This window comes from Sorex araneus, chromosome 1 (assembly GCF_027595985.1).
Source record: "Sorex araneus isolate mSorAra2 chromosome 1, mSorAra2.pri, whole genome shotgun sequence".
Taxonomy (NCBI): Eukaryota; Metazoa; Chordata; class Mammalia; order Eulipotyphla; family Soricidae; genus Sorex; species Sorex araneus.
The window spans coordinates 47,428,227-47,500,315 of NC_073302.1; the positions used below are offsets into that span (position 1 = coordinate 47,428,227).

Sequence of the window (72,089 nt, forward strand, 5' to 3'; positions counted from 1 at the left end):
TAGACTTAAAGGATAAGAAGTCAGATATTTTTTCTAAAGTATATCATCTTTTTTTTTTTTGCTTTTTAGGTCACACCCAGCAATGCACAGGGGTCACTCCTGGCTCACGCACTCAGGAATTACTCCTGGCGGTGCTCAGGGGACCATATGGGATGCTGGGATTTGAACCCGGGTTGGCCGCATGCAAGGCAAATGCCCTACCCGCTGTGCTATCACTCCAGCCCCTAAAGTATATCATCTTAATGTGTCCTATTTGTGTAACTATTAACTATATTATCCCTTGACAATTAAAATATTCAAAGAAAGCAATCAATTAAGCTTATTTGCCTTGTTTTGTCATACCCTCACCGTTCTATTCTGAGTGTGAACTGAATTTAATTATTTAATGATACATTCAGGCTGATAATATCTCACTTCTGATAACTCATTATTGAACAGGTTCAAATCTGAATTATCCAAAGAAGTTTCTGATAACTCTTCATGGAATATTAGTTCTTAGTGACTAAATGATGTTATTTTGCTTCTCTTCTTTTTTTAAGAAATAGAGCATGATAAGGTTAAAAATTATCATAGTTATTATATAAGAAGAAATATACATATCTTACAATATGTAAGTCATTTCATGGATAAAGCCTTATATTTCTGTAGACAGTGAAGATTTATAGAAAACTAGGACTCTTTAGATCAATAAAAAACCATCAGCAGAAGCATCCATGAGTCTCTCTGTAGCTAATTGTTGACAATCATTTACCACTAGATCAAAAGAAAAACTACCAAAATTGCCAGTTATTTAATGGGTTCCTGTAGTAACATAAGATTTTCTAACTAATTTTTTTATGAACAAACACGTAAGTAGACATCACTGAGTAGGAGATGGTTGAATAAATAACGGTAGTTTGCAAAACCTGTATTTGTGTTACTGTTCTCCGGGCAAGAAGTGCTGACCTTGAGGGTCACTAAGAGAAGTAATTTAAAGAATATGGGAACTCATTGTTTAAAATAATCAGTGAACCCTAGAAATTTCTACAATTATTCTTTTTTTCCTTTGCGAAATAAGTAGACTATTTAGTGCTGGGGACCAAACCTGGGATTCCTGCATGCAAAACATACATTCCAGTTTAATAAGCTATCTCCCAGATTATCCCCTTTGTAGCATTCTTCAGTAATAATTCAGGATTACATTGAATGGTATATTGAAAATTCAAAGTAAGTGATTTACCTACATAAGGAAATCTCAAAATAGAGAAAAACATATAAGTAGCTTAAACTTTTGCATTAATTTCCTTTAATATGATTAAAGGACTGGAGAGATAGCACAAGGGCATTTGCCTTACACACCGCCAACCCAGGTTTGATTCCTCCACCTCTCTCGGAGAGCCCGGTAAGCTACCGAGAGTATCCCTCCCGCATGGCAGAGCCTGTCAAGCTACCCGTGGTATATTCAATATGCCAAAAACAGTAACAACAAGTCTCACAGTGGAGACATTACTGGTGCCCACTCGAGCAAATCGATGAACAATGGGACGACAGTGTTACAGTGCTAATATAGTTAAGTCCTCTGAGAAATCTTAGCAAATATTTTTACTGAAAAACCAACCAACCAGCACTCAGCAGTGAAGAAACCCAGGGGGCACCACAACATCAGAGAATTGTCCGGGCCTCATACCCAGACGATATCTCCAGGATGCTCTAGATGGAGCAGGTGCAGTCTCCCCGCCTTGTCCAGATGGAATCCTGGCTACCATAAGCTTTTACAAGCTTGGCTCCTGTATGTGCCTATCAGGACTATTCTTCCAAACCGCATGGTTTCATCCCAACTCCCAGTCTGCCCCTGGTGCCAGAAGTTAAGCCCACAACCCTCCCCAGGTGCCTGATATACAAAGTGAGCAATGGGGAAAAAAATGATCTAACGTCTGTCCCTGTCAAAAACGAGAGAGAGAGAGAGAGAGAGAGAGAGAGAGAGAGAGAGAGAGAGAGAAGGTGACATGGGGGACCTCACGGGATGGGGGATGGAACCGGCCCCTCTCCCTGCCCCGATAAGGCACCACCACCACCGAGTTGCAGCCCATGAATGGCTCCTGGTTCCTGAATTGCCATGATCCCAGAAGCACACAAACCAATCTCGGAACTCAGAGACTTTTGGCAGAAATCCCTCCAGACTTACTTCTAAAATATCAGAAATCCAAAATCACGTGGCTGCTTTGTGGCCGCATGACATAACATGCTTTTCATAATCAGCAATAGAAAAACAAATTATCTAATGATGCCTTTTCAGCAGGTCTGATTGTTGGGGAAAATTCCAAATAATAATAGTGGGTCTTTTGTCAAAATATTGAATGTGATCAAAGTGGAGAGTGAGTAAAGTGGAAATCATCTACCACATAGTCGTGGGGAGGGATGGGATGGGTAGGTTCTTGGTGGTAGAAAATGTGCAATGATGAAAGGATGGGTGTTTGATCATTGTATGATGAAGATTTAAACTGGAAAGCTTTGTAACTATTCTCACGGTGATTCAAAAAATAAAAATTAAAACAAACCAAAAAATGCTGGATCTCAAAAAAATACCATCATTTGACTATAGTAGAATTTGGTAGAACTTGAAGGTGAATTGTTGCTTTTTTGGTTTATTTTTTTCCTTTTGGCACGGTGGGTATACTGTGGAATGTGAAATTATTGTTATTCTGGTGTAACTTCCATTAACTGGACAGTAGAAGCATGTATAGGAGACATTTCAGCTAACATCTAGTTGTCTAATTTGGAGAGTCATTAATTTGATTTAGGCTAAAGTTTTGTTCTAAGCTTATTTCAAAATATTCGGTCAGGTGCACAGGTATGTCAAGGGATTGGCTTTCTATCTTTGTCTTTTATTATTTCTGTATTTTGAGAAGTTATTTTGAAATTTGATTCTTAATTGTGCAGTATTTAGTAAATAAAGCCTTATGACATTGTGTTTTGTGATTTATTCCTTTGCTATTATAGTAGAATTATGTTTTCTCAAAACTTCGTGTGTATTTGAAAAAAATCTTTCTTACATAAATGATAACTCCTACTTAATAGCCCGCAGAGATTCTACAAGGAGAGCACCCATTGGTGCCTTCCATTGTGGAATAAATCACCTCTACCTCTTTCAAAAAATCTGGTTTGTTTACCATTCCTCTTAAATCTGAGTTGACTTTGTGACTTGCCTTGATCAACATTATGTGGTACCACTAGCCCTGTAGCAATACCAAGCCTAAGCTTTGATTGACTTGAGAGCTTCCACTTTTTTTTTTAATAAATTTTATTGAATCACCATGTGGAGGGTTACATAGTTCTCTCAGGATTATGTCAGTTATACAATACTCAAACATCCTTCCCTTCACCAGTGCCCACATTCCATCACCAACCACCCCATTATACCTCCCGCCCCCTCCCGCCTCCCCAGTCCCCGCCCTTGAAAGTGATAAGTTTCACTTCGTTTATGCTTTATCTTGGTTACATTCCATGTTTCAACACATAACTCACTATTGTTGCTAGGGTTTCCCCCCCAAAAAGAAAAGACAGTCCTACTGTCAAGGAAGCATTTGATAGCTCTCCATTGCTGAGAATGTAGAGATATTAAGTACCGCTGTTTGTTACATAACTTTTCTATTTTTCCCCCCCTCGTCCCTGGCCACCAAGTTCATGCCTGTTTAGTAATCACCACTCTGCCTGACAAAGGAAAAAAAAAATGAAAAAGATGGTTATTTCCCGTCATCCGCCAGTGTGGGGCTCTGGCTTAGTTGATAGTCTGGTAGAATGTCTGCCAGCAGTTTCTGGAACCACAAGTAATACGCTGTATCGGCCCCAGCTCGAGGTTCCACCAGCATTATTATGTTCCAAGTACATAATAATTTATTCCCTTGTATCCCATTCTCACGCCACCAGGTCCGTGTCAGCTTAATGGACATCATACTATGGTTAACGCCACGCCGCGTTTCTTCCCGGGAAAGAAGGATATTTCTTCTCAGCCGGCGTGGGGATATGGCTTAGTTCAGTCTATAGAGATGGCTACCACTTTGATTGCCTTCAATATTTCAGCAAAAGACTTACTATTCTTGTTAGGAGTTCCCACCAAAGTCCGACCCGTTAAAAAGGAACCATTTCATATTGGTGATGATTAAATGACAATAGGTTGCGCAGCCATGGCAGCAGCCTCGCGGCTTTGAATTTCTGTATAAAGTCCAGGGAAAGGACAGCCAGAAATTACACGTCACGACAAACTTTAACCCTATTATGGTCCCCCCAAAGTCCAACCCATTACAAAGGAACTATTTCATATTGCTGATGATTAGATGACATTAGGCTGCCGAGGCTGCGCGGTTTTGGGCTTCTATATAAAGTCCAGGGAAAATTCTGCCTAAAATTCTATCGCTACAAACTTTTACCCTTCAACAAAAAACCCAGTACTATTGTTTGGAGTTTCCCCCCACGGTAAGCCCTGCTAAAAAGGAACATTTACACGTTGCTGACAATCAAGAGATATTAGGCTATCGCAGCCGCGCGGTTTTGGATTTCTATATGAAGTCCAGGGAAAATTCTTTTGGTAATTGCATCACTCGCTGGCAGCGCCTGGGCCAGTAGCTCCGAGCACACAGTTTGGAGGCATTTTGGGGGCGCCGCTCGTGTCCAAAGTGGTTCAGTTGCCTCCGGGGTCGATCTCGTGTGGCGGCACAAAGGAGCGTCCCCACATGGCTCTGTGCTTAAATATCCTCGGCACAGGGCGGATCCGGAAGCCCCGCCCCATCGGCTTTCCCGGGCTTCCTGCATAGTCTAAAAACCGGCTGTTGCCTCGCTGCATTCAAAAAGAAAGAGTTGAGTGAGAAAAGACCATACCCCGCTGGCAGCGCCTGGGCCAGTAGCTCCAAGCACACAGTTTGGAGGCATTTTGGGGGCGCTGTTCGTGTCCAAAGTGGTTCAGTTGCCTCCGGGGTCGATCTCGTGTGGCGGCACAAAGGAGCGTCCCCACATGGGAGAGCTTCCACTTTAACTGAGAGAAGCCACCATAGCACTGTAGCACTGTCCTCCCATTGTTCAGTGATTTGCTCGAGCAGGCACCAGTAAGGTCTCCACTGTGAGACTTGTTGTTACTGTTTTTGGCATATCGAATACACCATGGGTAGCTTGTCAGGCTCTGCCATGTGGGGGGGATACTCTTGGTAGCTTGCTGGGCTCTTCGAGAGGGGCGTAGGAATCAAATCAGGTTGGCCATGTGCAAGGCAAACACCCTACCCGCTGTACTATAGGTCAGCCCCACAAAAATAAAGGAAAGGAAGGATGGAAGGAAGGAAGGAAGAAAGGAAGGAAGGAAGGAAGGAAGGAAGGAAGGAAGGAAGGAAGGAAGGAAGGAAGGAAGGAAGGAAGGAAGGAAGGAGGGAGGGAGGAAGCACTAACATAAACTTACTAAACTTCAAGCACCTTCTAGGAGTAAGATCATGGCATTATTAATGTTTTAATTTTTTTCAAAAGAATGAGTAATACAATATTTATGAAGTATTTTTGAAATAAATACATTTGATCCATTAATTTTAAATCTCTAAAACAGGAATTGTTTTAGAGATTTGAAAGAGATTTAAAAGTACTGGACAGAGCTGATTTATCTCTGGGCATGCTTTGTTGTGGTTACATAATTTATTACTTCTAACTGCATTTATTAGACATGCTCACATAAATATTCAAATTTTTGGTCTGCAGCCTTCCTCATTTGTTTGGCATTCCTTTTTTTGTTTATGTATAAAATATTTGTTGTAAATAGACACAAAGATGTTACATATAATATCATTGAAGTTATTTTTACCTGTACATTAAGAACATGTATTACATTGAGAAAATATATTAAAAACAATTCCATAGCATCCACCATTGCATTTAAATAGGTGACTAACAACTTTTATTAATAATTAGTATCTTTTCTAAGAGAACCCATCAGTCATAGTCACAGTCATCCTGTTGCTCATCGAGTTGCTCGAGCGGGCACCAGTAAGATTTCATTGTGAGATTTCTTGTTACTGTTTTTGGCATATCGAATACACCACGGGTAGCTTGCCCGGTTCTGCCATGTGGGCGGGATACTTTCAGTAGCTTGCTGGGCTCTTCGAGAGGGGTGGAAAAATTGAACACAGGTCGGTCGCGTGCAAGGCGAACGCCCTATCGCTGTGTCATTACTTCAGCCCAAGAGAACCCATAGGAAAAGATATATCAGTGTTCCTAGGAATAATTTCTTAGCCTCACCAATAATCTTGTATTTACATTACACATGCCATGATTTGTGTAACTGATTATATTTTCTTCCATTCCTATCCTAGAAAATTTAAACCAAGTTTTTTACTTCATTGACCAAGTATGCAAAAATTTATATCTTACATTTTGTGTTCTCAATACTAGTCTACCTTTATATTAGTTTTCTACTTATTTTTGGTCTCATGTCTCCTATTATACATTCATCTTATTTTATGGATTAAATTAAATATAAATTAGTTCTCCATAAATCCTATTTATGTGTAGTAAAATTTAGTTACTATAAATAGTAACTAAATATCTTGTTTTATTTACACATTATATATTCAGTGCTCATATATATTTGAGTTAATATCCTATTGCTGCATAGTTAATCCTGGATATAGTGAATTTTATTCATTCAGAATCATGATTCTATATGAAAAACTATAAGCAGAGTACCTATCAAATTTGCTTTTGAGAAACTTACTTGTTTGAACATGCTACTCATTAAAATCTCAATGAAGTTTTAATCAAATAGATTTTATTCTAAACTGAATTTATTTCTTTCTCTTTGTATTTTAAAAAATACAAAGTATCTTAAAGTAACAACTGATAATAACATATTTTTTCATCTTGAGATATTCTTCCATCATAAATATAATCTTTGTTTTTAACTATTCTACTACTATTATATAGCACATTAGTTTCAACTATGTTTTGTAGTTGTACCTATCTCTTGTCTGCCAGTGAATATATATAAACTCAATTATGCAAACCTATGCATATAGAGCACAGCAATTTAATAAATATCTATATTCCCTCACTTGCATCACTTGTCATCCCATTGATCTTTGATTTAATAGAGCGGGTGCCAGTACCGTCTCCATTCTTTCCTGTTCCGTGCCAGTGTAGCCCAATGGTATCTGCTTGTTCCAGGAACACAAAGAGCCTCAAACTGTTTGTTCAAGATTTTGACGAAGACGACTGACCATCTCATAGGTGGGCGGCCACGTGGACTTTTCATGTCCAATGGAATCCAGTCGGTAACAGCTCTTGGACAGCAGTCATCTCTAAATCGCATTATATATCCAACCCATCTGATATTTGACACCTTGGCAAATGAGACAGCACCAATGATTCTTGATCATCGACGGATTCCTTCTCTCACTTGAGTGAATCGTGATATTCCAAGCACAGCTCTTTTGATTCTTCTTTGGGATACCCAGATAGCATTCTTATCCTGTTTTCATAGGGCTCAGGTCTCTAAGGTGTATGTTAGTGCAGGAAGAACAGTGGAGTCGAAAAGATGTGCCCGGAGCTGGAGGTTCTTCACCCTCTTAACCACTTCTTCGATGCTCTTGAAGGCGTTCCACGTTGCTCTCTTCCTCCTGTGCAGTTCTGGCACCAAATCGTTCCTCATGTTGAGTTCTCGACCCAGGTACACATAGCTGCTGCATTTGGAGATGTTCGTTCCATTAAGAGCAAATGGAATATCAGGGACTAGTTCGTTTTTCATGAACATCATTTTGGTGAGATTCAGCTGCAGTCCGACTTTTCCACACTCATGGTCGAAGTCAGCCAGCATTTCTGCCCCTTGGCTAATGTTTAGGTGTTATTAGAACGATATCATCAGCGACGTGGAGGTAGTGTAGTTGCCGTAGTTGCTGACCATCTATCTTCACTCCCATTCCTTCCCATCCCAGTCTTGGCATGACATTCTTGAGGGTGGCTCTGAAGAGTTTCGGCGAAATGGTATTGACCTGCCAAAGCCCTCTTTTTACGTCAATGATCACTTCCTTGTAGAACGGTGAGATCCTGGTAGTGAATTCCTAATACAAGCTTGCAGAGGATCTTCAGGAACTGAGTTTGAATGCCCTGTTTGGCTAGGGCTTCGATGACCGCTTCAGTCTCAACAGAAACGAAGGCCTACTTTAAATTGATGAACGTTAGACAGAGCGGCATCTTGATCTCCCTTGAAACTTCAATAAGTTTGGTTTCTGTGTGGATATGGCCGATCATGTGAATCCACACAAAAGATGCTCAGTCAGTAAATCATTCCTCTTACTGCTATTGGTATTATTTTTAAAATTATCTTTGGAAATAGTTATACATATTACAATTGATTTTAAGTGCAATTATACTGAATGCTAAGAGGTGAGACATTTAAATTATATACTTGAATTATATACTTGGAGTGATAGCACAGTGAGTAGGGTGTTTGCCTTGGACACGGCCCACCCAGGTTCGATTCCTGTCTCTCTTTCAGAGAGCCTGGCAAGCTACCGAGAGTATCTCGACTTCATGGCGGAGCCTGGCAAGATACCCATGGTGTATTTGATATGCCAATAACAGTAACAACAAGTCTCACAATGGAGACGTTACTGGTGCCCACTCGAGCAAATCAATGAACAACGGGATTACAGTGCTACAGTGTTTTATAAAATTAAATCACCAAAGTGGGGAATTTTCTTTTAAAAAATGTAAGAACAGCAAACAAAACATAAATAAATGTAATAATCATAAGTTGAATTGAGTGTAAATGGAGTTCTAAAAGAAGTATATAACTATTTTTAAATGTTTTCAGTGCTGTAATTAATGGTTTGGGATGCAGTGAAAACTTAGTAAATATGAATTTTATTTATATATAGGAAAGTGTCAATGATAAAAAGATGAAGATGTTTAAGAGAACAGGATAGTCACGTTAAATAAAATCTTGCTAACATTTCAGAATATTGAAAGAACAAAGGAAACAGTTTTAAAAGTGGTTCAGATTCAGGAAGGAGTATGACAATTTTCCAAGTTGTAGAAAATTGTGTGTTATAGAATAAAAATAAAGAAATCAAGCCCTATTCAAACTACATTCTTTGCAACAAAATAAAACACTTTATCAATTTTTCTAGTGTTTTAAAAGTAGTGAGTTACAGGAAATTCTATTACTGTTATTCATTTCCTCTACATTTTAACTGTCATCTTTTAATTTTTGAAAAAATGTAAGGCTATGGAGCAATCATAAAGTGTTGTCTTCAGTATATCAATTGCTTTTTGCATTTTGCCTTACCATCAAAAGAGCTACCCAACACTTACTGATAAAATACTCAGAATATGATCCATCATTTTATGAGTTTTACATTTTGTGAAACATTTTCATACATGAGAATATACCTGTAGTATTTCTTTGCCATAAATCTTAAAGGTAGTAATAACTACTAATCATCATTTTAGCACATGGGTAAATTGAAAATTGGGGGAAATAAATATCTCAATTCAGAAAGTGAAACAGTAGAACAGATACTTGAACTCAAGTATTTTGACTAAGTATATCCACATGAAATATATTCTGAATCTACTTAAAGCTGTTGATAAAGACCAAATTGTTTCAAGCTAATCAATTCTATTAACTGAAGGATAGCAAAGACAGATTATTCTATCACCCCAACAAGTAATTTAATATTCTCTGAACCTGAGTGTTTTTTGTGGTAAAAGTCAAAAGAATGTTGCATATGTTGAACAGCTGTTGAAGATATTTCAGTGTAAGTATAGTGCTTAAAACATAATGCTTGATAAATGTTAACAACTGGACTTCTTAATTTTATACTTAATTTGAAAGTTGAATGAAATCAATGCACCATTGTTCCCACATTTATTGTGTAGTAGAAGAAATTTACACATTTTTAAAAAATGATACTACAGTCTAAGAATAAACAACCTAATGTTACTGAAGCAGTTTTTCCATTGGCTTCCAATCACTCCGCTCAAATAAAATGAATGTGTGTGCATATTCAAACAACAGGTGCACTATATGAACAAATTTTAAATGCACAATAAAAGTGGCATGGGTATTATAAACACCACTATCTTTTTCCATATGTGCCATTAAGTTTATAAACAATGATTCCAGGAGATTTTCAAGAAAAGATGCAAATAATTAGTGTGACATACAATTATTGGGATTATGGTAAGGTTAAAAGAAAGGGATTCAACTGGACCCACCTTTCAATAAGATGGCAAAACTTTGACATGGAAAAACTTATTGATTCTTGAATTCAATTGTGGTAAGTCTTAGTAAGTCCTCAGAATTAAATTGTAATACACATATACATCTGATGCTGCTTAATACATGGACTTTTCAAAAGAAATAAAAACTATTGTATATTTTTCCATCTCCTCTTTTCTTATTTTAAATGAAATTTGAAATAAGCTAAAAGTAGTTGGAATATTTTGTGTGAGTAAAACTACTTACTAAATTAGAAGCTAAAAAAATAAGAAATAAATAAAAGTTTTGAAAGAAATAAAGTAGAAGCTGAAAATGTTACATTAGTATTTTATAGCACTTACTTTCTATGAAGTAAGTGATATGTTTCAGGCATGGTAAACACAAGCATATATAAAGATGAAATATTTTGGTTGGACTCACTTCACTTTTATTTTTAGTATTTCTTTAAAGAGACATCCCCAACCATGGAAATATTTCAAAGGGCTGGAGCAATACTGTGCATATCGGAGCACTGCCTTTATGGAGTGAATCTGAACGAGCAGTAACCCCTGAGCACAACAAAGTGGAGCTTAAAAACAACAACAATAATTAAATTTCTTAAATAAGTCACAGAAATACAAAGTATTTTTAGTAGATAAAACCAAAGAGACAAATGGAGAACATGTACTATGGAGCTTTTGAAATGAAAGCATGCAAAGACAGTAAGACAATATAGGGTAGGAGAGAGTGTGGCACTTAGGACATATGCTACACAAACAAACTGGGCTCTATTCCGGGTACAGGGATTAGGGGATCAACACACGGAGATGCATTGGCGCCCCCTTAGCACCATTGTGTGTAGCCCCTGGAGCACCGCCAAAGTGACTCCAGTAACCCTGTACCCCTGTTGGGCCCTCGCAGCTCTTGCACTGAATCTCCCAACCAATAGCTGCTAATTACTGGTAGAGCAACTTACCTCCTGAGAGCCACTTGGGCGTCTACAAAAGAACAAGAAGGAAAGAATAAAAAGAAGTGAAGGAAAATGAATAAAAGAGGAAAAAGAAGAAGAGAAGAGAAAATGGGGGGTGGGAAGAAGAAAAGGACAATATAGTTAAATAGTAGTCAAATTCCTGTCACATTTATATAAAGTAGAAAAACTATACATAAAATTTATATAAAAAGAAACAGAAATAATGTTTAAGTACGAATAACTGCCCTATTTTTTCCCGAACATTATCTCACATAAGCAGTGGGGATTATCATTCCTATTTCAATAATGAGTCAGAGAAGATAAGTGCCTTGTCTATGGTCCTCTAGTGAATAAGTGGAATCTCATGCTTTGTAAAACTTAGGATTCCAAGCCCATATTCCTTGGACTTGTTTGTGTTATCTACAAAATGTAAGTCGTAAACTCTGAGAATTGATGAAATATGCATAATCTAAAAATAAGGTTGTTTGCAAACAAAAATATAAATTTGAATAAGATGATCAGTATAAAAATATGTAGTTGTTCTTAGATGCATTTTCTCAATAGGAGGAGATGGGCAACAACTTTCAGATTTTGGAGAAAAAACTATCATATTTTTCTCCAAATGATTCACTGTTGTAAATAAGACAGTGCCTTTGCCACTTTATTTTCTTCTGAGTATTTGGAACCTGAAGGCATGCCAAAATACTTAACTAATCTCCTCTTCCTTATATATCTTATTTATGCCAGTAAAGATTCATAGAACCTAAAAATTAATGATAAATCTTGACTTTTTAAAAATTCTTATGTTAAAAGTTAATCTTTCCTTAAACAAAGTATCTCAACTACATAATTCCAGCACTAAGTATCACTTTGGCTAAAGGACTCCAGTTAGATTTTAATGAAGCAAAAAGTACAATTGCATATCCTTGCTAGAAGAAAATAGAGAAAGAAAAATGTTTAATAACTCTCAGTGAAAACAGAAAAAGTGCTTAATTCAAGAGGGACAATAATTTATTAAAAAAGTATGTAAATACAAAAATATATGTATTCTTAAGGACAATTACTTTTTAAATTATTTACCGATCAGATATTTGAATTTCCCTATCACCTCTATGACTTTTTCTAGTTGCAATTTCACTATTTAATAAAGTTCTGTGAAACTGAAATTATGAAAAAATGCACATTCTTATATGCAATACTGTTTATGATTCATCTATAAAGTGTCAAGGAATAACAAATCTAACTTTTTGTTTTCAGTACATTAAAACTAATAGGGCAAAATAGTACTGAATCCCAGAAAATTTTCTTATGTGATGAGGATTTTATTTGTCATGAATATAATGTACTAATTAGTTTTGTTGTAGGAGGTGTAGTGTGAGAGAGCTGGACCTCTATTGAAGGCTGTTGTCAACTTGCTTGGAGTGTAAAATTTATATTGTCTTAGGTAATAGCATCAAGCAGCAAAATGAACACTGCATGCAATTTATGTCACCATTTAGAGGCAGTGTATGTTCTGCTGAAGTTATATTAAAAACATTCCAGTCATTCTTTATATGACAGCTCCTGTGCATGTTAATAATAACATCCTGGACACATTGTTTTTTTTTCTTCAAACTCCTTCTCCGCTGCACTTTCAGAAAATTCAGTAAATTGAATAAAGCTTAAGAGTTTAGGAGACAGTTGAATTTCAGTATTAACTGACAAGAAAATGGAAGGATATAGAAATTGTATCAGTCTGAGCTTACAAACAGGTTTTATTTGAAGTGAAGGTGGACAAGGTGTTGTTATGTTTTAGTTAACTGCGACCTTGATCAAATATAATAGGAAATAAAACATAAAATATTTTGACATACACATTTATAACATGCATGCTTATATTTTATGTTTAGGCCTACATATACACATACATGCAATTATGCATACATAGTCATATATGCATACATACATATATAATTTCTAGATACGTAGTTTTTTCTCTGCTAATTTGAATGCTACTTTCAAAAAGATAGGAGCAAGCAGGAACTATAAAAAAAATTAATGTAATTGAATTTTGTGCCAAAGAAAAGTACAAGGGCTCAGGAGGGGTCAGGTGATACCCCTTCCCACCCCAAGGCACCCAGCCCCGGTAGCTGAAAATCTCCCGAATCAACTGCCACCCTGCTCATGGCCACTCTCCACATACTCGGGCAGAGCCTCACCCACAAGCGAAACCCCAGAAAACCCAGGTATGCGGGACTTTGTGACTGAGAACTCTGGGTTCAATGGGACCAGGAATGGAGATCTGTGCCCGTATATCCTCCTTGTCCCCCTCTCCCTCCATCTCTGGCAACTCGGCAGTCACACCTGTAAACAATCTTTGGGTGGAGCCAGATAATCTCGTCATCAGCCACCATCCAGATCACATGTCCTCTCCAGAAATAGAGTAACATGACACTCACCATAACCATGCCACTGGGCCACATGCCAGGCTGTTTCACTTGGGGCACCCCAGAGGGAGGCGGGTGAGACCCGTCCCCACCCCAAGGGACCCAACCCCAGCAGCTGAAAACCTCCAGAACCACCACCCTGCTCATGGCTGCTCTCCACATGTTCAGGCAGAGCCTCACCCATGAGTGAAACTTTCCCTGGACCACCTGGCCACAATTGTGGGCACATGACATTTCATATGACACACTCTATCCATAGTCCAAGAGTACTGCATCACAGTTAATGGGATTAAAAGTAGGAAGCAATCAACCTTAGAAGGAAATATTATATTATTTTGGATCTGCTTTGGGTCAGGGATTGGGGTTTGGGATGGAAACACCGGAAATATGGTGGTGGGAAGGTGTAATGATGGTGGGATTGGTATTTGAATATTAAACGTAATCAAATATTGTGAACTACTTTATAAATTTTTTAAAAAGAAGAAGAAAAAAAAGTACAGGGGCTAAGACATTTAACATGAGAACAACTCTGGTTGACCCCTGACATCACATATGATTCTCTAAGCACCACTAGGAGCGACCTCTGATCTCAGAGCTGAGAGTACTTCCTGAGCACTGCCAGATTTATCCCGACCCCCCCTCATAATTTTCTTAAATAAAATTACAAACAAAAAGTCAGCTTCTTTAGAGATCTAATTGATTATTATTTACATAGGGGTCATCCATAGTGGTACTAGATGGTTAGTGACATACCTTGTTGACTGGAGTTGGTCTTTTTTTGTAGGTCATTATTATTCTTTGTCCTTTTCTATCATTCAAAAGGACCTCCAGGACCAGAACAAGTGATGCCATCAAGCCAGAAGTGTCTGAGATCCAGCTTCACACTGATTTTGGTTGAAGTTCTATTCATAGTAGCAGAAAAGATGCATAATGAAGACTTAAATGGCAATTAGCAGATAAATGGATAAAGACAATGTGAGGAAATATATATGTATATTTATATGCACACATATATATGCAAATATGCAAGGTCAGCAACTAGTAGTATAACTATTTATGGGATTTACTGTAAAGCACATAAATATATTTTGTTTTATAAAATTAAATAAAACTTCCTTATAGCTGATCTTTAAAGTGCCCTCTATCAAAACAGAAACATGAAAAGATGAAAAAGAAGTCAAAGTTGAGAGTCCATAATTAAACTAAAAGACTCTTTGTTCTGGTAAGTTTTCCACATATAATTTAATATAAATAAATTTGAGATCTCATATCTCAGCATAAAATTCTCCAATGAGCAGTTATAATAATGAACATTTTTGAGCAGAGAGGGGTTTGGGCCACACCTGGTGGTGCCCAGGGCTTTTTCATGGCTCTGTGTATAATTAACATTCTAATATAAAATTTTTATCAAAGGAAAATTTCTTCCTCCCCCAAAGTTCGTGTGTCAATACTTTCTTCTCTAACCATGGGCCCATTACAAGTACTCAGATTAAAAAAAAAAAAAAGCATATCATATAATCAGGACCCAAAAGACCTTTTATATCTCCTACATTGCAGGTTTTACTACTTTACTGACTTCAATCTGTTACTGAGATTTGTATAAATTTATTCCACATACACCTGTTATATCTAAAAATCATACTTGTGAATTTTACTTCTGTTGTTGCATTTTGTAGTTCTTTTTCTTTCATTTACAGTATAACCTTTTATTGTATGACTGTGTCATAAATTTTTATACTCATTCTGTTATTTGTAGACATGTCGGCATTTTCCAGTTAAGCTATTACTAATAGTGCTTCTGTGAATATTACTTTGTTTATGTTTGTGTGAAGAAAGAAGTTCTGATAGTTATCTATCTAGAGTGATAATTGCTGGGTCACAGGTCATCGTTGTTCAGCTTTAGAAGATACTGCCAAGCCTTTTCCCAAAATGTTGTGCTAATTTGCACATATCTTGGCTGAATGTAGTAATGTCTGTATTCTTCACTTTAAATATTCTGTTTTACAGTATTTATAGTAGCATCAAAATAGTTTAATTTGCATTTCCAATTAAGTTTATCATCTTTACATAAAACAACTGGGCTTTTGGATAATCTCTTTCATAGAGGATCTACTTAACTCTTTTGTCCTACTTCCTACTTGACCACCTATTTTTTATTTTATAATCATTATAGTTCCTTCTGTTTTTTTGATGTTCTTAGATTGGCTACAATTTGTTTAAAAAGGCTTAAAATGCATTTAAGTAATTATTAGGGAATTACAGCTAAAGAAATGTTAAGGTATTTGTACAGAAAAATGCTTGATTTATGTTGAAAACAGGTGACTGTTAGTAAAAACCTAGGAAAGCATTTCCAACCCCATTATGTTTTGTATTATCATTGAAGTAATGCTAGTTTATATAATGGGATATGGCTCCAGGATACCACTTCATACCTCTTCAAAATATATGTTAACACACCACCCTAGCCTCCAGAATGTTTATATTTCTTCCTAATACTCCATTAGACTAACTCATTGGATTATCCCCATTTTCCTGCTCTTTTTCTCTTAACAAATTTCTCCTTGTTAATTTGTAATTATTAAAAGTATACAGGTAATTAACAATTTCATACAGTTACATAGGATCTACTCTAAGCTTAATATTAAGATTAAAAAAAATTTAGGTCCTCAAATAAATTAAATGAGTGTAACATGACTACACACTGATTTTTTTAATATTAAAATGAGCTAATGTTTAAATAGTTATGCTTTGGCCAGCACAGTGGCTCATTGTCAAAACATATACCTCTTAAATGCAAATCTCTGATTTTTTTATTTCTGGCACCATAAAAAGTATTAAGTATGATCTTTTCATTCCACCCACATTTCTTGATAGATTTGCTTTATTTGGTCATATTTCAAAGCAATTTTATATATGATGCTTGAAATACCTATCATGCTTGTAACTTCAATTAAATTTCAAAAGAAGCAAATATTCCATATTCTGTTGAGCTTTTCCTTTCTTGCTCTCCCTGGGTTCTAATAGCCAATCAGCAAATTATAATGTTTTAGAATAAAGTATTAGCAAAATGAATTTTTCCAGAGTGCTACTATTCCTTATGTTTTTCACACTTTGTATAGAAAGAATATATACTCTGTATACTTACTCTACACTGTTAAAAATATTCACTTAATCAATAAAGTAATTATACATGACCTAAAGTACATGACCTAATGTATTTGGTACAGAGTAATCCCAGAGTTCTCAAATAAACAGAATATGAGCATAGAGAGATAAAAAAATATTCTTCCCTTATCTCCTAAATAATGTGAAAGCTAATGTTGTCAATTTTTACCATTAATTATGAATCAATGATATTCTTATTCTGTTTCATAATTTAAAATTTTCTCACCTTTGTCACGATCTCAAAAATTATTTCCAGGTGACTATCATGAAATTCAAGCTGATGATATTAATCAAATTCAAAACAAGATTCTGGGAATTATTTATTTGTTTTATAAGGAGAGATGTGTTGCTGGCTATTTCTCCTATAGTTTTATTTGAAACTATAAAGGAAGAAGTGATTGCACTTCATTTTTAGTTTCATATAAGCATTAAAACAGACATTTTCTAATAGAGAAATAAAATGTCAATTTTGCACTCTTTTTCTCTCTCTTTTTTTTTTTTTGGAGAAGGCATATTTGGTGATGCCCAGTGCTCACTCCTGGCTCTGTGTTCAGGGGTCATTACTGGTAGGGCTCAGGGAACTATATGGTATGCAGATGCCAGGGTAAGCGTCCTACCCACTGTACTATTGCATTGGCATTTGCATTCAGCCTTTTAAAGCTCACCTGTAAAAAAGGTCAAGAGCACAAAACGTCACCGATGCAAGTTGGGATGTCCTAGACTTTGAAAATATGCTTTCAATTGAGAATGAATCATTATGGGTGAGCATATTGGATTTACAAGTATGTGACTGTTTTGGTACTTCATGCCTGAATGTTTTCTAACTCTGTATCATAGATGTTTCCCACATACTGAAATATCTTACAGTTGTATTCAGAGTGGAGGAAACCAGGCAAGAAAGTCTATCTTCCAAAGAGAGTTTTTCTATATATAACATTCATTTGGCTGTCAAAACAGAAAAGACTGTCTGACAAATGTCTAAATACCACAGTGTTCATGTAGGCTCATTGTCTGAGGATGTGTTTTACATTTACATTTAAACATGTTTATTATATTTATTGCTCATATAAAATTTTTCTCATTTTAGTTTTAAATGATGTGTATACTATACTGTCGCAGTTATGAAAACTCACATTTTATGCAGTGAAGATAAATTAGTTGCCTTTAGTGAAGTGGAGCCTTATATATTCAGGAGGTAGAAAAAGATATAAAAAAGGAGTTTTATATTATTTGACTCTTAGCCTTTAGTAAGATTTAATGCAAAAAACCTTACAAATAAGACAAAATATTGTTTTTCTTTTCCAGATTATTATTATAAATAGAACTGTCAACAGTCTGTCTTTCTCTACTCAAAAGCAAGTATTGTATTTTTAAGTTTGTGAACATTGCTTGGAATAGAATTGGCCCTTAAAAGACACTGTAGGATCTTCTAAAGGCTTCAGGTGCATTCAATAGTAGACATAAGCAACTCAGGGGAAAATGCATGAGGATTTAAGCCTTAATAACTTTAATTCATTTTCAAGTCTGATGTATAAGTTGCCTTTCTCTTCTTTATCTATAATTTTATAATATAGCTCAAATTTGATTTCTGGCTATAGCAGTGTGAGCAGAATACGTTTTTATGCTTTGTTTGTTTGTTTGTTTGCTGGGGGATGATACCCAGTGGTGCTCAGGGCTTACTCCTGGATCTGCATTCAAGAATCATCTCTGATGGGCTCCAGGGACCAAATAGGAGTCTGTGGTTCCAACCTGGTTTGGCTATGTTCAAGGCAAAACACGTTACTTAGCCATAGTAGTTCTTTAAAATAAATTGAATACTTAGTCTGGGGATATAACTTAATGTTTGTATAGAGATATGAGTTTGATTCTGGAACCAGTTGGATCACAGAACATCATCAGCAGTAGCTCTAGTCCCAGGGAACATAGCTGCGTATGGTCCATATTATGTTTTCTAAAAGTATATATATATTACTTATATATATTTACTTGTATAATATTTACATATATAATTACTATATATAAATATATATGATCTATTTGTCTTTATATGGAATGCTGTAACTCTCCACCCAATATCTTTAGAAATTTATCAATTAATTTTTGGCTATTTTTCCATGTATTTTCTAAATTTTATTTTATTTTTATTTTAATATTATTATTATTATTATTATTTATATTTTCTATCTTGGAGAGCCTGGCAAGCTTCCAGTGGTATATTTGATATACCAAAAACAATAACAACAAGTCTCACAATGGAGACGTTACTGGTGCCCACTCAAGCAAATCGATGAACAATGGAATGACAGTGCTACATTTTCTGAAATGGATCCCCATGAGATGCAGTTATAGACTTACAAACGTTTGTGGTTACATTTCAGTCATATAATAATCAGCACCCATCCCTCCACCAGTGCTCATTCTCCACCATCAATGATCCCAGTGCTCCTTCCCCTACCCCCACCTCATCCCCCCATCCCTGCCCCGCTTCTGTGGCAGGGCGTTATTATTTTTAGTTTGGTGCCACATCTGACAGTGCTAAGGGGGTTCTCTAGCACTATGCTCAAGGATCATTCCTGTTGGTGTTCAGGAGACCATATTAGATGCTGGGAATGAAACACGAGTCAGTAGTATCCAAGGCAAGGGTGCTGCCTGCTAAACTACTGCTTGGGCCCCTGTAGATTCATTTTTTAGTAGGTATAAAAATTGAAACATATTAAGTAAAATTTCATTTTCTTTCTTTTTAAAATATTTATATTTCGTTTAAGCAGATAAAATTTGTGCATTTATTTCTGCTATAATAATTTAACAATAACAGAATTATGCTAAACTCTCTTCTGTTTCTCATTTTCAGTCATTAATCTCTACAATTAAAATTTTTTAATTTATTGTAATATAGATAAAAACACATCTGTTGGTACAATTCTAGAGTTGAAATTTATTAGATACAAAGCTCCAATATTAAACTCAATAGGTATAAAAATTGATTTTTATGTGAAAATTGTTATACCTGACCACCGAGCATGTAGCCAGATCCTTAATTACCCAGTTTTCCCTTCAAAAAAAAATTCTTGAGGCCACACCAAGGGGTGCTCAGGGATCACTCCTTGGGAGGCTCAGGGGACCATATGGTGGCAGGGGGCCTAGGAGCGACCCCAAGTTGGCCACATGCAAGGCTAGTGCCTTCCCTGCTCTCTGGCCCACCCAGCTGGTGTTAAAGCTGCGGAGTTGAAGGGGCTCTGTCTGCAGTTCTCTCCTGAAAGTGGGTGGCGCCTTATAAGGCCACACTTTGCAGTGGGGCCCACATCAGCCAGGTGATTCGAGGCCCTCCTGGCAGGGTGGACTAGACAGAGCTTCTCATCATCCTCTTTCTGTCCACAGAGGGGCCTGATGACTTATGACTTTAAACTCACGCACACACACACTTACCCACACACACACTCATACACACATACTCACTGAAACACTCATACACACACACACACACACTCATATATACTCATACACGCCTTTACACTCACAGCTATGCATACACTTATGCTCACACACTTAACTCACATACTCATACACACACAAACTCATCACTGTCACTGTCATCCCCTTGCTCATCTATTTGCTCGAGTGGGCACTAGTAACATCTCCATTGTGAGACGTGTTGTTACTGGTTTTACATTTATAGATACTCTCACACACATTCATACACACTCATATACACACTCACATAGTCACAAGCCCTTCCTCCCATCCCCAGAGGCATAACAGGTGGTTGCCCTGTCCTGCCTGTCTGTCGAAGAAGTTCTCTGAAGGGGTTATTAGAGCCAGGCTCCGGCCACTGAGCCTGGCTCTGCTTCTCTGCAGCCCTCGTTATTGCCAGAAGCTGACGTGGAGGGAATCTCACACGCACACAGTTGGTCCGGAATCCTGGAGCTCAGAGCAAGCTAGTGTTCAACACTTGCACCATTGCATACTTCTGTGCTTCTTTCTTTAAAGTTTGATGTGTGGGGACGGGTGTCGGCTCACAGCTGCTGGTTCCTTGCTCTGTGCTTGGGGGGCCACAGAGATCCAGGGCTGGCACATGCAGGTAGAGCACCTTAAGCCCTGTGCTATGTTATTTCTTTATCTTCACAGGCAAGTACATTTTACCTGTGTTTTGGCCATGCCTGGTGGTGCACAGGGATTGCTCTCAGCTTGGTGCTCAGAGACAAGGCAGAGCCAGAAACTGAGCCCGGAGCTCCCCCTCGTTCGGCTCCTCTCTGCGGTCTTATCATCTTGGCCCGTGCCCTCCTCAGGGGCTCCTGTCAGCCCGGTCAACAGACACAGGGAGGGCAGGCCAGGGCTGCAGAGGCTCCACGTGTGGACACACACAGAGACACACACAAACACACACACATATATATACACCAACACACACATAGGCACACACAAAGACACTCAAACACACCTGGACCCATATGTGGAAACATACATAGACACAGATAAACATACCTGGACTCAAATAGACACACACACATAGACACAGATAAACACACAAGAACACACATCCATACATATACGCACATGGATACATGTTCACACAGAGACACATGGATGGATGCACATGAACACACATAGAGACACACATGGATACACACAAAGACATACATGTGATGTCCTGGGGTCACTTCCCCCTGGTCACCTCACTGTGTCCCTCACATGCAGAGAGCAGATCTGTGTCCTGCGGCTCACAGAACTAATCGCCACGTCAGTCAGTGCCACCAAAAAGTCGCTTGTCCATACGTGGCTTCCAGGTCTCCGTTGGAGAAGAGGTCACAGGGTTATGAAGGAACAAGCCGTTGTGAAGTCAGGAACGGCACATGGTGTGCCATCTGTTCACAGACCAAGAGGTCACCACGGTCACCCCTCTGCGCCGGGCAGACCCCAATACTCTGACGGTGTCATGCGGGAGCGGGAGGCAATCTGTGCAGACGTGGTCTAGCTATACCCGTGGGCACCCACCACGTCGCCGCCTTCGTCCGCATCTCTCTTGCGCCTGTCCCTTCGCTCTCCTAAGTGCCCTCTCCTCCTTAAAGTGCATCAAGACCTACAACTCGGCCTGGTTCCTGGTGAACTACAAATATGAAGATTATTCCGTCGAATTCCGGCAGCTTCCACAGTGAGTCCAGGATGTTATCACAGCAGGAAGGACTGGGGGCTCGCCGTGCTTCAGGGGGGAGGTGTCCTCATCCTCTCCAAGATCGGTAACAAACGTCCATCAGGGGTCCTGTGGCAATAAGACATTGGTTGGACCTTGATACTACAGCTCAGATGGACTCGGGTGGTACTAGTAAGCATCAGGGTCGTTAAGACTAGCAGGGACAGGACTGTGAGTTAGGACTGCAGTAGTAAGTGCTTACCTGATTTAATTATGTCCAGTGATTTTAACTTATTTTTAGTACCACTGATATTTTTGGTACCACTGATTGTGCTGGAGCAATAGCATAGCGGGTAGGGCGTTTGCCTTGTACGCAGCCACCCGGGTTCGATTCCTCCGTCCCTCTTGGAGAGCCAGGCAAGCTACTGAGAGTATCCTGCCCACCACAGAGCCTAGCAAGCAACCCATGGCATATTCGATATGCCAAAGACAGTAACAACAAGTCTCACAAAGGAGACGTTACTGGTGCCCGCACGAGCAAATCCATGAACAATGGCAGGACAGTGCTGTTTGTTTATTTTAATCATTCTTTATTTTCCCTGTACTAATTAATACACTAAATTTATTTTCTAGTAAGTTTATAAGCCTAGAATTAACCGTTACTTTCCCAAAGAATTTAAGTGCTACTTAATCAACTCATTATAGGTCTCCTCTATTCTCATTTCTACTGGGATGTCACTGCTTTTAGACCTCTCATTTATTTATTTATTTATTTATTTTTTAAAATTCTTTTATTGATTCACCATGTGGAAAGCTACAAAGCTTTCAGGTTTAAGTCTCAGTTATACAATGCTCAAACACCCATCCCTTCACCAGTGCACATATTCCACCACCAAGAATCACGATATACCTACCCCCTTCCCCACACCTCCCCAGCCCCCTACCCCGCATGTGTAACTGGTAAATTTCACTTTACTTTCACTTTACTTTGATTACATTCAATATTTAAACAAAAAAATTCACTATTATTGATTTGGAGTTTCTCCCACCTAAAGTCGATCTGCTGAAAAGAAAGCATTTGTAGACCTCTCATTTAATATAGCTAGAATTTATTGTTTCATGAAGACATATGCATATATTCATCTATACATTTATTATCTAGTTCTATTATTTCTAATAAATTTAATGAGTTCCAACTGACATTTCTAATTCCAACGCATCATAAAGTCTACTCTAACCTTCCCTGTTCCTTATTTTTAGCTCCTCTTTCACATTTTGAGAAAACTATACCTCATAACCCAAATCTATATGAAATATATTTTACTTAGCCTAGAGTTTCCTGACCCTTTTAGTGGAACTATGTCATTAATTTGTAAGGGTCAATTTCATTTTGCTATATTTGCATTCTATTTTTAGCACTTCCCCCATGTCCATATTACTTCTATTTATAACATCAGTGTCATGGTTCTAAGATGTAGATTTTTCATAAAGTATACACTTAAAATGTTCTCTTCCTCCATTTCTCATATTCTGATCTGTTGTTAAATCCCAATATTTCTAGTCTATTTCCATCAATACATAAGTAACCTATCTCATTCATTTCTGAGCTTTTTCTTTTTCTACAATAAAGAGGTGTATTTTCTTACTGCTCTTTCTTTATAAAAGGTAACACACTATAGTTAATCTTTTTATATTCTATACATTTAAAAGTACATCCCCAAAATTGCTTCCTGTCTGCTAAGGAAGATATTTCTCATTTTATTTTGCAGTTGTGTATGGGGATCTAAAATTTTTGTGCATAAAATGCAAGCTTATGATGACCAATTTTATTTATTGCTTGTGATGACTGCTTTCATTCAATTCAAAATAAAATGCCACATTATTTGCCACCTGACTTCCCCTTCCCTGGCTTCATGAATCAGGAAAATATTCATATCTCTAATTTAGTCTTTTGCACATGCTCTGGCTGGTGCTCATGGTTCAATTTACTTCTTGCTTGAGTGGGCTTTATCTTGTGATCTCTTATTTGATTCTGAGTGAATAGTTTCTGATTCTCCCATTCTCTCTCTTGCTGCAGGCAACTTTCATCAATACTGATTTCACCATGACAGCATCATGACATTCAGTCTATGTGTCAGTTCCACGGTAAGCTCCCCTGGCCACAATGGTCTTGCTTTTGCAACTAGACCAAGACTAACTGGATTTAATCTATCTGATACTACTCCAGATTCTAATTTTTGTATTCTGACTTTTCTATAAAATTCACTCACTCTTCACAAAGTAGCTTGGATGTTATTCAAATTGTAGACTAAAGCTTGTTTTTAAAATTTAGCACATTTTTAAAGGAGGATTTACATCTCTTTTACTGCATATTTGCTAAATCTTTATTTATTTGGAGATACATTTAAAGCAAATATCTGATGAAGTTCACCCATTGTAGTAAATGTTTACCCTTCATGGCAACCTATTATAAAGTATTTCTAATATAAATGAAACATAGGTTATTTTTGAAGGCTACGTATGATCAGATTGAGAAAATGTTGACAGATTGGAAATTCCAGATATTTTTAAGGAGAGAGGACAGTAAAAGAGTTCTGATGAGGAAGTTCTTAGTCTCCTATATTAAACCTCATTTTCATAAATGCACAGACTAATATCCTGGTTAATTATTTCAGAAAAACCTAATTGACCTGAAAGACAAGCTTTTCAATTATACAAATACCACTAAACATATAAATCAAGATGCAGAATCATACTTCTTTGCTTAGCCCTCTTCTCACTAAAATGTTACGAGATGATCTAATTTCCTTTTTAACTTGATGCACCTAACAGTTTAGACTCCAGAAGAAGTGCTATGTGGAGAGCAGGGGGACAGTCATTCGAAGAAATGACTAAAAAACCCTTGCAGTATTATTTGTGATAAAACAAGACATTTCATTATCCACAGGTAGTTTGAGCCTTTTTACTACTTTCTCATCTTCGGCAGAAATCAATTTGACTCTTTCACATCAATAGAGTACCTTCTAGATGAACCCCTGAGGTGGGTATATAAAGGGAATCTGAGCTTTTCATTAGTGTAAAGCTATTAAAACCATAAATAGGGCTTAACAGCATTCAAAATTCATTGTAGAAGGGCTTCTCTAAAAAAGTTGTGAAAAAATAATAATTTCACATTAATCCTGGCATTTAAAGGTGGTAGGTAATCTTAAAATTGTACTGTGGAAATGTAGGTTCTAAAAATAAAAATGGCACGATAGTGGTCAGGACTGACTAATTTACTTTTTTCCAGATCAGATTTTATTTTGCTTTTACTATAAATGCATACAAACATTTTCTAGTCTAAAAATACACTATGTGCATTTACTTGCCACAGATGTCTGATGAGTCACTTCACAATATGTTTGGGATAGGTGGAAACAATTTAAACATATGATGGAATAGCAACTAAAATAAATATAGTATTTTAAAATAAACTAGAGGTCAAACTTCCTGAGAGACTTTAAAATTAGCATTGTCTAGTTGATGAATCTCTGTCTTTTTTTTTTCTTTAAAATTTCTCTTTGGAATACATACTTGGAGCGGATCAGATCTTGACTTGTCGTACAGGAAGCTTCTGAGCTATCCCATCTTTACAAGTGTTAACCACAAGTCTTTTAGAAGCCTGTTCATTTGTAATAGATAGTTCCAATATGGTATTCCAGGTCAGCTATTTTTATCTAAAAAGCAAGAACCAGGAAAAAAAAACAAGAAATAATATAAACTGTGTAGTATAATTCCATGGAGAATATGAGCAGCCATTCAACTCAAAGTCATTCAGCGCAAAATGGAGATATCACTTAAATAACCTCAGTGAATTGATAATAAACTTATAATTAGGTATGTTTACTAATAAAGGAAAGCATTTGGTCATATCATTGTTTAACATTATTAACTATATAAAATACTTCATTTTTAGCTAGTCTGCTCTTTGGTGATTTTATATTGACCTAATATCTGCCCTCCAGAGCTACTAATGACAACATGCATATTTAAGTGTAAGTTTAACATTTGTTTAAAATCTGAATATTTTATTTGTTATATAGTTAAATTATGACCTTCTACTTATTATTCCAAATTCACATAGTTATATAAAAAAAAGTGCCTAAACAGACTTAGAATACTCAACAATTCACATTCCAAGTATTGGCCCTACTCTTCATTTAACTCAGAAAAATCCTCTATATTCTGTCTCATATGGCCATATACTACTATAGATCCATATTCTTATCTAATAATTCAATTCCTGAACACCACCTGTACCTGGATTAGATATGTTTCCTAAGCCTGTATTTCGGGGCATCGAATTCACTTTATTTGATGAAAACAAGCTATAATAAATCCTAAATTTAATTTACTCATAGATAGTGCATATATGGCCAGCATCCTAATCTTTATTAGTGATGGCTAGAAAGACTTCCTACATTAGTGCTGCATTCTTATGATTCTTTAAGCCATATCTAACCTGAGAACTTATCATAATTTTAAAACATCCAAATTAGATTGTTAATTTTAAATTTCTTCCATTTTATAGGGAGACAAAGAAATATTTTACATATTTTTCAAGGAGATAACAATAAATGGAGATAATAAAATGTTGATGATAGTGCACTTTTACCAGTATTTTGAAAGAAATAAATTCTATATGTTATAAAAGTAAATAAAATGAGATCCAACTCAAAAGATGTAAAGCCATGAGTGTAACTGTAAATTAGAGACGGGAATTATCCAGACAAAAGGAATGAAGGACAAACCAGGCAGAAGCAAAAATAAACAGGAAAAAAAAAATTAGTTGCCGAGTTGAGTAATGGGTGGGATACATTTCTTTTATGTGAGAATTTGCAATGATGGTATACAAGAGATGGGGAACAATGAGAGAGAAAACCTAGAAATATGCAGGCACAAAAGATAAAATCTATGATAAAGCATAAATAGACATTTCTACACTAATAAAAATTTACTCTAAAGTAATAAGGAATTATTTAAAACTTAAGCAATGCAACTTAGGAGAGTAATGGGGATATTGGCTAGAGAGTCTTGAAACTAAAGATAGAGATACAAGAGAAAAGGTTTGTGAATTATAATATTACCATAGTAATTCTAGAGAGAAATTTTTAAAAATTGCTTCAAACACTGTAGAAAAGAAATTGCAATCCAACACAAAGTCTATGATTTCTACTCTTCTCAGAAAAATAATCTTTTGTTGTTGTTGTTGTTGTTGATTATTAAGTCCTAAGTACTAGAATGTGCCTGGCACAAAGTGAATACTTTATAAATATATAGAGGGAGGAAGAAAAATGAGAGGGAAGAAGAGAGTAAGAAAAGGGAAAAAAGGGAATGCTACTAAAGACATTATCAAAAGAATTCATCAATTAATCTCATGGATTGTCCAGAATCGCACTCCACTTTTCTGTTTTGGCTAAAACAGATAAAATTGTTAGCCAAAATAGTTGTTTCTTTTGGTCAATTAGGAGTATATCTAGCAGTTATAAGTCGGTGTTTAAAAAGTTACACATATAGAGTAATAACCGAAACCTGGATGTTAAGCTAGATACCAGAAACATAATAGAAAAACAACAGTATAGCCTAATAGAATTTATAGTTCAATTAAAGTCAAAGTAAGCAAAAATGTATCTAGGTGGAAATGATTTTTTAAAGAGCTATGAGTGATAATAGGATGCCAAGAGATAATTTTCAGGACCAGAAGGAAATGGAGTTAGATTGAGACCTTGCCAGAAACAAGCCGCCCCTCAGAGCTGTGAACTGCTGTCAGGGTATCCTGCAGTGTGTGATAGTGGGAGTAAGGCGAGAGGAATAAATGCTGAATATCTAGCATCCCAATACTACAATACTGCATTTAAACGAAGTTATAAATAAGGTTCACCCTTACAGTCACAGACTGTGACCTCTTAAAATCTTGGATACCATATCGGATCTCAATTTTTGTAATAATGGAATCACTTATAGTGCCATATTTGGGGGCCTCAAAAAACCTTGATATCATCTCACACCACAGAGACTAGCCCACATCCCAAAAAACAAAAACAACCGGTGTTGGCGTGGATGCGGGGAGAAAGGGACTCTTCTTCACTGCTGGTGGCAATGCCTACTGGTTCAGCCCTTTTGGAAAACAATATGGACAATTCTCAAAAAATTAGAAATTGAGCTTCCATTTGACCCAGCAATACCACTCCTGGGAATATTTCCCGGAGAGACAAAAAGGTATAGTAGAGATGGCATATGGATTTCTATGTTCATTGCAGCACTGTTTACAATAGCCAGAATCTGGAAAAAACCAGAGTGCCCCAAAACAGATGACTGGTTAAAGAAACTCTGGTACATCTACACAATGGAATACTATGTAGCCGTCAGAAAACATGAAGTCATGAAATTTGCATATAAATGGATCAACATGGAAAGTATCATGTTGAGTGAAATGAGTCAGAAAGAAAGAGACAGACATAGAAGGATTGCACTCATATGTGGAATATAATGTAACTGAGAAGTACAAGTTGGCAATGATGCAACTTCTGGCAGATATCTCTCTGGACTTAGTTACTAAAATACTAAAATACAGAAACCCAAAACTGAGAGGCCGCTAAGTGTGGTCACTCGACCTCATACCTCTTCATCCTCAGCAATGGAAAACAAATTATCTAATGCTTCCTTTTCAGCAGGTCTGACTTTATGGGAGAGACTCTCCAAACAATGAGTTTTGTTGAAATATTGAATGCAATCAAAGTGAAAGTAAAGTGAAATTTATTAGTTACACAGGCGGGGGGGGGGCTAGGGGCGTGGGGGGGTTAGGGGTGTGGGGGTGTGGGGTGGAGCTATACTGGGATTCTTGGTGGTGGAATATGTGCACTGGTGAAGGGATGGGTGTTTGAACATTGTATAACTGAGATTTAAACCTGAAAACTTTGTAACTTTCCACATGGTGACTCAATAAAAAATTAAAATTAATATATATATATAAAATAAATATTTTATATTTAATATAACATAAAAAACTTGATGGTGGATGTCATATTGAATTTCAGTTTCATAGCAACACACTCTGAAGATATGAAGATTTAAAACCCAAACTATAAAATATATCAAATAAAAGATAAAATACTACATGATATTGACTTCATTAGCATCCTTTGTAATTCAGTGCCAAATAATAATAATTTTAAAATGGGATTACATTAAACTGGAAAATTTCTGCCCCGTAAAAGCAAACAAAAAATAAAACAGATAACGAAGGAAAAACTCCTATCAAATGGAAGAAAATATTTTAGCAAGACCTAATTGTATCCAAGATATGTAAAGAACTCACAAAACTCAACAAGAACAAAGCCAAAGCATTTTAATGACAGAAAGAACTGAACACTTTCCTAATAAACCATACAGATTAACAATAATCGCATGGAAAAACGCTAATCTTCACTGATTTCCTGGGAAGTTAGGATCAAAACAACGAGGTATTATTCATCCCTTGACAATGACATCTAAAACGACCAAAAAGTGTGATGAGGTATAGAGAAAAAGAATCATCATTCACAGCTACTGAAAACATAAATTGGTCCAGCCTTTCTGGAAACCACTATGAAGATTTCTCAAAAAATTGAAAATAGAGTTATTAGTAGTCTGGCAATTCCATTTCTAGGTGTCTATCAAAATAATACAATGCTAATTCAAAATGATATATGCACAACTATGGTTCGTTACAGCACAACTTATAATAACTGAAGTACTCAATACCAGGTGAGTAAATAAGATATGATATATACTTGTGTGTGTGTGTGTGTGTGTGTTTGTGTGTGATGACCAAGAAAGAGAAAGAGAAGGTGAAATCTTGTCTTTTGCTACAGCTTGAATTGTAGTGGAGGGGATCATAGTAAGAAAATAAATCAGAAATACGGAGATGAATACTTTATATTCTCACTTGTATGTATGAAAAAAATTCTATAATGAAAAATAAATCATTAGCCTAACCACAAAGTTGATGTAACCAAGGACTAAAAGGGTTTGTTGCAAGATTCTAGCAGTGATAAGGTAGGGGATATTACCACTTAGATGGTGGATATTGTGTAACAGTATTGTCCTCTCAAACAGAAGCATCAAACTGTTGTAAAGAGTTACCTCATAAATATTTTTAGATGCAATAATTCATTTTTCAGGAGAAAAAATGTTTGAGTTTAATGATCATGTATTTTGTTCAAAATAAAATGTCATTTTCACTAACATTTTGTTAATGTTATCACAAAATCAAATGTTAGATGAAATGATACAATGGGAAATCTGGGATTTCAAGTGGGTTTACTGATGATTTTCTTGAAATAATAATTTTTAAAAAGATAAACTCATAAAAACATTTTGAATTATATACATATATATGTATTTATAACTTATAGACTACATTTAAATGCATAGTTTGTTTGCCGTGTCTTTCCATATGTCAGTCTTGAAACACAGGACAAAAAAAAAGCAAGTTGATGTGCCTGCAATGACAACATTGAATCTGAAGTTCTAAGAAGTAGATGTTCATTGAAAAATTGAACTGAAACTTGCCAAGGTTAGAGAGTGACATTTTCATAAATTAATATTATCAAAAACAGCTGGAATTCTCACAATTATATTACTTGAAATCAGAAGAAATTCCAATAGAGGTCATAGTGATTATGCTGGGAGCTAATCTGAAAACTTCCAGTACATGTAAGATTCTTATTTTAATAAATAGTGATAAATTCAAATAGTTTTAATAGGTTAAAAGATATTATTTAATTTTTACTTCATCTATTAGTGTGACTGGTGCGTCTTTCTCTACAATATATTTCTTTTTCTCTTATTAAAGAATTTTTTAAAAGCTTTTTGTCTAAAGGTAGTAAAAATCTGAAAAAAAGAAGTGTTATTTGGAAAAAGATTTAAATTAAATCCATGTAGAGAAATAATAGCTTATAAAATGAAAATAAAAACATAATAAGGCTAAAGGAAACAGAAAAAGCACTAATTTTCCACTTATTTAGAATATATATTAACTATGTGAACCTTAGATACAAGGGTGGATTCAAAGTTATTAAATACAGATTTGACTTTCATCATTTGAACTTAGGTCATATATAAAGAATATTCTGAAGCCATAATAAGAATGTGATTCTAAACATCCTATTAAGTATTTTATTGCACTAAATAAAAAGGATGGAAAAGAGAAAAGGACAACTCTTATGAGATAAGGCACATTACTGGGAACATAGATTAGGGAGTCTTAATTCTATTGCAAATTTTTAATAAGTCTTTACCTATAACTTATATTTACTTATAATAAGGTCTTTATTAGGACTTATGATATCTTCATTAAAATTCTATCCCTTGATATATCTGCAACTAGATTTTGTAAAAGAAATGGGCAGCCCTGTTTATCATCATTGATTGGAACTAAAGTTCAGCTAACAAGAAGACTCTAGGACAAAATTCTCCACTCTTTATGTCAAGAAATCTATAAATTTAGAAAGAGATCAAGTTTCCAAAATATAAAACAGTCTTGAAAATAAGATGGTGTCATACTCTTTAGTATAGTGTCTGAAGGAGTGGGGCAAGACCTTTTTTTCAATCTGCCAGAGGCATCACCGGCTACATTCTCGTCAAGGAGCCACACAGTGTCCACAAGGTTGACACAGTGGACTCAAGCCCTGCTGCGTCATAGGCACACCTTTCTCTTACTTAAGCAGAGTCACTCCATATAAACTGAAATTGAAAAGAACAAACTAATCATAACCACCCAGCTGTCACAAAATAAATTAAATTTTAAAAGAAGCAATCGAACACATCAAGTAGCACATTGCCTAGAAATGGAATGGGAAGCCACTTGCACTAGAACATACTCTCCACTGAGCCCTGTTCTCTCAGTTAGCATGCACAATGCTATATGCTATACGGACACTCTGTATACAATATACTTATACAACAACATGTACAAGAAATTGAAGTCCATATTCTTTCTATCAATGTCAATTTATTTTTCTAAAGGTGTATAGCTTTTGCTCTTAAGATATAGTCTGATGTATTTTTTTCATGATATTCCTTTGTCCCATGCCTAGAAAAACAATATGACCTATAAGATAGCTGAGATAAAAAAAAAATCTTTCAAGTCGGTGCTGTTAAAACAGACAGTGTTCATTCCTTTGGACTATCCCCTAAAACCTCTAAATCTCTAGGCAACAATAGGCTCAGCTGACAGTCCTGATCTGAGACTTTTAAGAGGATTTCAGAAAGATTTGGCTTTTGTTTGTTGTTTGTTGCTATCTAGAATCAAGGAAGAGTGTTATTTCTGGCCTTTCAAACAAAAGTTTCAGGCCTTGCTTTGAGAGTAGGACTAGTGATTGGGGTACTTGCCTCTCATCACACTCTGGCAAGATCATCACTAATGTTACATGATCAAGCTTGCCAGATTGTAGTGTATCTCTCAGTAGTAAGTAAATACAGGAAAGTGAATTACTTACAGTTATCCCATACTTATTATAAGTAACTCAAATTACTCTTAATGAAGATGTGTTTTAACTATTACTATAAGACATGAAATCTAATATGCAAATAATTAATTCAAATTGTGTAAAGAAAAATTGCATATGTCAATGACTTTATATTTCATATATGTATAATATGTCACCCAGTGTAAAACATTCATAAAACTAAAATCTCATAAAATGTCTCTTATGGTCATGAAATAGCTCATGAGACTATAAATGCAAGGAACTATATTTTGTGATTTATCTGAAGTAAATTAAAATTCAAAGCACAGACAGAAAGCTATTGTTTTGCTTAAATTTAGCTCTGGCCAACATCCAGAGACTATAAAACCAAGCTCTCGGAAGAGAGCAACACAGAGTCTCTTGCCCCTGTGTCTGGCTGTCTTCACTAGGGCCCCTTGGAAGGGGTGGGTTGGGTTTCCCTCCCCACCCCGAGCAGACCCCCACCAGCTGAAGACTTCCAGAACCCAGCCACAGCCATGCTCAAGGCCCCTCTCCACACGTTCGGATGAGCTTCATGCATGAAGGAACCGGCAGAGGAACCCAGGTGTGCAGAACCCGGGGCTGAGACCTCCAAGTCTGCTCGGATTGGGACTGGGACTCATCCGCCAAGATCCCCCATAGCCTAGTCTCCCTCTCAGAGAAACTGGCAAGCTACCAAGAGTTTCCTGCCCACATGGGAGAGCCTGACAAGCTCCCTGTGACGTACTCATATGCCAAAACCAGTAATAATGCTGGGTCTCATTTTCCTGACTCTAAAAGAGTCTCCAATGGGCACCATTGGGCAGGATGAGTAAAGAGAGGCTTCTAAAATCTCAGGGCTAGGAAGGGGACGTTACTGAGACTGCTCGAGAAAATTGATGATTAACAGAATGATGATGATGATGATGATGATGATGATGATGATGATGATGATGATGATGATGATGACGGCTAAAATACCAAATAACAATACAGAAACTTATAATTTAGGAATATGCACAGTGCTATACTTGAAAGATGAGGATGAGCTTATAATATGTGCTATCTCAGGAATTTTGGAAGAAACTGACATTAAATTATTCACATATTAGTGCCAGTAAATTTAGAGTACAGCATTGAGAATATTTTAAAAATCGAACCTAACTACAACCTTTGCATAACAGAATAGTGTGATTAGTGTATGTATAGTGATATGTGGACAGGGTGTGAGTACAAGCTTTTGAGTCACATATTTGTCATCTTTGGTACATTTGTCATCTTCATTCTATCATTCAACCTTTAATCCTTTCTTATTCAAGTGATTTATTGAGCCTCAACTATAGAAACTAGTGGGCTATCTCCTAGAAAATAACAATCTATATGCTTGCCTGTCAAAATATACTGCAGTAAGTCTCTAATTTCCTATTGGAATTTGCCCTATGTAGTTTCCTTTTTGTATGCATAATTTTTGGGTATCTATTTTGAGTATCTACTTTCCACTCCATTTAATTTTGAGGAACAAAGTTTTCTATTCTTACATTAACTTGTACGAAATCTCATGCAGATATCTTTGTCTGTAAATAATCGCTGGTGATTTTGGCAATATGATTTCCATTTAACTACAAAGTTGAAATGTGAATCAGCATTTCACTTCCAGAGCTGTTATTTTCTTAATAATTAGAAAATATTGGCTTATCCAAAAACTCTAAAGTAATAACTTAATTTTTAGGGGTCAGAGAGATAGTTTAATGAGTTGGAGCACAGAACCATGAGTAAACTCTGAGCATTCCTGGGTGAGGATCCAAAATAAAAAATAATTAAAATAATATGTAAAACATAAATGGGCACATGTAGGATAACATTGGGTTTATCCTTTCAGCCTTGCCGCAGGGAACTTAGTTTACCTTAAAATAATGTCCTTTCTGTATGGACACAGGAAGACAGTTAATATCAAGCTTTGTAACTTGGAAGCTGATTGACTCCAATAATATGTACTCCTGGGCATCTACTTTCTCAACTCAGTTGCCCTTAGTTCCTAGTACCCCCAAAGCAGTGTCCTGACAAAGGACAGAATGGACCCAGGGCAAGCTGTGAGCTACCCTGGTATCGAAATGGGCCAGGCCAAAGTGCCACAATACTCAACTATAAGTTGAGAGCATGGTCATAGACAAATGGTGTCATGATCCAAAAGTAACGACGAGACTAGGACCCTGCTGGGGTTAGGAAGACTAACCTGGCCTGAGAACTGTGGTCTGGAATATATAGTGAATGTCCTCAGAAAGAACCAAACTTTAAGTTTGATATATTTCTTACTGTGTTCATACAGAATCACATTGCTAGAAATTTTTGAAGTATGTTTAGTACAACTATTTAAGTGGATTACTAGCTGAGGAAGGAAGAAAGTGGCATACCCTTGTTTGGATCTCACACTCCAGTGGATCTCCTAGTAATCTGGAGTAATCTCTTTAGATGAGATTTTGTTAATCTCCTGGAGGAGTGGTCTTGCCCCTTTTTGTTGACTTGTTAATGTTCAACCCACCTTTGTGTCACCATCCTACGTGATTGCTATATGAGCTAAGACTAGGAGAAAAGGGGAAGACACAGAAGACACAGAAGCAGCAGAGAAGACACAGAAGCAGCAGGGAAGACACAGAAGCAGGACAAAAGACACAGAAGTGGGAGAGAAGACACAGAAGCAGGAGAGAAGACACAGAAAGAGAGAAGACACAGAAGCAGGAGAGAAGACACAGAAGCAAGGGAGAAGATACAGAGACAGAGAGAGGTGGGAAGAGACCAGAGGAGAGACTACAGAGATAGAAATAGAGAGACAGACAGAAGAGAGCACAATGGCACACACAATAGCAGAGCACAAGGAGGAGCCATCCCAATCTGGTCCATACACAGTGGCTCAAGAGCACCTAACTCAAGCGGCGAGAGAGAGTGCCATGCCGAGAGAGTCCTCGAACAACACGCACATCACATCACCCTTCCCGTGCATGCGTGATTGTAATTTTTTACAGACACATGATTGTTTTTTGACATATGTTTGACTCCAAAGAGCTTGCTTGTAGTATTTAGAGTTTAAATTAACCTTATGTGTCAAATGAAATGGATCATAGGTATCTTCTTTGAAACTTTACTCCTGAGTGTGTTAATAAGAATGTGGACACCAATTTTAACAACTACACTTAAAAAGGTGCCTGTCAAGAGAGCAGGCCAGAGGCAGAGAAAGAATTCTGGGAGGGACCCTGGGAATATTGATGGGGAGAAATTGACACTAGGTGTGTAATCTATACTAGAACACTGCATGTCCAAAACTCAACTATGAATATCTTTATAAATTATGTTGCTTTAATTATTTTTTAACTAAAAAATGAATGTGAACACTAACAAAACTCCATGGATAAGATTTCGTAGTGTTTAGTCCACAATAAGTATTGGAGAAGTGATTAAAATTAAAGAAAAAAGAAATTTTTGTATCAGAGAACGATTGTAGTGTGATCAAATAACACACAAATGGGAAAATTTGTTTTCCTCTTAATTCAGAGGAAAATAGTACAGAAGTTAAGGCACTTGGCATGCCCCCCAGCATGGATTCAAATGCTGGCATCACAGGGTCTTTCCAAGTATTGACCAAACATTGCTGAGTATGACCCTGGTGGCCCCAAAGAAATGAGCACCACCAGAGTGTGCTTGGTGAGACCCAACACTTCAGGGTCTGAGCAGCACCATGTCTTTGAACCCTAACACTGTACCACCATCATGATTGGCTAAGTAAGGCCAGAGTGAAAGACCCCAGGCTTCCAGAGGAATATATGGAAGATGACCCTCCCCCCATACCACCTAACAAACAAATAAACAAAAATCCACAGAGAAATGCTATGAGTGAAAAAGAGAAGTCTAACTTCTAGGTATCTGTTGTCAGAAGGCTTAAGGCCAGTAAAGAGCAGCACCAGGTAGGTAGCTATGATTTTTTTCTTTTCCTTTAATTTCACAATCCCTTTGTCTTGTTTCAGTACCTAGAGGAGGATGAAAGAGTAACTAAAGGAATGTATGGAGTAAAGGAAAGAAGAGAGCAAATGTCAAGTTTGCCTTCTTTGCCCAGGACAGGTTGTCTAATCAGGCAGGTTGTCTAATCAGGCTGTGATGAGAGAAGATATGAATTGGATATGCATTTCAAGTCATGACTGGCATTTCAATGGATATTCACTATATGTAAAACTAGGATTGTTCATTAATTTTCACAGAAATAGCAGATTAGTGGGTCTTCTTGAAGTATTATTCAAAGGAAAGGAAGAAAAACTGTCAGAAACATTTTGAGGTGCTTTCGTAGTTGAAATATTAAATATCTTTGGTTTTTCCTGTTCTGAAAATAACTCATGAATAACTTAGTTCTCATTATAAAGTATCCCCAAATCCAATCATCACTTTCAATGATATGAACATAACTTAATACATTGAAAATCAAATACTCTCTAGGATACATATGTTTAAGAATAAAATGAACTTTAATGGTTTCCTTGATGTTAATAAGACATACAAAATATATGGAACTATACAGACATGCCCCCCAGCTCATGTATTCTTTTCCATTATCAGTTTTAGTAAAGCTTTCTGAAAACTGAATTAAAATAAAATAGAGTAAGAAGTGGAATATACTAATTGAACCATTGCTATCCAATAGACCTTCTTGTGGTAATGAACATGTTCTATATCTGCTCTTTGTGACATGTTAGCTAAAGTCACATGTGACAGCAAGCACTTGGCAATGGATATGTTATTAGAATAATTGAAATGTGATAAGTGTAACCGAGTAATTTATATTTTAATTTAAGTCTATTTCACTAAAAGTAAGTTCAAATATTTACCCATGGCTAGTGAGTGGCACTAGTCCAGACTCTTTAAGAGATAATGTTAACCTGAAAACATATAACATAAAACAGTGCTATTTTAGAACTAACATATTTCCTCTTCAAAGAATCTATTTTGGACTTGTTATGGGCATGTATCCTGTGTGGATACCCTTTGCTCTTAGCTATATTACTTTCTGACAATCGATCATGTTCTTGCCCTCTTTTATTGGTTAGGTTAATGCTTTTATAATATTTGAAGGAAAGAGAGCATTTCTTCCTTCTGTAGAAAGTATCATAATTAATATAGATACATCATGCTGCTTTCTTTGGGCCACAATTTTTCTCCAGGTAAATGATGCTGTTAAAAGGCAATGCTAGTGCTTGATGGCTTTTAATATTTTTGATCGTATCAAAAAACTAAATAAATGCAATCAATATTCCCAATTCCGAACTCTGTAGTAATTATTCCAATAAGAACATATTTATGCTGCCAAACATCAATACATGTTCTTCATGGCCTTAATAAATCTGCTCTCGGAAAATAAACCATGCTCACTTAGAGCTGTATAGTGAATATTAGCAAATACCAAGCTTAAAATAAGATTAACCAAACACTTCAGCACATAGAACTTACAAAATATAAATTTTAAAAAAGTCAAACACTTAATGAAAACTATCAAATAATAACCATATATGCAAAGGGGCTGCATATTATGTTTAGGGTAGATTTATAAGTAAATAGCTGAAATGAAATTTTAAATAGCACTGACTATATCTGGGACTCATCTTATAAGTAACTCATAAATTCTTTTATCCCTTTTTACAAATGAGAAAACTGATTTCAAGATATAATATAGGGGTGACAGTTGTGGTATTTATCAAAAACCAGGTATATCGTACTATAAAACCCACTGTTCTTAAAAATTGCATATTTTTAAATTTTTATTTTTATATATATTTTTATTATTGAATCACCATGAGGTATAGTTTCAGACTTACAAACCTCCGTGCTTGTGTTTCAGTCATAAAATGCTCGAGTACTCATCCCTCTACCAGTGCTCATTCTCCACCACCAATGATTCCAGAATCCCTCCTACTGCCCCACCCCACCCTGCCTCTGTGGCAGAGCATTGCCTTTTGTTCTCTCTCTCCTTTTGGGTATTATGGTTTGCAATAGAGGTTGAGTGGCCGTCATGTTCAATCTATAGTCTACTTTCAGTATGCATCTCCCATCCTGAGCAGGTCCTCCAACCACACTTTACTTGGTGTTCCCTTCTCTATCTGAGCTGCATGTGAGGCTGTCTTCCAAGCCGTGGAGCAGACCTCCTGGTACTTATTTCTACTATTCTTGGGTGATAGTCTCCCATTCTGTTACTTTCTATTGCACAGATGAGTGCATTCTTTTCCAGTGCACACGGAACATTTTCCAAAATAGACCACATTCTGGGTCACAAAACATACCTCAATAGAATCAGGAAGATAGAAATTGTATCAACTATCTTTTCAAACCATGATGCACTGAAGATAGACGCTAATCACACACAGACTCGAAGAACCAAATCAAACACCTGGAAATTAAACAACTCAATGTTGAACAATGAGTGGGTCAGGAAGGAAATCAAGGAAAAAATCAAAAGATACCTGGAAACAAATGAGAATGAAGACAGGAGTTACCAGAACCCATGAGACAAAGCTAAAGCCATGTTAAGGGGAACATTTATAGCTCTACAAGCATTCCTCAAGAAGTAAGAAAGGGCCTACATAGATAACTTGACTTCATAACTCAAGATTTTTGCATATTTTTAAATCTACACATCATAAGTATCATCTTTTTTTAACAACAACTTTTATTTTTAAATTTTGTCATTAAAAAAGGAAGTACCCAAATCCTTATTTCAATTTTAATAGTTCTAATATTTTCCAAATATTTCCTGATGAGTTTTGATTAGCTAATTCTACTAGATATATGTTAACTTTGGCATGATAAAGTCTTCCTTGATATAAGAAAATAAGGAACTATATATATATATATACATACATATATATATGCATACACACACACACACTCACACACATATGGACTGGAGCACAGCAGGTAGGAATTTGCCTTGCACTCAGCTGACCCTGGTTCTATTCCTCCGTCCCTTTCAGAGAGCCCGTTAAGCTACCAAGAGTGTCCCATCCGCACAGCAGAGCCTGGAAAGCTATCCGTGACATATTCAATATGCTGAAAATAGTAACAAGAAGTCTCACAATGGAGACGTTACTGGTGCCCACTCGAGCAAATCGATGAACAATGGGATGACAGTGCTACAGTGCTATATCAATACATAGATACAGATATAGATATAGATATTGATATAGATATAGGTATGCTGTTCTAGGAACTAGTATCCTATTTGCGCAATAAAAATTAACACAGGGAAACATCAAGAACAGACATTATTTTATTGATGTTTATGAAGAAAAAATAAGATAGAAACCAATCAGAGAGATAGCAAAAGGGGCTAGAGTGTATGCTTTGTATGTGGGAACCCCAGATTCCCAGGCACCACATGATACCCCCAAGCCCTACCAGCTATAAACCCCCCAAAAAAAAAAACAAAAACAGAACGTGGAAAAGAAATGACAGTTAAATTGCCTAATTTCAGAGGATCCAAGAGGGCAAGGCATAAACTTTTTTTGGTAGATTTCTTTTTTAATCCAAATAACTGAGAACAATGAAAGCTATTGTCTGAAGAAAAGGATTTAGTTTTTAAAGATTTGAAGGTTAGGAAGTTTAAGATATAGGTGCTGGCCAACTGAGCTCCCTAGTAAGGACATTCTTCCTGATTTACAAATGATTGTAATACAAACATAGAAGAGTGAAAGAGGAAGTATGCTTCCTGGTGTTTTCTCTTTTGTGGGCACCATCCATCAAGAGACCCTAAACCTTATAACTATCTCTGAACCTAAGTCCCTTTAAAAGGCATCATCTCTAGTGCTATTACACTCACATTAGTAATTTGAAAGGGAGGGACACATTTTTTTTTTTCCACAGTAGATACATTACAACCAAATTCCAGCATAAAAGTACTCACTAACATGGCAAAAGACCTCCGGAGCCTAGCCACAGCCATGCTCAAGGTCCCTCTCCACATGTTCGGATGAACCTCACACATGAAGGAACTGGCAGAGAAACCTAGGTGTGTGGGACCCGGGGCTGAGACCTCCAAGTCTGCTCGGATGGGACCTGGGCCTCTTCTGCCCAAATTCCCCATTTTCCAGTAGCTAGGCGGTCACATCCAGAAACTGCCCCTGGCACTGGGTAATCCCACCAACGGCCAACATACAGACTATAAAACCAAGCACCTGGAAATACCCGACATCGTATAGCCTAGTTTTCCCTCTGGGAGAGCCTGGCAATCTACTGAAGAGTTTCCTGCCCACATGGGAGAGCCTCGAAAACTCCCATGGCGTATTCATATGCCAAAAACAGTAACAATGATGGGTCTCATTCCCCTGACCCTGAAAAAGCCTCCAATGCTGCACCATTGGAAAGAACGAGTTGAGAGGCTTCTAAAATCTCAGGGCTAGGACGAATGGAGACTTTACTGAGACCACTCGCGAAATTTGATGATCAATGGGATGATGATGATGATGATGATGATGAACATGGTAGAAGAGTAAAAAAAGTGGCAGTCAAAAGGTAAGCATGAAAATATCCAGTGCATACAGATTATGGACAGTGATACCTGCCCAAGGAATTCAAATTGTTACATTATTGAACTTAATCAATATTTATAATTATTTGATGAGAATAGTATAGGTTGCTTGACAGGGGCAACAGAAATTGGTTATAGGATGACACCCCAAAATGAATTTGGCATAAGTTGAGGTATGACTTCAAGAAATGTAGGATTCAAGGGCCAGATATTTGACATCTTATAGTCTCCTCATCATGAGAGAGAAGGAGGGAGGGAGGGGGTAAGGAGGGGGAGAGAGACAGACAGACAGACTCTCAAGACAGGCTGGCTTGAGGCTTCCTTTTATTTGCTATTTTACCCCACACCCAGGCATCCCATTATCTATTTTGATTAGCTATCTTTACAATGGGGTGATATATAAACTGACCATCAAAATTCACTTCTCGCTCCACCTTCCCACTTCTGATGTGGGTGTGCTAGATCAGGGGGCTACACACACTGCAGGGTTTGGCAGTGGAAACTAGACCAGCATCTTCTCCAGGAGATCTGAGCTTCTTGGTCTCTGGCATTGAACCATGGGCCAGGTGGTGACAATGGTCCTTGGTCTTCTGATCACTTCTTGGGAGACAGTCCTGTCCTCCCACCACACTGAACCCCCTGCCCCAAATATGAACTCTATTATTTCTCAACAGTCATACCAAGTTTTGTGAAAATATTAATGGCTTTTTTTCCCCAAGCCTGTATCCTATCTTGAACAAATTCCTTTCTCTTTCCTCACATCTCTCTAAACTTCTGTCAATAAAAATTACTTTGCTTCACTAAAATTTAAAAGTACTTCTATTGTTAGTAATGTATATATAAAAATATTATTTTATAAATACCATGCATATGGAATAAGAAAAAATGTCAGAGAAAACATGCAACTGATAGTGTATAGAATATGTGCCTAATCCTCAAAAGAACGTGTGTGATTAATTAGAAAAGATTAGTAAAACAGAAACAAAAGTTTTCTAATTTTTTTTGTTGTCATGGGGGTTACAGTGTGGAGACAGTACTCATAAAATATAAACATTTCATTCTTGTAAATCAATAGTAACTAAAGATAAAATTTTAAAGAATGGTATGGTATTTCATACTACTAAATTTATATGTTTTGAAATGGAATCACTTCACTATGAAATGCTGGGGATGAGGTTTTGTTTGTACTATGTTTTACCACCCAATTTAGGGACAACTCAGTAAACTACTAAGTAAAAAAAATCAACTCTGAATCGTATTTCTATGTTCTTCTTTAGTGAACCTACTTACTGGGATCCTTCTTAAAAAATATCGCTCTTCAGCCAGACTAATAGTGGAGTGAGTCAAGTGGGTAAGGGTCTTGCCTTGATTGCAGACTCCGAATTAATACCCCACATATAGATCACCAAGATCCACCTGATGTCCCGACTACAGCACAGTGCGCCCCTCAAACCAAAAAAAAAACCTTGCTTCCACTTCTCTTAGCGAGACCGACTCTCTGTATCTTATCCAAACTGACTTGACCATCCTCCAGTCTTTTCTTAGGTCCCTTGAAACTATGGACTCCTCAGGTAAATGTGGGGAATTTTATGTTCCCCAAATGTTGAAACAGTACTGTTTCTGGGGCAAACGGGCAGATCTTGGAAGTGCTGCGGGCTGGCCTGAGCGAATCAGCTCTTTCTGGCCTGTGTTGTAGAGTCCTGGTCTCAGGGTCCTAATCATCCTTGGGAGGGCCCCGCTCCCCCGGGGGGGGCTCAGAACTATCTGTGTACGGTTTTTTTTTTAGTTTGTTTTTTTAAAAAAAAAACACTCTCGGGGCTGGAGAGATAGCACAGCGGGTAGGGCGTTTGCCTTGCACGCGGCCGACCCGGGTTCAAATCCCAGCATCCCATATGGTCCCCTGAGCACGGCCAGGGGTGATTCCTGAGTGCATAGCCAGGAGTAACCCCTGTGCATCGCCAGGTGTGACCCAAAAAGCAAAAAAAAAAAAAAAAAAAAAAAAAAACACTCTCCGTTGAGTTGAGGCTTCCGCTGTGTTCTAGACGCTAGCAGCAGTGGCCTCTTATCAGCATGCCCCGTGCCTTCTGCCCCCACCCCCCGAACTAGGCGTCCTTGGGGTGGCTGTTTTTTTTGAATGTTTTTGCCGGGAGAGTGTCACGCGAAGAGCCAGGGAAGCCCAGGCGGGTGGCTGCTGGCGAGCGGGGCGAGGCCGCCGGTTGCCGCGGTGCCCCGGGCTGACGGAGGCGCCCGGGCAGAACCCCGCGGCTGGACGCGTCCCCCCCGCGCTGGCGGCGGGCACGGCGGCCGAGCGCTCCCGGGGGGGATCGTGTGCGCGTCGGGCCCGGAGACCGCAGGCCCGGCGGGGGCCGCTCCAACCGTCGGAGACGAGACACGCCTCAGCCGCGGCACATTCCCGGCCTCCTCTGGCGCCGGGCCAGCCGCCGCCGCCGCCGCCGCCTCCGCTTCTCTTCCGTCGTGGCCCCGGCCTCCCCGCCGGGCCCCGAACTCGCCCGAGCCTCGGCGTGAGGCCCCCGCGGCCGGCGGCGGAGCGGAGCCATGTGGCGCATGCGTGGTGGCGCCAGCCGGCACGGGCGCTGCGGCGGCGGCGGCGGCGCCGGTTGCGGGGCCGAGTGCGGCGCGGCCGGCCGGGGCCTGGGCCGCCCGGCTCGGCTCCAAGGCGGCGTTGGCGGCGGCGGCGTGGGCTGGTGCGGCCGGGCGGGCGGCGCCCGACAGCAGCTGGAGGAGCGGTTCGCCGACCTGGCCGCGAGCCACCTGGAGGCCCTCCGCGCGCGGGACGAGCGGGACCGGCAGAACGCGCGGCTCCGCGAGGAGAACGCCCGGCTGCGGCTCGAGAACCGGCGGCTCAAGCGCGAGAACCGCAGTCTCTTCCGCCAGGCGCTGCGGCTGCCCGGCGATGGCGACGACGACGGGGCGGCCGCGGGCTGCGAGGAGGCCAGAGCGAATCGGAGGCCCGCACGAGGCGGCGGCGGCGGCGGCTCCGAAGAGGAGCTCAGCACCGCCAGGGCCTTGAGGGCCCGCCTGGAAAAGCTGGAGGCCATGTACCGCCGCGCGCTGCTGCAGCTGCATCTGGAGCAGCGTGGGCCGCACTCGCGAGACGACAAGGAGGAGCCGCCGCCACCGCAGCACGACGAAGCCGCCCGGAGCCCTCCGGGCCCGGAGCCGGCGTCCGAGGAGCCCCAGGACTCCGGGCTGTAGCCCGAGGCCGTAGCTGCGCGGGAAGGGGGCGTGGCCTGGATCAGGCTCCGCCCCCTCCCATTCTGTCCCAGCCGCACGGCGGGAGCCGACTTTGGGCCTCGGCCTTTTGCGTCGCGGCCCGGTTTACGAACACTTCCGGGAGGCGCCCAGGTTTCCGGCCCGCTCTGGCCCTCCAAGGGCGCGAATCTCAAGCGCCACCCCCAGCTGGGAGCCACGCCTCGCCCGCGCTGGTTTCCTTGGAGATCAGCCCCGCGTCAGAGGGGCGGGTCTTCTGCGTGCCAGAACTGGGGTTCCCGTTTTCCTCCTACCTGGCTGGGGCCTGGTGTGCTGAAGGCGTGTTGGGTGGCACCAGCTCCTGGTTGTGGTTCTTGGAGACTCGGGCCCAGGGTTTGGGAGTGATGGAGTTTCGTTGTTCAGGCTTCACTCCCCCTGACATCTCCAGGCATGACCTTTGTGTGTGTGTGTGTATGTGTGTGGCCAACATTTATATAGATTTGTTTTTGTAAACCCGTATTCCTTGGATATTCTCTCAAGTACTTAGTTTTGCTCTTCTGTTTCAGATCCGAAAGTGTAATTTATAACTTCGAAACCCATCCGCCTCTGGTTCTAGGCGGCCTACATTTAATATATACCAATTTGTTTACTCTCGCCCCCACCTCTTGCGGGAGGGATTTTTATTTTATTTTATTATTATTACTTTTTGTATCTGTCTCTAAGTGATTCTTCAAATTGGTAAATAAATAAGAGTTCATGCAAAGAACCTAAAATCATCGTTTGATTTCTTGGAAATGGGGATAGTTTTTTATTTTTTGGGCGGGTGTTGTTTCTTAAGGAAATATATATGTGAGGGATTAGTTTCTATCTTTTTATCTCTGACTTTGGTTAAGCCTTTAAAAACACTTTTTTTTTTTGTCTTTCAAAACAGATTTAAATCTAAAGAGTAAATAGTATAGATAGTTCATTCGATCGAGGACGGTGTAGTAGACGCATAGCAACTCTGCCGTCTTTGGGATAATTTACTTTTTCAGAAACTATCAACGGTTTATGTATTGAAAGCTCCAAAGAAAGTGTAAGGTCCAATTGTGACTTTGTGGCGATAAAGGTAATCGATTTTAACCACAAATCACATGCTGCATACTGTGCTTATAACACTTTGCCTATAAGTGGAGAGGGTATCTTTGAATGTGCTAAAAACCGTGGGTTTAAGAGCAGACATGGGTTTAAGTGATGGAAGACGGTTTGGAAAAAGAGCCACAATAGTTTATTATTACATTTAGGAAAAAAAAAGCTATAAGTTTTTTTTTTAGTTGTGGTATGTTCCAAAAGTTTAAAATATATAGCACACATAAAAGGCACAAATATTTTTGTGTGTATTTTGTAGTTCTGGTTTTTGAAGACATGATACATTTTTGTTTAAATCTAATTGTGGATATTAAAATTTTGCCCAATGAGAATCATAAGATATACTGTACGAATAGATATGTATAAAATGTTACAATTTTCCAATAGGGAAAGTTTTAAGAAGACAGTAGATACAGAAGAATAGGTGAAAAGAACATGTGCCTAAATCAACCAGAATTTGGGGTTTAGTTGATCTCTCTCTACTATTCTCATTAACAAACATCTACCTCAAGGTGTTATGGAAAAAAATGACTGATGTTATATGCTGGATGCCACTTCAAGTACATGCTCATCAAGAATCAAAATCCACAATGTGGAATGTAAATACTTTATTATATTGACACTTTCCCTTGCTTTTTCTTTTTTTTTGTTACTAAAAAGTGACTTAGAGTATGAGTAGAAATCTGTCCATATTAAATAAGTTGACGTTCTTCACTCTTGCCACATAATGGTCAAAAATATTTGCCAGTTGTGTTAACATTGAAGATACTTAACAATTAAGAAAATACATAGTTTAGATATTTTCCAAAAATATCTTTTGTTTTTAAACCAATTTGTAATTGGTATGTGGAAAAAATTGTAAAGCGATGAAGCACACACTCTGAAACGTGGAAATTTTTTGAATGTTTTTCTGAAAAGTGTAAAAAATTCTGAAGCTTGCAAAAGCCTTCACATTGGGGTAAAGTTCACTTATTTCTACTTTAAAAATGTTCCCTACTATTAAATAATAAATGCAGTAATATGAGAGAAATGTTATTATATGAAAAGGTGTACTTTTTGAATAAGTTATAATATTGATTTTAGACAAGTTTGCTCTTCAATAAAAACTGTGGATTACTTGTTGCAATGACATTTTATTTTCATAATTTCAGATTTGTTGTACAATGAAAAGACCAGTTATAATTTATAATAGCATGCCCAAAACAATAAGTTCAGTGAGCATTGACTTTTTAAAATCAGCAAAATACTATGGCTATTTTCCAAGAAATATACACTTCATCTTCTCCCATATTAGCAAATTTAAAAATGAGTGCTTTTTGATCACAAGACAAAATGCCCTGGAGCTGGATAGATAGTACAGTGGTCAGGGCTTCCACCTTGCATAAGACTGAGCCAGGTTAGATCCCCAGCACCCCTTATGGTCCCCTGGTCCCAGCCAGGAGTGATAGCTAAACACAGAGCCAGGAATAAGCCCTTAGCACCACCATGTGTCACCCCACCCCCAAAATATAGACAGTTCTTTTGAACATTTAAAGCTCTTCCCAGTCTCCTTTAAATAGTTTTAGGTATATAGGTGTTGTCAATTTATGAATATTGTCACAATGAAATGATAGATTTTATTATAATACAAAATTTAGCTAAACTATGTTTAAAATAATTATATATTAAAATTATATAATATTCCAATGTCAGACTATTTTCTAAACAAAAGAATTTTCACTGAAAATTTGTCAAAAGCCTTCATGATTGACAAAATATAATATTTGCTGATTAATGGGTGATGATTCAAGTTATAAATTGAAAACCTGTTTCTTTTACTTGAGACATGTCTGATATAGACAATATAATATGCAATGGAATTATTAGGGACAATGGAAAACACTGATCTGGATTCAATCCCCACTTCAGCATGTGGTCCCCAGAGCCTGCCAGAAGCGATTCCTGATTGTAGAGCCACCCTTTGTGGTGCGTTGAACACTGCCCGGTGTACGTGCACCCAACGCTCCAAAAATTAATCAAATTCATTGAGGGGGAAATCTTAACAATTATCTCTTCTTGACTTTTCATTTTTTCATGTCTCCTCAATCTTTAATTTCACTTTTCTAAGTATAAAAGCTTTATAGTGTTTAAAAATTAATGGAATTTTATTTCATTATCCTTAAGACCCATGCTAATAAGAGACTCAACAATTTAGGAAATACTAAGTGCAATGAAGTTCCATTTCCCCCCACCCCAGTATATTGTATTCCTATTTTAGATGCTACCTAGCATCAGAATTCTCTACTTCATGTGGTCATTCAGGGTCTCAGATTATTTTTGTTATGTTCCTTAACCATGCTGTAAGTCATTGTTTTATCAGCATGTAGATAATAGGTTAGATCCAAGATCTAGTATGTGCAAAAGAGAAAATAAGGAAGGGACACAGCTATAGCTGAGGATGAGATATATTCCATCGCAAAATTTCCACATGTGACCTTTTAAGCCTCAAGCCTAAAAAGTGTAGTCAGTTTGTAGTGTTTTATTGTCCTGCTACCATATTCTGAAAGGTAAGAGAGTATGTTTTGGAGGAGAGCACCTTATTGGAAGACATCCTCTTAATTTTTAAAACTAATTTCTATGTCTTGGTCTAGTACTCTCAGAACTTTATTATTTAACACAATAATAATAGAATGGAACTGCTTTTTAGGTAAAACCAAACTAAGATTTTGATTACTATTATCCTTATAACTGCAACATTAGTTATAGTTACTACTAAAAAGGAACCATCTCTGAATAGAGTTTATGTCATAAAATATCATTTCTGGGTAGAGTCGTAAAACTTCTATTTTATCTTTATTACTTTTTAAAATGATATTTCCTGTTCCTGTTTTTTATAAACTAACATTCACTAATTTGGAGCTGAAAAAAAGATTTGGGAAATTTAGCTTGTAGCTTTAGACCCACTTGTCAGCAGCTTGAAAGATTTCACAAGTATCTAAGAGGTACATAAGACAGGGAGGTATCTCAAATAAGTGATCATACTCCCTGTCTTAGATTAATCTTATCACTCTCATAGATTCAATTGTTCCTTCATTATATGCAATCCACTGGAAACTGATGAAAAAAATTAAATAATTTGTCCAAGGTCATGAAAAAAAAAGGTATTAAAATTTAAATTAATGTATGATTTATAAATTATTAAATTTTAATACAATCATTTTATATATGCATTTATATAGTGAAGTTATAGATTATGAGTTGTAGCTACAAACATGCCACAATAAATTTAGTTAATGTTCATTATTTCAGATAATTGCAATTTATCTGTTACGATAAAAAATTGGGAGGCTTATAGGCTCCCCAGCAATGCTCAGAGGTCAGGCGATATGAACATCATGTTTCATTTCTCAAGCTGAGAATAAAGTGCTTCTCAGGTCCAGCTACATGCAATGGTGCTTGAGAGGGGCCATACGCAGTACTGAAGTTCAAACTGAGGCATGTAAGACATGAGATATACCTTCGGACTCTTTCCTTACCCTCATGATAAAAACTATCATAAGACTCACTGTTAGCAAATTTCAAGTACACAATTTAGTATTAAGTATAATATCACTATTACTGTCACTGTATAACTGTCATCCCATTGCTCATTGATTTGCTAGAGTGGGCACCAGTACTTGTCTTCATTGTGAGACTTGTTCTTACTGTTTTTCGCATATGAACTATGCCACGGGTAGCTTTCGAGGCTCTGCTGTGTGGGCAAGATACTCTTGGTAGCTTGCCAGGCTCTCTGAGAGGGGCGGAGGAATTGAACCTGGGTCAGCCGCATGCAAGGAAAACGCCCTACCCGCTATGCTGCTGTGCTATCACCATATTTATTGTATTTTACTAGGACTTATTTAACCAATTTATTTCTTATTTTAGTAGAAAGCACTACTAAAATAAACACTAGTAGAAAATACTGATAGAGAAAACACTTATGTTTTCCCTATCATTATGAGATTATTCAGTAGCTTCCTAATTTTTGCAGTTATTTTTATTAGCTAGATATAGTCATATTTAGTCCATAAAATATTTTGATTTTCACTCTATTGCAGAATAGTTTAAATAGCAATGGAATTCTATTTAAAGAAATTCTGGGCTCAGTTTTCCATGTGGGTCGCCTTGGTGACAGATTAACAGAATAATTTGGGATTCTGATTAGATCGTGAAATTATTTCCAACTAAATTGATGGGAATGAAAACATAGCTCCTTAAAAACTTGAACAACAGAAACTAACATGAAAGATTTATATTCCTTTCACAGAATATTGGTTCTCCCTGTCTTTTAGAACACAGAAAAGAAGCATATAATGCTAGCTGTATTTATGTGATCATGAGTATGATAGTACAAAGAAGTAGAGAAAAACTTTAAAACTCCGGATGTCATGTCTGAAGTATGTCCAACAGCTGAGAAAATACGTTTCCTTATTATTTAAGTCAATTTTTGTTAGTGAGTTTTCTTAATAGCAGTGGAAATGGAGTACTACTCGGCACTAGAATGAACACTACAATGACAACAGAATGTGGGTATCTCATAAACACAATCTTGAGGAGGGAGAAAAAGTTACAAAATAATATATAATGGGCAAGAAGAAAATGACTTTATTGAGAACTACATGGCACAGCAGGTGGGGAGTTTACCTTCAGTGCGGCTGACATGGGTTCTATTCCTCCGTCCCTCTCAGAGAGCCCGGCATGCTACCGAAAGTATCCCGCCCGCACGGCAGAGCCTAGCAAGCTACCCATTGCATATTCGATATGCCAAAAACAGTAACAACAAGTCTCACAATGGAGACATTACTGGTGCCCACTGAAGCAAATCGATGAACAACGGGACCACAGTGCTACAATGCAGTGCTACATATCCATCTAAAGAAAATTATTTCAAATTCAGAAAAGTTCAAAGACAGCCTTCATATTAGAGAAAAACTGGCCACAAAACATGTGGAAAAATTTCAGATGAATAAGAACTGCCTTTTTAAAAATAATTTTGGACTTATAGTATGCAAGGATCTCTGAGTTATAAAGGACAAACTGATATATGTGCTGTTGTCGAGGTCTCCAAACCAAGATATACAGGTATGTTAAGAACAGGTACAAAAATATAGCCTGTATTTTTGTTTTTATATTTTTTATATCTGGGCAATATTTAAATAATATATTCTTTTTTAAGTTCTACAGTGTTCTTGGTGTGGTAAATAATACACAGATTTTGTAGGTGCTCAGTTTTATAGATCTTGAGAAAATCTGAAGAAGCCTCCAGTATAAGCCTGAAATTTTGGCTATAGGATTTTTTTTATACTAGTTTGAGACCTTAAGAGCTTCATTAGTGGAGGCAGAATCAGTGACTAAAATGCCTATCTTGCAAGAATGAAACCATGAGTTTGATCTCTGGAACCACTGAACGTGCCACGTGCATTCTTAGCGACTCTTCTTTGTTCTTTGCATTTTTGCTCTCGTAGTTCCCTGCATTTCAGTGTGTGTAAGCAATGCAATGAAATATTGTGACCACTACAAAATAAAATGTGTGAGCCATGTAGCCAAGAGTGTGACCCATGGCAATAACAGTTGTGAGCACTGCAGTAACCCCTTGAAAGCACTCCCCCCACCCCCCAAAAAAAGAATATAAGTACTGCAACTAAATGTGTGGAACATGGAGTCCTCAGCAACTATCAAAACTGAAAGTACAAAAAACACAGCTAATTGTGTGATCTCAACAGCAGTATCAACCAACAATAACGAAGGAAATGTGGTGATGATGGCAACTGTGTAAACATGAGCTGTGTAATCACCTTGTGACTAGGGAACCCTGGTGGATCTCTCTCTTGAGTTTGGTGGTCTTGCACCACTTACCCAACGAGGGTGACGGATGCCATGGGTGGACGAAGCAGAAAACGAGGCTCAGGCTGGTTGGTGATCATTGCTGTTTATTTCATTCTCCCCATGCACCTGTTCCAGCCTCACTAAGCTCATTATTCCCATCTCATCCTGTCTCTCCCACTCATCTCTCCATGCCCCTTTTGTCTCCCTTGCTAGTCTCTCTGCATGCTGACTCACCCACCTTGGTCTCTCTCTCACCTCTCCCAACTCCCTGCATTGGGGGTAGCCACCACATCCTGTAAAAAACTAAAGAACGCCGAGGGGCGCGTGCACTCGCGGGCTCTCTAGGCGGCTCTGTCTCACCGCCCACGTCCGGTGCCCCAGAACCGTTGTGTGTGCCGTCGGTCGAGGGCAGGCGACGGAAGGAAGAAGGAAGAAGGCCAAACTGGTTGCTCGATCCGTTTATTTCATTCTCTCCCTCCGCTTCTCTCCCGCTCTCCTGGGTCTCTCCCTGTGGATCTGCCCCGTGGATCTGGCTCGTGGATCTGGCTCGTGGATCTGGCCTCCCAACCCACTCTCACAGCCTAGTTAAATCTCTACAGCATCAGGGGGTTGGGGCCTACACATAGGTGTGGTCACCATCAATAGGGTAAGGTCCTTTCCCTTAGGGGATGCTTCTCCTAGGACTTAATTCTCTTTCAGCAGGAGGATCCACCCAAGGGCGGAGTCCCATGAATGTGTTTCTCTTCTCCTCAGCCAGCAAACATATAAGAATTCACAATATTAATTATTTTGTATGGACACAATAAGAGATGCATTAAAGCTTATAGAATTGCTCTCCTGGAGCCATCTCAATCTCAGACTACAGTGCTCAGGCCAGATCAGTCTTTCCTATCCCTGGCAGGGTCCCAGTCTCATAATTACTATTGGATCATGACAGCATTTGCCTATGATCAAGCTCTTAACTTATAGTTAAGAATTAGGCACTTTGGCCAGGCCCATCTCGATGCCAGGGTAGCACATAACTCACCGCTTGCCCTGGATCCTTCCTGTCCCACGTCGGGGATCCTACTTTGGGGTGCTAGGAACTGAGGGCAACTGAGGCTTAAGTGGAGAAAGCAGAGGCCTGGGAGGGAATATTCGAGGCCAATTAATTCCCAAGTTATAAAAACGTAATATTGTCTTCTTGTGTCTATACAAAACAGTCATAGCTTTAAAGTAAATTATTCAAAAGGCACAAGAAGAAGAGAAAGGCAATATTAACTTATATAATATAAATTCAGTATCCTAGGAAGGTCTGACCTTGCAAATTAGCAGAGTCAGATTAAGGGAAAGCCAGAGGATTAACTCTTTTGGGGAAGAGAGCATGGAGAAGTGATTATAGCTAAACAAAGGGATGGGAGAGATTCGGGAACACCTTGATGGGTGAGACTGGGGTAAGCCTAAACTCTGGGTAAAACCGGGACAAGCTACTTGTGGCAAGGAGGGAAAGGACAAAGTAATGTCATCCTACATCTCCCCCTTTTCTGTTTACAAAATTACAAAAATTTGAAATAGAAAGAGGAACAATTCTAAATACAGTACAATTCCAAATCACAGCACAATTCTAAATCACAATACAGTCTTATTAGTTGTACTAAGATTTCAGTCTGACCCTGGGTCCAGAGCAGTGCTTATAGTAAAGCGTCCAATTGTCCTGCACTGTCCAGGGGTGATGAGAGTCAGTGATTAAGGGTCATTTAGTCACAGTTTGAAGAAATGAAGTTTCTGGACCAAAACTGAAGAGTTGTCCTGTAACAGCAGCAGTAGTGGTAGCAGCAATGAGTCTCAGGGGAGCAGCAATTAGAAGTCCGATAAATTTCAGGAAGCACTGGATCAGTCAGGGAGCACTGAAACAGGAGCACCACAACATCTGGCAGGAGAACTTCAGCAGAGGAATGCAGCCATTCTCTGGTCTGGTTCCTCAGCAGTCCTAGGTGTTCAACCTAGCTTATGTTTGGAAAAAACACTTTAAAGTTATTAGAGGCTTTCGCAGTTGGGGTTTGGTCTCCATGCCTGTGGATAAAGAGACAGAGGAAAGCTCCAATACAAATGGATATCCTAGAGATAAAAGAAAAGGTGTTCCTGTTAAAAGCCATTTATTTTCTCCTTCAGGAACCTGTGAATTCCAAGGAAAGGGTAAAAATAAAGTATTCTTAATTAAAAATATGTAGGCCTGGCATTGTCCAATCCACAACCTGTAAAAGAGGGGTATAAGGAAAGGTCTTAACGTGACCTCATTAGATGTGTAAGGAGCTAGAGGCCTTTGCTCTAGGTCCTCTGACGCTGGCTCCTCTTCTTTCCTTGTGACTTCCAGCTGAAATCAGTTTGGCGATGAATCAGAGCTGGAATTTGAAGGGTTGTGAGACTCTGGAGGTCTGAGATCCAAATCAGGTGGTTGAATTCTGCTTCTGATAAGAAGTAAAGGGATCCAAAGTTTCTTAGTAGGGTTGTCATCTGTTGAAACAAAAGCATAGCCTTTTCCTCGAATGAGGAGTTTTCCTGCTACATTCAATTGAGAAAATACCTCCTTTTTGTATTTGATTTAACATTCCATATGTCCACTGAAAATGCAGAGGTGGTGGGCTTAAGGCCGCAGTGTTCTATACTGAAAAGGGATTGTAGTAACTGTATCGGGGCAGGAAATAGGCTGCGCTTTCTGCCATCACTGGCTGCAGCGATTATTCTGATTGGAGCTCTGAAACTCCACACTGGAGAAAGGGGCTGCAACTGAAAACATCCCCGGATTTTGCGGGGCCTGAGGCTGGCCCCCTTGCAGGTGTCCTGAGTTGGGGTCACCCACTACATCAAAATTAAAGCGACAATCTCTGGCCCAATGATTTCCCCTCTTACACCGGGGACAGGGCCCGGGAGGTGCAAGTCTGGCTCTGCAGTCTCTGGCCCAGTGGTTTCCTTTCTTACACCTGGGACAGGGCCCAGGACGTGCTCTCGAAGCACGGCTTGGGGGCGCATTGCAATCTCTACGAAAGTGGCCTGGTTTTCCACAATTAAAACATCTTTTCTGAGCTCGTCTCTGTAAGGCATAGACCTGCACCTTATGTTTAGCAGAGCCAACATTCCTGCACGCTTCCAAATACCCGAATATGTCTTCCTTCTCCTTAATAGGGCGCAGAATGGCTTGGCAATCCTCATTAGCATTTTCAAAGGCCAATTCTTTAGTCAACAGCTCATGAGTCTCCTTACCCTCAGCCTGCATTTCTATGGCTTCCATCAATCTTCCTACAAAGTCTGCATAAGGTTCTGAGGCTCTCTGGACAATCTTTGTAAAGCTTCCCTTAAATTCTGCTTCTGCATCAACCTTCTCCCATGCACGCAGGGCTCCGTCACGGACATAAGCAAGAACAGCACGAGGCAAGGTGACTTGCCTTTCTGGGTCGCGCCATTTCCCTTCACCAGTTAACATCTCACAAGTCAACTCAATCCCTGAAAAGTTTTGTCCAGCATGGCCTAGGCCTTGAAGCTTTGCCTTGGCCTCCTTGCTGAGCCACATTCTCCATTCCAAGTACTGAGAACGGCTTAAGCACGTCTTAGCAACCCTGTGAAAATCTTGAGGTGCCCAGTAGGCCTTTTTACTCCAGTCTGCAAGATACTCCCTACAGTACGGAGATGTAGGCCCATACGAGACACAGGCCTGTTTGAAACGACTGAGAGAATCCATCCTTAACCTGCGACAAGATGGATGCTGCTTCTTCTCTGCCTGGACTGGGCGATTGGGAGCATGTCCCGAGCGGTCTGGAGGCCGCTTGGCTGAGTCACTCTCGGACTCAGAATCTGAGTAAGTGGCAGCAGACTCATAACCTGCATCACTTCCATCTAATGCACTGGAGGTAGAGCTATATTCACCAGCCTCAGAAATATTCTTACTATGAAAACCCTTTCGAGACTTAGGTGTGGGAGGAGCTGAGGCTGTATTATTCCATATATTCTCCTCCACATCAACAGCACTTTTCAAAAACAGGAGAATAGAATTAACAATCTCCCAGGTAGTCCAGAATTCCACGGGGATCTTAGTCCCTTCCTTAGATGCCTTGGAGACATTTTTCCTAACTTGTTTCCAAATCTTACTTTCTAGAGTTCCTTCGTCTGGGAACCATGGGTTAACTGCATAAACTACCTTAAAGCAGGACCGGAGTTGGTCTCTGGAAATGCAGAGTTCCGGGTCTCCTGTTCTGCGGGAGAGACACTGAATCAAATCCATAAATGGCTTGCCCTGTTCAGTCTGGCTCGAGAAAACATGAAAGATCTTGGGAAGGCCCAGAATCTGTCCCATCTTAGTGGAGGATTGCTGTTGGATTCTAATCCGCAGCACACAAAAAAAATCCTGATCTCCCACTCACTTTCTAGAGTGGGGGTGCACCGAACGCTATTCTTACCTTTAGTTGGTAGTTCAGGCCCGCTCCAGGGACGCCAGCTGTAAAAAACTAAAGAACGCCGAGGGGGGGTGAGCACTCGTGGGCTCTCCAGGCGGCTCTGTCTCACCACCCGCGTTCGGTGCTCTGGAACCGCAGTGTGTGGACTGGATCGGGACAGCCGGTGGTCAAGGACAGGCGAAGGAAGAACGAGGACCAAGCTGGTTGCTGATTAGTTACCGTTTATTCAATCTTCAAGCTTTCTCATCTCCTGCACTCCCAGCTCCGGCCTCTCTCTGGATCTACTGCTCAACTGCTGCTTCTCTCTCTGGCTTCTCTCTCTCCTCCTACTTACTTGTCTCTCCCACCTTACCCTCCAGGCTACAACCAGCCAGGTCGCAAAATCAACATAAGAAAGCCCTTCCTGAGGGCAGGGCACTCCAAAGCCCTTCCTCACTCTTAAGGTTTTTTTCTTTTCCTTAGTCCAGGAACTTATTAACATCTTAATACTAGTTATTTTTGTATGGACATAGCAAGGGATACATTGAGGCTTGCAAGGCAGCTCTCCTGGCAACATCTTGCCACAGGCTCAGACCACAGCACTCAGGCCAGATTAATCATTCCTCACCCTAGCAGGGTCCAAATCTAGTTATCACTGTTTGGATCATGACAGCATTTGTCCATCTGGCAGCACAATAAATATGTGAAAGTCCTTCTTCAGCTCAAGGGCAAAATACCATTTAACACTATTTCTCCTCTCCTTAGTCCAATAACTTAACATCTTTTTTCTTTGTTTTTGCTTTTTGGGTCACACCCGGCGATGCACAGGGTCAGTCTGGAGTCCTGGGTCTGCACTCAGGAATTACCACTAGCGGTGCTCAGGGGACCACATGGGATGCTGGGAATCGAATCTGGGTCTGCCACATGCAAGGCAAATGCCCTACCTGCTGTTCTATCACTCCAGTCCTTTAATTAACATCTTAATTAACATCTTAATTCTCTTTCTTAATATTAGTTATTTCGTATGGACACAGTAAGAAATACATTAAGCTTGTAGGGTGGCTCTCCTGGGGACATCTTGCTATAGATCTCAGACTACAGTGCTCAGGCCAGATTAATCTTTCCTAACTCTATCAGAGTCCTAATCCAGCTGTTACTATTTGGATCATGACAGAATTTGTCCATGACATGCTCTTAACTTATAGTTAAGTATTATGGCACTTTGGCCAGGCCCATTTTGATGCCACCATAGCTCTCTGCTTGCCCTGGGTCCATCCAGTCCCTCGTCAGGGCTCTGCTTTTCAGATGCTAGGAAGTCAGGGCAACTGAGGCTTAAGTCTAGAGAACAGATGCCTAGGAGTTAATATCATTTGGAGTCAATTAACTCCCAAGTTACAAAAGCATAGCACTAACTGTCTTCCTGTATCTATACAAAAAGGACATTACTCTGAATTAACTATGCAAAGGACTTAAGGAGAAGACAAAAGCAATATTTATAAGTTAACAGAGTCTGATTAAGAGATAGAGAAGCAGAACACAAAGAAAGAGGTTACAAATAACCTCTGTATTAGTTATGTAAGGCAAACACCCTACCCGCTGTGCTATCACTCCAGCCCCTTCAACTCCTTTTAAATTTAAGGAATTTTCTTAGAATATTTTTGGTGTTAACTTTTTGTTTTCCCTTTAAGTGAAATAAACACAGAGGAACGAGAGCACTGTGATGGGAGTAACCCAATAAACCTAAGCTCCCTGTGGCAAGGCCAAAAGGACAAACCAATGTAATCCTACAGGTGATGGTGGTGGTGGTCGTGGGGTAGGTGGAGAACATTTTAAATATCAAAGTAAAATGCATATATTCATTTCCAGGAGGAGGGGTTTGAGTCACACTCTCTGATGCTTGAGGTTACTTTCAGTTCTTGTGTTAGGGCCTTTTTCTCATGCTCAAGGATAGTGCTGGGGAACAGACCATGGTCAACAGCATGCAAGACAAATGCCTTAACACCTGTAATATCTTTCTGGCTATGTAGGGTAGTTTTAACTCCTGGCGGTGCTTGCGGGACCTTATGGGAAGCTGGGAATCAAACCTGGATCGACAGCATGTAAGGCAAACACCCTACCCGCTGTGCTATCACTCCAGCCCCTTCAACTCCTTTTAAAGCTGAAGAGTTTTCTTAGAATATTTTTGGTATCGAACTTTTTGTTTTCCCTTTAAGTAAAATACTTAGTTTTGTTTTTATCAAATAGAGGAAGGCTACCAAATTAAGTTGTAAATCCTAAAAGTTATGCTACTGGATCTGTGTGCTTCATAACCTTTTCTGAGAATAAAAGCACTTTTGTACTTTTTAATAAAGCACATCAGTACTTCTAATAATTCTAAGACATGAAAATGTCTGACTGTGAAGTTGATTATGTACTCAAGCAGAAAGCTATAATCAAAAGGTTTCAGAATCCACACTCCATGATGTTTTTTTTTTCCTTCAGATTATTCAATGCAAATATTTTCTTCACAAATATGCAAAGTAATTGGGTCCGAGGAATCCCTTTAACTAAAAATTTTTTACAACCCTTCTAAAACGGTTTATTTCTTATGATGTTTTTGTCTTAAAATATGTTTTAAGTCACCCTGTGTAATAGGAAACTGAAAAACACCTGCAGTAAAGAGCAAAGTCATTTTGTTCAATTGCAAGCATTTTTACAAGCTGATGTCTCACTTCCTTTTGGGTTCTGTTTCTATAGGCATATAGAAACTAAGTATCCATTATGTTAAAGTCATACGATTATATGTCATGTTTCTTTACAAATCATGAATATTTTGTGTTGCAAAATCCCAAAGTTATATGAGTACTTTGATAACCAAGAATACACTATCTCAATCTGGAAGAAAAGGTACAATCCATATTTACTTTGCAACAAAATTTTCTTAAAAGATGAAAATGGCAACAGGTTTTCAGATAAAGATATTAGCATAGGCACAATTAAATACTGCATTTCCTTAATGTTCAATAAAAATATGTGAAACAATCTAGTATAGAAAGTATAATGTTTCTAAAATAGTTCATTATCTAATCTATACTATCAAGATATTAGCAGGTAAAGTACTACTGAAATATTAACAAGGTATTCCTGTACCACAGCAAAAGACATGCACATACATCAATACTAACTATCAAATGTAACTAGGAGCTGGTCCACATGCATCGCTGTCCTCTTCACTTCCTTTTTCCCCTTTACTGCCAACTGAAGGAACACATGCCGATGTATTATTTCTCAGAGATTGTTTTAAAATTCCATGTAAATATGGAATTAAAATTTATTCTTTTTCTCCTGAAACTGAGACTCATATAAAAAGTCTATAAAAGTAAAATGTTAGAATGATAACCTCTCAGTATCTGTATTGCAAACCATAATACCCAAAAGGAGAGAGAGAGACACAGAGAGAGAGGGAGGGAGAGAAAGAGAGAGAGAGACAGAGAGAGAGGGAGAGGGTAGTGACTATCATAGAGCCAGATTGGTGAGTTGGGTGCCAGGAGGAAAACATTGGTGGTGGAAAATGTACACTAATAGAGGGATGGGTGTCAGAACTCTGTATGACTGAAACCCAACCATGAACAGCTTTATTTCATGGTGATTCAATGATGATGATGATGATGATGATAATAATAATAATAATAATAATAATTATAATAATAAAGTAAGACGTTAGGACATAACTTTCAGATGACAAATTTACGTTTTTCAGGTTTATTCTTTATTCTTTATCCTATTCTTTTTCACATTCCTGGGCTCCTTTTGTCTTGGGTTCTGTGGTAATGTTGGCTTTTTCTTAGGTTTAGCCATTGCGAAACACTAGCTCTATGCCATAAAAACAAAGTTGAATTTGGTCTAGGTTTGCTACCAGTGAATTTACTCCTACAAAAGTTGTGCCTCCATAAGCTAAACTTCTCCATACAGTCTCTTTCTCCAGGTAAAGATGATAGCCTCTCACTACTTCTGGCTAATGTCTGGTGAAGTTCTCCGATGTAGGTATTTCTAGTTTAATAATACTACTGTCTCCTCTAGTTTCCCTAAACTATTATATTTACATATATTATATTTCCCTCTTATTATAAATAGTCCCTTATCAAATTATTTTAAAAATGGCTTTCGTTGCATAATGGATTTTCTGTGAGTATTGGCATTGACAAAATATTTAAACACTGTCTACTAATATTGATTTGATGCCTTAATTTTTATTTTTGCACAGTCTCTTGCCCCTGAGCTTGGCTGTCCTCACCAGGGCCCCACAGAGGGGTTGGGTTGAGTTTCCCTTCCTGCTCTGAGCAGAGCCCCGGCAGCCAAAGGTCTCCGGAACCCAGCCACAGCCATGCACAAGACCGCTCTCCACATGTTCAGATGAGACTCATGCATGAAGGAACAAGCAGAGGAACATAGATGTGTGGGACCCGGGGCTGAGATCTCTAAGCCTGCTCAGATCGGGACTAGGCCTCTTCTGCCCAGATCCTCCATTTTCCAGTAGCGAGGCGGTCACACCCAGAAACTGCCCGCCAGTGCCATGTAATCCCATCAATGGCCAATATCCAGAGACTATAAAACCAAGCTCCAACATCTTATAGCCTAGTTCTCCCTCTGTGAGAACCTGGCAAGCTACTGAGAGTTTCCTGCCCGCATGGGAGAGTCTGGCAAACTCCCCATGGTGTATTCATGTGCCAAAACCAGTAACAATGATGGGTCTCATTCCCCTGACCCTGAAAGAGGTCAATGCGCCACTGTTGGGAAGGATGAGTAACAAGAGGCTTCTAAAATCTCAGGGCTAGAATGAATGGAGATGTTACTGAGACTGATTGAGAAAATAGATGATCAATGGAATGATGATGATGATGATGATGATGATGATGATGATGAAGATGATGATGAATTTTTATTTTATTTAACGTAATGCTTTTTTTTTTTTTTGCTTTTGGGTCATACCCGGTGATGCACAGAGGGATTACTCCTGGCTTCGCACTCAGAAATTACTCCTGGCAGTGCTCTGGGGACCATATGGGATGCTGGGAATCGAACCCGGGTTGGCTGAGTGCAAGGCAAATGACCTACCTGCTGTGCTATTGCTCCAGCCTCTAATGTAATACTTTTTGAGGATGTAGTGAAATAATGCATCTCAATTCAATCTTTCTCAATTAGTTTGAAGTCTTTATTTAGTGTATTCAAAATGTAAGTATGTACATTTAGGATTTGAAGATTAAAAGGGAACTAATTTTATGTTATTTTGTATAGGCTTTAATTTTTTGTATCCTAAATAATTCATCATCATTTAACGGATATAAGGTTTTAACTGCATAAAACCTTTGATCTCTGCTAAAAAATTTAAGATATTATTTCATCTCAAATTGTTCAACATTAATGCAAATATTAACATACACCTAATGCAAAATGGGAAAAGAAGGAAAATGTATTAACTCTCAAAAGACCATTAAAATTCACATTAAATGTTATTTGAACTGATTCTTAAAGTTCAAATCAGAACTATAAGAGTCAGTTCAAATGACTCCTTGAAGAATAATTTGGAATGAGATCAAGTATATAGGTCTTTTTTAATGGTAGTCAAAATTAAGGGAACATGAGCAAAGGGATATGATATGTATATTGGATATATGCTAGGAAAAAAAGAGAGAGTACTAAGATGATTGATGTTCACAGCAATTCTACTTCTTCATATACCCAACATACCTCAAAATGGTATTGTAAAAAATAGTGCTTGCAATTATACCTTCATTTCAGTGTTATCTACAGTAGCCAGTATTTGGAGACAATCAAGAACAAATGAGAAGAAAAAGAAACTGTGGTGTATATACACAATGGAATACTCATGGCTATAGGGAAAAAAATAATTAATGCAATTTGCTACCATGTCAATGGAGCTAGAGGGTATCCTGCTGGATAAAGTTAAAAGAAAAGAGCCAAATATGGAATCTCTCATGTAGAATATAAAGAAACTTAGTAAGTGAATAACAAGTAGCCCATGGAAAGTTGTCGTGCAGGAACTAAGTTTGCTAAGAGGGTGTAGGGGTTGGGATGACGTTTGGGGTTTGGAACAATCTTGGTAGAGGGATACTGACACTTTGGTGGTGAGTGTGGTACTGGAACATTGTATGCATGAGAGAACTGTATAACATAATAAGTAAATACCTGTTGAAAGACAGTGAGTAGAGAAAGAACAAGGGAGAAATATGGATAAATAGAGAAATTTTTAAAATGGGAAAAGAAAGAAATTGAAGGGAAGAAAGGAAGGAAGGAGGTGAGGCAGGCAGGTTGGCAGGGAGAGGCCTGCCCTGGCAATGGAATTCCTGGGAAGTAATAAAACTAACTAGCTGTAAAAGCCTACCTTGTGGGGACAGGAACTGAGGCCTGATAAAACCTTTGTCTGGACCCAGCACAGATCAGAGAAGACTGAACCCCACTCTGAGAAAAGCTCCAGCAATAACCAAGAAAGCACCAGCTAGAATAAAAGCTGGGCGAAGAAGTTCAAAAGGACCATCAACTAATCCTAGCCCTACCCACTGGGCAACCACCCTAGCAAGGGATTCTTACCTAGGTAGAAATCTCCATATGGGACAGGTTCGAAAAACCCATGAAAGCCAACATGAACAAAGGAAGCATGTGCCCGAGCTGCCTGAGCCGATGTGCTGCTTGCGTGTATGTGTCCTGGCCAAGCACATGTGGTGCCTGAGCATCTGTAAAGCCTGCATATCCCCTCTTGAAATGTGTACTTTTATTATTATTAATTATTATTTTTATTATTTTGCCTCACTGCTCATCTCCTCCAGACATTCTTTTCTGTGAGAAGGCAAAGAACCCAAGAAATGAATGCCTGGGCAAGGCCTAGGACTGGCTTTCCTTTCCTGCAAAGAGCAATTCCTTGTTCCAGCCTGAGTTCATGGCTCCCCCAGAAATTGGGTGGTGGGGATTAACTCTCGTGCCAGGCAGAAAAAAAAATGGATATCAGGTGTGGCTTGACAGCTTAACCTAGTGGGGCTGGTGGGACTTGAGGTCCATGCCATGCAGGGTCTTCTTGTATACTCTGTCAGACCTAGACTTCCCAGCCAGTCCCCGGGTGGCAGAGTTGGATTGGGAGAAAAAGACAGTCTCTCACTCTGCTTCACATAAGTCACCCGGGGTCCATTGGTATCAGAAGTAAGGAAGGAAGAAAAGAGGGAAAGAAGGAAGGTAGAAGGAAAGGAAGGCATGGAGGAGGGAAGGAAGGATGAGAGGAAGGAGAAAGGAAGGAAGAAAAGAGGGAGCGAAGGAAGAAAGGAAGGGAGGAAGGGAGGGAGGGAGGGAGGGATTGGAGGAGAGGAATAGGTTTGAGACATCACCTGTCACACACAGGGGGATAGAGATGACAACAGTGAAAATACAGGAGAAGTTTATTAGGATGCACTCCTGGGAGGACCCTAGAGGTCCCTAGCAAGGCCCCATGCGAGAGGCTAATCGGGATTTTTAGTTGTCTTGGGCAGGGAAAAGGTACAGAGACCAGTGGGGCTAGTGTGCTTGTTTTGTCCATTTGTTACCTGTAGGGGGTGCATGCAAGGTAGCATGGAATGCCGCCTGGTTGTTTCCTATTGCCAGATGGTACATAAGTCCTCCTGTCTTCTGTGCTCGGGGCAGGATGATTTTGATTCCGGAGTGTTGCTATCTCATCAGCTATTTACCAATTGATTCCGAGCAAACCTTACATACTAGTGTTGTTGGTTATATAAGAGGGGGGTTGCTGATATCTCTCTGGCTACTTCTGGCATAAATAAGAGTGTAGTTTTCAGGGGATCATTCATTCAGGGGTATAGTTGTCATTCTGGAGTACAGATAGAGGACAGTTGATTGAAGGTGGTCCTGGAGATTACCCGTACCCGCACCTGAATGAATTTTAGGTGGCAGGGTACTAAAAGAAAAAACAGATTCTGAGTGAAAACATCCCCCTTTTAAAATTAATGACCCTACCAGTGGGGGCACAGATCAAACAGTTAGGCTTATTAAACCCTGTACTAATTAAGCCCATTAGAATCATTCTGTAGAACTAGAATCTGATTTCTGCAGAGCGCAATTTACAAAAACATAGTTTTCTCTCTACCTTCAGTTTAAATTTGCCAGATGACTTAACACACCCTGCTTGTTCTTTTGTATAAATACAGCAAGAATGGAGAGCTCTCCTTTTGGGATACCCCTTAATTTATGGAGAAATCCTGGGGACTGGCTAAGAGCAGGAGACACATCAACAATGGTATTAATATTTGACCTGTTATCCCTGAATTACCCAGTCCTGATCATAAGATGTGAAGCATGATGAGCTGAAGGTGGCCTTGAGCCCTCAAGGTGAGCTGGAAGTAGCCTTGGGACTCTCACTTTCCATCGGAGTGTCCTGGCAGAAAGGAGTCCATATCATCCCTTCTTTAGGGCTGGAAGAGATCCTGGTTTCCAGGTTTTTCTTGATGCTGAGAGCAGGGCCCCTTGCTGTGGTCAGTCATGGCAGATATGCAGATTCCTCGCTTTCAATAGAAGAGAGCGCTTTCATTTCTTCCTTGAGCCAGCCTGTTTCTAGGGTGTCCCTGAACTTTGTAGGGAACTGATAACAATACCTGTATTAATACTAGACCTGCTCCTGTCATTTAATTGATCCCTTTGATTCTGTTTCCCTGAAAGAGGACTTTGGGGCTCCCGTAGCTGGTTTTTGGAAGTATGGGGGTGGACCCCAGGACAGAGAAAAAAGACTTTTTATCTGGATTTATGCAATCTAAATAGTGCTTTGTAGCATCAAAAACTGAAGGAGCAAGGAAGAGTAGGTGTTTTACTTTACTCACAGTGATATGCAATATGCTCATTTGGTGTAGAGATAGAACATCACTGTCACTGTCATCTTGTTGCTCATTGATTTGCTCAAATGGGCACCAGTAACTACTCCATCGTGAGACTTGTTGTTACTGCTTTCGGCATATTGAACACGCCATGGGTAGCTTTCCAGGCTTTGCCATGCGGGCGAGATGCTCTTAGTAGTTTGCCAGGCTCTCCAAGAGGGGCAGAGGAATCGAACCTGGGTCAGCCACATGCAAGACAAATGCCCTACCCACTGTGCTATTGCTCCAGCCCAGAGAAAGAGAATACACTTGTTTAATTCCTCATGTTTTAGTACCTCATATTTAATTCATTAGTCCCTTGTTGAAAACCTTGATTTCCTATAACTTTTAAGTGTCCAATTATCTAAGAGTAGGAATAACAGGAGGACAGACTCTGTCACCCATCTTCATTTAGATCTCTCCAAAAAAGTATTAAAGCAATTCTGCGGATAAAAATTTTAAGAGTTCTTATGACTAGTTTGATAATATAGCATGATGTCCCAAGAAATTTGGAAATAAGTTGCTGATCACTATCTCATTTAGCATAACAAAACTGTACTCTGCAGACCTAAATAAAAAGCATTATGTCAGTTCTATACATGTCCAAATGGTTTACTGTAGGATAACATAGCCTCAGGTAGTTTAGGTTTATTGGGTTACTCCCGTTACAGTGCTCCTATTCCTCTTTGTTTATTTGTAGCTTCTTTCTTAGTGTTCTGTTGACTTGTAAACATTGTTTTTCTCTTCTCCTTTAGTCCTTTGCATAGTTTATTCAGAGCCATGTCCTTTTTGTGTGGACACAGGAAGACTTAGCAAATGCTATGCTTTTGTAACCTGGGAGTCATTTGACTCTACATGATATTTTCCTCCTGGGCATCTGTTCTCTCAACCTAAGCCTCAGCTGCACTTACTTCCTAGCACTCTCAAAAGCAGGGTCCCGACAAGGGACGAGATGGACCCAGGGCAAGTGGTGAGTTGTGTGCTACCATGGCATCGAGATGGGCCTGGCCAAAGTGCCTAATGCTTAACTATAAGTTAAGAGCTTGATCATGGACAAATGTCATGATCCAAACAGTGATAACTAGATTTGGACCCTGCTAGGGTTAGGAGTGATTAAGCTGGCCTGGGTGCTGTAGTCTGAGCCTGTGGCAAGATGTTGCCAGGAGAGCTGCCTTGCAAACCTCAATGTATCTCTTGCTATGTCCATACAAAAATTACTAGTATTAAGATGTTAAGTGTTTGGACTAAGGAAAGGAAAAAATACCTTAAGAGTGAGGAAGGGCTTTGGAATGCCCTGCCCTCAGGAAGGGCTTTCTTATGTTGATTTTGCTACCTGACTGGGTTTAGCCTAGAGGGCAAGGTGGGAGAGACAAGTAGGAGGAGAGACTAGAGAAGGAGAGAGGCTGGAGCAGATCCAGACAGAGGACAGAGGTGTGAGTGCGGGAGATGAGAAAGATGGAAGATTGAATAAATGGTAACTAATCAGCAAACAGCGTGGTCCTCGTTCTTCCTTTGCTTGTCCTTGGCCAATGGCCGTCCCGATCCAGCCCATACACAGTGGTTCCAGGGCACCGAACGTGGGCTGTGAGACAGAGTCTCCCGGAGAGCCCGCGAGTGCACATGCCCCATCGGCGAGCCTTAGTTTTTTACAGTTTACCATACCCACAAGATTTTATAACATATATTATACTTACAACAAGGTCACTTCACATTAGGAATTAACCAGAAAACATACAAAGTTTTATCTTTAAAATTCCAATTTTTACGAAAAGACAGATATTACCGGATTAATATACTCTAAAAGATTACCATAAAACAGTAAGGATATCACACTTGTAAATAAAGCTCTCTTAAGGTCAAGACTAGGTTGATACCTGGTGACAAAGCTTACCATGAAATAAAATTATCTTAATAAACTACTAACGTTGAAGCAGCTCTTTGTAGCAGCCGCTGAGTTTTAAAACTGCCTATTTTTTTTTCCTTCAGTCTCTTATCAGCAAGAATGCCTGGATTCTCCTCCTGGAGAGGAGGGGTAAAAGAGGGAATTTTGTGCAGTTTAACAAATTTACCAGTTTTCTTTTTTTTACCTCAGTTATTTTTGAATTATGTGTTATCTAGGTCAGACATTTTACCATTTCCACACAGAAAAAAATCAAATACGTGCTTTCAGACACAGAGAAAGGCCCGTGGTAGAACCCCTATTTTGTGGTGTTAGGATTTAGACTAATCTTAGAGCAACTGAAACTTAAGTCAAGCCAATATGACAAATGGTCAGAGTTCTGTCATCTTTCAGTAAGGTATTCCATTGTACTGGATCTATGTAGTGCTATTCCCACAGAGGATCTGCTATGGGTCATAGATCAAAAGAGTGCTGTTAAAGTTTAACAGGGTTGACTAGACAGTTAAAACAACAGTCCCACCTTCATCTGGTTTTAGATTACCCACGTCATTCCGTCAAGGTTGAACTTTTTTTTTCCTTTTTAATATGAGAATGTTTCCCATGAAATTCTAACATACTGAAAAAAGGTATTTATACTATTTTAATAATATGTATTTTCATGTGTTGGGCAGGTTAGCTACATAATCTGAAGGAAACAAAAAAGCTGATTGCTGTCATTTCCCACATTTTCCACCCAATTATCCATATTCAGAAGCCACTAAAAGGCAAAAGAGGTTGTTCCGAGCCTCTTGAGTGTTAAAGTAGTTCATTTTTTCTTTAGTAAGTAGTGCTGATGCTGGTCTAGAAGTCCAGCAGGAAAGCCTGGTATATTTTTAACACTTTTTAGGACAAAAGTTTTGCAACCAATTTCATAACTCTAGAAACCTATGTTTTAAATAAAATCATTACTCTTTGAACCTGTTTTAATGTACAATTATTTCAACTCACAAAATTTTCTAGGTCAGATATTCTAATAATCCAATGTAGAAACAAAACAAATATGTACATTTAGACATACCAGCAATAAGAAAACCTTTGAAGCATCAATTTTTATAAAACACAAAAACCCTTTCTTTGATTTAATTTCTGCAGTACTCTTTTTCTTCTTCTTTTTTTTTTTTCTTTTTGGATCACACTGGAGATGTACAGGGGTTACTCCTGGCTCTGCATTCAGGAATTACCTCTTGTGGTGCTCAGAGGACCATATGGGATGCTGGGAATCAAACCGGGTTGGCCCCGTGCAAAGCAAACACCCTACCCGCTGTGCTATCACTCCAGCCCCTTTGCAGTACTCTTTCAAAAGCATTAAATCAGTTCAATAGAGGTCCAAGTGGCTTTAAGATGCTCACAATTAAAGATTGTATTACCTATAATCAACTCGGTGAAAGTTCAGTTCCTCATTAGTTTACCCAAAAGCATATTTAAAAATTTCATCTTTAGAATTCCACTATCTAGAAATGGATTTAAAACACTCGCAAAGGCTGTCATTTTTACCTTTCCTAGCACGTGGCTGGCAGCTTTTCAGTAAGCCTGGAAGAGAGAAGGGGTTCCAGGTTGTGGCTAGGAAGAAGGGTCAGGTCTGGACTCTGGGATCCGTGGGTGAGGGAGTGATGAGGGAGCTGCGGTAGCAGAGGTGGACAGAAATGCAGAGGGAACGGGAGTGGAGAGAAACGTAGTGGGATTGGTCGGATCCCCTGGAGGGAGCTGACTGAAGCTCAGTGGGATCTGGCTGGCCAAGGGAGGGGGGAGTCAGGGGAGTGGAGGAGCCCACGGAGCTGCAGGAGGCACAGGGAAGCAGGCAGGAGCGGACGGAGCCCTATAGGATCGGGGAGAAGGGGCAGCATAGAGGGGAAAGCGGGTGGTAGCAAGTGCCATCAGTAAAGAGAAATTGAAAAGTGAGATGGATTCAAGGCGAAAGAAAGAGGGGATCATGAGAGAGAGACAGTGACAGAGACAGAAATAGAGACAAAGACAGACAGAGAGACAGACAGAGAGAGAGACAGACAGACAGAGAGAGACAGAGAGAGCGAAGCTGGAGAACCTGGATGTAAGATATTTCTCCCCACCAGTTCATGCATGGCAGTAATTTTGAAAGGCCACTAAGGTTCAATAGTAGAAGGTCCCGTTTTCAGGCCTCAAGGAATATTGAGGACAAATATTTTTGAAATGTATCAGAATTTGGGTTAGATCAAATGTCTGTAGAAGTCACCCCAGAGGGGTGTTGGGCTTAAGGTTCGATTTTAGGTTTCCCATCTGACTCTGTCCAGGACCTAGTCACAGATGGTAAAGGAAGTAACAGAAGTTCAATCAAGTACTGATGTCTCAAGTAATGTTCAATACTCCCAGAAGACGGTGGTGAACAGGGAAGGAAAGAACATCACTTTAAATGTCTCCCACGGGAAAAATCAGAGAAGAGAGGGGCAACCCAGCACCTCCCATTTCTCTGATGAAGGCTTACCCTGACTCGAGCTCAAGATTTCCTGAATTCGGGCTGCAGGGCACCGAGAGTGAGGAGGTCATGGAACAAAAACAGATGGAGATGCCCTATTTAGACTTACCGAGGCCAGGTTAAGAATCCAGGAAGTGGTGGTTATTGAAATGTGGACCAGGGTGAGAAAAGGAAAGAATAAGGAACGGGTTTCAGCCACCGTCACCATAGGTTGGAGACCTCGTCACAGACAGGGACAGTGATGAGTACAGCGAAGAAATCAGAGAAATTTATTGGGGTGCACTCGACCGGTCCCTGGTGAGACACTAAGTGGGATTTCAAATTGTCTTGGGTTGGAAAAGGGAACAGAGCCCAGTGGGGCCCCTGTGCTTGGTCTGATCTGTTATCTGTAGAAGTGGATGTGAGGAAGCTTGGAGTGCAGCCTGGCAGCTTCCTGTTGCCAGACATACCAGTCCTGTCTTCTGCCCTGGGGCTAGGGTGATCTTCGTGTTGTTTTTTATTTCATTTTTTTTTTACATGGAATCACAGTGAGATACAGTTGCAAAGCTTTCATGTTTGAGTTTCAGTCATACAATGATCGAACACCCATCCCTCCACCACTGCACATTTTCCACCACCAATGTCCCTAGTATCCTTCCCCTCTTCCCAACCCTCCTCCTGTCTCTATCTATGGCAGAAAATTTCCCCTATACTCTCTCTCTACTTTGGGGCATTATGGTTTGCGGTACAGATACTGAGAGGCTACCACGTTTGGTTCTTTACTTTCAGCACACATCTCCCATCTCGAACGATCCCTCCAACCATTATTGACTCAGTGATCCCTTCTCTGTTCCAGCTGCCTTCTCCCCCTGCTCATGAGGCAAGCTATCAACTATGGAGCAATATTCCTGGCCCTTGTGGCTACTGTCCTTGGCTGTCAATCAGGGTTATCGTTGATCCTGAGAGTGTGGCTATTTCATCAGCTAGTCACAATTTGGTCCCAAACAAACCTTATAGGAAGGACAGAAAGAAGGAAAGTTTGGTATCATCATACGAACAAGCTTAAAACTAACATGCTGGATGAGTATAAACTGATCATTCCTGTTATTCCAGTCTATGCCAGACAACTGTCTTCAATTACTCAGTCTCTAACAACCAGTTACATAAATATGTGTAATCCCTGTCTGGCCAAGATCTGAGAATCACTGACAAACTTGTGATCAGCAGTTACTGGTTATTTTATGTCATTTGGTTTGGAGAACTTTTTAATATAAATTATGTAATTGGTACATGGAGAAGTTTTTCAGGAACAAATTTAAAGAAGAGATGATAAAAGACAACATATTAAAGAAAGAAAAATGTGGAAAGTTGTTGGAGGTCTTATATTTATTATCTTACTGTTTTTTTTGTGCATGTGGAATGGGTTTGATTATGTGTGGCAGAGAGAGGAGCAATCAAATGAAAAATAGATGAAAAACCCAATTTAAAAAGACCATTGTGGTAAAAGAGAAATATGCCAATTTAGATACACAGATCATAAGAACATTCTAGTAAAGAAACAGATTATGTTTCTTAAAAATATGAGAAAATGGCAGGTACTTACATAAAGGATGTGATTGCAAGCAGGCATATTGAAAGATGCTATGTTTTTTTTTTTAATGAAGCAGCAAAATAATCTGTTGATTAAGTCAGCTTATTTTCTGATCTGATTGTAAAGTTTTAAACAATGATGACACATAATTAAAATTTAATCTATTGGGGGTAAATGAAAGAATGGTGAAGTGATTCTGAATACTCATGTGGGTTTGAGTATCAAGTGTGGAATCATATTGCACAAGAAAACTTACTGTTTCTAAAGTTAGAATTCACTAAGTGGCCTAATGGTAAATAAATTTTGATTATTTCTTTCTGTTTATTATAGCTCTTGAATTAGAACATGTATATATGTACAAAGTTAATTATTTAACTTTTTTTGGAGTATTGGCAATGTGTAGATAGATGCAAGCAACAAATTGGAGACTTTTCAACAAGATTAACATTTTGTTTTGAAATACAAAATATTGATTAATAGCATTAAGAAAACAATTCCCTCATTTATCTTTTATACTTGTCTTGCTTTGCATCATTATTGTGGTGTTGATGATAAAACTGTCCTGGGTCCTTTTTGCAGAGATAAAAAGTTATTTTAAAATCTACAGGACGATGATCAGAGAAGGGTGTAAAGGAATAGGATAAAGTGGTAGAAAATATATAAAAAAGGAAGACAAGAATTTTAGCTTTTTATGATAGTCTCACTATTTCTTGTTTAAACTATGGTCCTAAAAATCAAATGAACTCAAAATCTCTACTTATTATACAGTAACATCCACTCATAGAAATACTGAGAAAATAAAATTAAATGAATGTACATGGAAGTGCACTGAAAATCCATATAAGTATAAAAGACTTACTAGATCTAAAGACAATAATATTAAAGATAACTTATTAAAATGGATTTTAATTGATACAAAATACCCTTGTCATTGTTGCTTAAAAATAACTCCACCTCAAAGTTATCAAAGCAATAAATTAAAAATATTTGTTATAGATCAATATGAGGCAGAGAGTCTCTTGCCTGCATGCCTGCCTGTCTTCCCCTGGGCCCGTTGAAGGGGATGGGCTCCAGCTTCCCTCCCCGCCCCAAGCAGGGCTCCCGGCAGCTGAAGACCACCAGAACCAAGCTACAGCCATGCTCGAGGCCCCTCTCCACATGTTCGGACAGGCCTCACACATGAAGGTACCAGCAGAGGAACCCAGGTGCGTGTAATTCCATCAACAGCCAACATCCAGAGACTTAAAAGCAAGCTCCCAGAAGTGCGTGGCCACAAAGCGGCTGCGTGATATCTTGTAGCCTACTTCTCCCTCTGAGAGGAACTGGCAAGTTTCTGAGAGTTTCCTGCCCACATGGGACAGCCTTGCAAGCTTCCCATGGTGTATTCATATGCTAGAGCCAGTAACAAGCTGGATCTCATTCCCCTGACCCTGAAAGAGCCTCCAGTGTGACATCCTTGGGAGGGCTGAGTTAAGAGAGACTTCTAAGATCTCAGGGAAAGGACGAATGGAGAGGTTACTGAGCCCACTCTAGAAATCGATAATTAATGAGAATTTGTGTGTGTTTGATATAGATCAATATAATACCCTTGTGTTTCATGCCATCAACTTTGTATATATACTTCACTATATGTATTTCACAGTTAATAAAGAAACTTAAGTAGCATTACTTCTAACCCTACCGTCATATGTACC

The 72,089-nt window shown here is 39.0% G+C and overlaps 1 protein-coding gene across 1 annotated transcript; it reads left to right on the forward strand.

Annotated features, from left to right (window-relative positions):
- Positions 1-43,520: 43,520 nt before the first annotated feature.
- TUSC1 (tumor suppressor candidate 1) lies at positions 43,521-44,180 on the forward strand. The gene has a single exon (XM_055125452.1). It carries the CDS (start codon positions 43,521-43,523, stop codon positions 44,178-44,180), a length of 660 nt encoding a protein of 219 aa, XP_054981427.1.
- Positions 44,181-72,089: the final 27,909 nt, after the last annotated feature.

What these genes read in the sequence shown, in the direction of transcription:
- TUSC1 (XM_055125452.1), top strand. Translation starts at nt 43,521, where the DNA reads ATGTGGCGCATGCGTGGTGGCGCCAGCCGGCACGGGCGCTGCGGCGGC.